Here is a 72,089-nt window from a genome sequence, read left to right on the forward strand (position 1 = left end):
TCCGGAAAAGTATACTTTCGGTAGAGGTAGGTGGAAAACTCTTTATTCATTTTACGAAAAACAGTTATTCTTTATAAAATGTTCTACAGGGTCTAAAACCTAAAATACAACCGTCTAATAGTAAATTTTGTCAATTTTATACGAGGTATATAAAAAAAATATGAATTTGCTCAAGAGTACTTAAATAATATACCCTTATTTTTCACAATATTGAAAATTGTGCTTATGTAAAGTTGTTTAGAACTAAAAACCATAATTAACCCGCCAGTGGTCGCTATATGAGATTTTCTCTCACGGTTTCAGAAAATTGCACAGAATTTTTTTTCTGGGAAATTATAAGATCTGTAGTTCCTTCTAGTCTCCTAACTATCCTCCCTCGACAATCTAATAGAATCGTCCGCTTAGATAGTGACTCAGTTGACCCAATATCACCCAATTGTTGAGTCAGCGCGCTTCAAGTGAGACATTCTCTCATCAAGCGACCACCCGCGTTACGAACTGTACATAAAAATTAATTTTATTTTGGCACTTAAAACCTGAAATAATGTAAAAAAAATTGTAATTGTCATCAATCAATTTTTCCAGAGCATTCTTGTTATATTTGTTTGCTGTGCCGTAAATTATCAAGATACGGAGATTGATTAATATTGGTTTAATTCCGATTATTTCTTTTTATTTTATTATATTATTATCTGTATTATGTTACATTCGTTTTTTCTTATTATTAGTTAATAAAAAAAGTTTAAAAACTGTTTTAAAAACTTTATTTTGTAAAAAAAGGTAAAATTTAGATATGTGAGAGAAAATCTCACGCGCGACCACTCGCGTAACAATCTACCTAGCGACCAATGCCGGGTCGCTAGGTTGGGAATCTATCTTTGGTTGGGAAATAAGCCACAATTAAATTGAAAAAATAATTTTATTCGCGTTTCGACGCCCAAATCGGATGTCGTTGTCAAAATATAAAATATTACTAATATTTACTCGATAATATTTTGTATTTTGACAAGGACATCCGATTTGGGCGTCGAAACGTTAATAAAATTATTTTTTCAATTTAATTGTGGCTTATTTCCCAATCAAAATAATTATAAAAATGTCACAAGAAAATAGCTTCAGAACAACACTAAAAACCATCTTCCAATATTCCATCCTTCTCATTGAAATATTCTGAACTATAAAGGTACTTTATTCTTGATAGAAATTTATGTTTTTTGACATACCTCGTATAAAATTAATCAAAATTGATATAAGATGGTTGTATTTAAGGTCTTTGGCCATGCAGAACTTTTTACAAAGGATAACTTTTTTTCGTATAATTAATAATAGACCAGTAAGGATCTGTTTTTAGATGGATGTGAGAGGTGGCATTAAAATTTTTGCGGATAAAGTTAGGTGATAACTTCGTTAATAATAATTGATTAATGCTCCGTCTCAAATATGCCCGGAACATTAATAAAAAAAATAAAATATTTAAAAATTTCAAAAAATTTCGTTTTTTTTTCTATTTTTTTTTTCCTTTTAACTTTAAAACGATTCATTTTGGAACAAAGTCGTATAGGAATAAAACAAAGGTAATTAAATTTTCTATCAGATGCGATTGGTTAAAAATCTCTTAATTAATCACCCTTGCTGCAAAATAGCAATAAATATAAAATAAGGGGGCAAAACAAGCCTGTTTTTATTCAATGATTTTCCATCACTTAGGTTACACATGGAACCTTCCTAATTCGCTTAGAAAATTTTTGTAATGTGCTAAAACCGTACACCAAATTTCATTAAAATTGACTTACTAGATTTTGAATAATAATTTTGCAATCTAAACTTTTTTTAAAAAATTAAAATTTTTTAAAATCTTGCACAACAAAAACTAGTAAATACAAAGATTTGTCAATTTTTTTACATATAAAGAAGCACTCCACCTATCTAATGCACTTTACAGAATTAAAATCGGATTGTTTAAGCAGCCTCAGCAATGTTTTAAATTTATAAATAATTTTTTGGCTTATAAACAAATTAGTCCTGTGGCCAGGAGGGGGTGCTGCGGGCTCCTTTATTTAGATGGACTTACCCAAGATTTTTATGTATTTTTTGACCCGTGGAACACGATTTTTTTGGGTAACAGTTGATCCGGATGTCAATAAAATTGTTATAAACAAAGAACTTGAGGAATTACAAACATCGCTTTTTCGCAAAATAAAACATTTTTTTATATTTCTTGGGTAAGTCTAAGCAAAAAATGTTCTTACAAGTTTTTTCGTAGGATGCATAGTTTTCGAGATAAACGCAGTGAAACTTTCAAAAAATCGAAAAAGTGAAATTTTTGAACGCGAATAACTTTGATTAAAAAATAAAATAGCAATTCTGCTGACAGCATTTGAAAGTTTAAATCAAATTATACCGGTTTTAATTATTTGCATTGCTAAAAATTAATTTTTTATTATTAAACAAAGCTATTTGTTTATAAGCCAAAAAATTGTTTATAAGTTTAAAACATTGCTGAGGCCCCTTAAATAATCCGATTTTAATTCTGTAAAGTGTATTAGATAGGCAAAACACCTCTTTATATGTAAAAAAAATTAGACAACTTCTAAATGGTCTACTTTTTGTTCAGAAAGATTTTAAAAAATTTGAACTTTTTTAAAAACATTTAAATTGCAAATTTATTATGCAAAATCTATTAGGTCGATTTTAATGAAATTTGGTACACGGTTTAAGTATGTTACAAAGAATTTCCTAAGCGAATTACTAAGGTTCTAACTATCACCGAAGTGGTTAGAAACATTGAATAACAACAGGCATGTTTTGCCCCCTTATTTTGTATTTATTGCTATATTGCAGAGAAGGTAATAAGTTAAGACATTTTTGACCAGTCGGATATCATACAAAATTCAATTATCTTTATTTTATTTCACTACGACTTTGCTCCAAAACGAATCGTTTTAAAGTTATAAGCAAAGAAATCAGAAAAAAATCGACGTTTTTCGAAATTTTTAAATATTTTATTTTTTTTATTAATGTTCCGGGCGTATTTGAGAAGGAGCATAAGTAAATTATTATTAACGAAGCACCTTACTTTATCTGCAAAAATTCGAATGCCACCTTTCACATCCAAAAAAAGACGTTTTTTCACAGATCCTTACTGGTCTATAATAAAAGAGTTATCATAATTGAAATAACTGAAAATAATGTTGTATATCCATAATTAAAAAAAATTCAACTTTTTTTTAATTAGAAAGATGAAATGGCATATTAGAATATAGTTCTTAATTCCAAACAACTTTTCATTATAACAATTTTCAATATTTTGAATAATAAAGCTACTTTACTCTTGAGTAAAATTCATATTTTTTGCCATAATATCTCGTATACGGCTTAAAAAAAATGAACTGAATGTTCTATTTTTAATTTAGACCATGCACAACTTTTCACGTTGACGAACAGAACGTCTATAGTCGTCTAATTTCCATTGATGTAATGTGACACAACGTCTATATACGTTGAATTTTTCCCTATTCTACTTTGCAAAATACATATAGTGTCACAACACTTGCTTATACATTTGACGCAGTGTCCGTCAACGTGTTAATTGGACACACTGTACAAAACAATTATTGTTATTGTTTAAACAAATAATAAACAATTAGCGGCAAAATCTGTGAGTAGAACATTTTATTTTAACATGTATATAAACTAACAAAAAAAGTTTTAGAAAAAGATAATCTTGTTTGAATTGCTCCGAAACAATGCATCTTTTCGTTCTATCTTGACTCTTCTAAAATGCTTCGTATAGATTGCTGAATAGAATTGGGCTTCTTATAACAGGCAATATGACGACTTATATACACATATAAGGATCTCGTAGAACAGTCGTATTATTTAAACGTAAATTAAAACATGGCAACATCGTCGGGCTTCGTATAATGCGTAATCCATATACACTGTGAACGCGTTTATACGAGTGGGCTTCGTAAGACTGTAGGAATAAGACAGTGCTACAATCGCCTTACCCCGTAAACCGCGGGCTTCCATTCATCTGCAGGTTGTAGCGGGCTTCCTATCATTTGTGAGCCATATATATATATATATATATATATATATATATATATATATATATATATATATATATATATATATATATATATATATATAAAATGATGTTGGATAATCGAGTACAAATATAAAAATAAATAAGCAAAATCATTGGCTAATACTCGTAAAGTGAATGTGAATTTAGTTGGAAATATATAAAATGATGACGGGTCATCATTCCATACATTTCTGTGCAACTATATACACCGGTGTTTCGGCCTATTTGGGCTTCGTCAGTATAGTGTAGCAAGTTAAAAAAGTTGTTTGTTAACTTGTAAAAGGATTACTACAGGAGCAAAGTTACCAATTTTGGTCAGGTTGTTAGAAGACCCGCAGTCGCAAGGCTACAACTAACATTGCCAAGGAGGTAAAGCTACCTGAGGAAATGAAAAGCCATAACATTATTAAATAAAATGATGTTGGATAATCGAGTACAAATATAAAAATAAATAAGCAAAATCATTGGCTAATACTCGTAAAGTGAATGTGAATTTAGTTGGAAATATATAAAATGATGAAGGGTCATCATTCCATACTGCGGGTCTTCTAACAACCTGACCAAAATTGGTAACTTTGCTCCTGTAGTAATCCTTTTACAAGTTAACAAACAACTTTTTCAACTTGCTACACTATACTGACGAAGCCCAAATAGGCCGAAACACCGGTGTATATAGTTGCACAGAAATGTATGGAATGATGACCCTTCATCATTTTATATATTTCCAACTAAATTCACATTCACTTTACGAGTATTAGCCAATGATTTTGCTAATTTATTTTTATATTTGTACTCGATTATCCAACATCATTTTATTTAATAATGTTATGGCTTTTCATTTCCTCAGGTAGCTTTACCTCCTTGGCAATGTTAGTTGTAGCCTTGCGACTGCGGGTCTTCTAACAACCTGACCAAAATTGGTAACTTTGCTCCTGTAGTAATCCTTTTACAAGTTAACAAACAACTTTTTTAACTTGCTACACTATACTGACGAAGCCCAAATAGGCCGAAACACCGGTGTATATAGTTGCACAGAAATGTATGGAATGATTGTCATCGAGGCCTATGCTCTCGATGTGCATCGCCCCGCCTTCTCTCTTCTGACGCGAGTCAGAAGCTCCACCCGTCGAGGATTTGGAATTCCCAGCTGTCGTGCACGTCACAGTCGACGGTTCTATAAAAGCTGGCGGTTCCAATCCTCGATATCTCAGTCCGCAGTCGTCCTCCGGCCTGCACGGGCTTGTCCCGTCAGCCTGGGGCGCTGCACTTGCCTTACCCTGACTCTGTGGTCTGGGGTCGTTCTACCATAAGAAGTTGTTTTATTTCATTAGTCTAGTCCAGTATAGTGACTTCTCTTTTAGGTTTTCGTTTCATAATGTAAGAAAACGAGCTTTGGTTTGGTTCTTTTCAGAACCAACCAAAGTATAGCAGATAAGTTCCAGTAGTTCTTAGTGTAAGAACTGTACTGAGTTCTGTTCTTCGAACGGCAGAACTCAGTACAACTCTTCAAGTAGCAGAGTAGGAGCATTTTATTTTTAGGTTTCTAATGTAAGAATCTTGTATCGAGTTCTTATTAGAACTCGGTACACCCCAGCACTGGCCTTTATCAAGGCCCATAGTGCACCTCCAATTGCGTTAGCCCTGGAGGGCTGAGGCGTAGCAGCGATCCTGCAGAGCCATCCATACACCGAAAATGGATGAGGACCCAACAGGCCGGGGGTGAATTGAGTAGCCTCTTGCATGCTGGAAGTTAGAGGCCCTTCGAGGGGGACTTACGACTCTAACTTTCAGCTCCTGTTGTGGACATGATGACCCTTCATCATTTTATATATTTCCAACTAAATTCACATTCACTTTACGAGTATTAGCCAATGATTTTGCTTATTTATTTTTATATTTGTACTCGATTATCCAACATCATTTTATTTAATAATCTTATGGCTTTTCATTTCCTCAGGTAGCTTTACCTCCTTGGCAATGTTAGTTGTAGCCTTGCGACTGCGGGTCTTCTAACAACCTGACCAAAATTGGTAACTTTGCTCCTGTAGTAATCCTTTTACAAGTTAACAAACAACTTTTTTAACTTGCTACACTATACTGACGAAGCCCAAATAGGCCGAAACACCGGTGTATATAGTTGCACAGAAATGTATGGAATGATGACCCTTCATCATTTTATATATTTCCAACTAAATTCACATTCACTTTACGAGTATTAGCCAATGATTTTGCTTATATATATATATATATATATATATATATATATATATATATATATATATATATATATATATATATATATTTAAAAACATAAGATGTAGATCTTTGAAACACACTCAGTGAACCAAAGATCCAAGGTTATTGGTTTAACGACCACTCGTACGAAATCAAATAGATGAAATAGAGAATGTGGAAAAATCCCCTTACGAACAATTCACACATCCACCATTTCGGGCTGGGAAAAATTTTTCGAATAGAATCAAAGATCCAAACACCAGTTCTTAGAAATGTGTTTCGCCCTCTTCAACCTCTCTGGGCTCGTCGGTAAAGACAAGAGGTTGAATATCTTTAGACACATTCTAATCAAAAAACAACATTCGAGACCTAGACATAGAAGGTGCGTAAGTCTACGGCAAATCCAGTATTTATCCAGGCAAATTCACTGAGTGTGTTTCAAAGATCTACATCTTATGTTTTTAAACATATATTTTACTTACTTTAAGTAATTAGGGAATTAAAACTTGAGACTGTCATTGTCGGATTTGCCGTAGACTTACGCACCTTCTATGTCTAGGTCTCGAATGTTGTTTATGTCTCGAATGTTGATTAGAATGTGTCTAAAGATATTCAACCTCTTGTCTTTACCGACGAGCCCAGAGAGGTTGAAGAGGGCGAAACACATTTCTAAGAACTGGTGTTTGGATCTTTGATTCTATTCGAAAAATTTTTCCCAGCCCGAAATGGTGGATGTGTGAATTGTTCGTAAGGAGATTTTTCCACATTCTCTATTTCATCTATTTTATATATATATATATATATATAATATATAATATATATATATATATATATATATATATAATATATAATATATAATATATATATATATATATATATATATATATATCAAGTAGTGACTCTTGAGGATGCAGTCAGTTTATTTGGCCCACAAGACAAAGAAAACTCTTTGACTTACTGTCAAGCTTTCGAATTATATTTAATTCTTTTTCAAGACATCTACAAAATTTATAAATATAAAAATTAAGTAATTACAATGTATATTTTGTTTACTCACTAGTCGTTGAGATTGGTTGAAAAAGTTGAAACTTTACTAGAAGGACAATCACACACATATTTAAATAATTTTAGTCAATCTATTACATTATGTTGTGTCCATGGTTCGTTGTTCAACATGTATGAAGTGTATACCATTTCTTTAGAAGGAAAGCAAAACCAGTAACAATAGTTTTTTTTATAATTACAGTTATTAATTTGATTGATGTAAAGTAAATTAGTCCAGTCAATGTGTCTACCAGCATAAAATGAATTTTTAATGGTGGAATGTACGATAGAAAATCAGATTATGATGTTGTGTCAAATGTTTGTTGATATGCTAATATGTAACAATAAATGTTACTTAATTTGTCTATATCTGACTTTCTATTTATACATTTTCTATTTTTCTGGATGTGTGTCATTTCTACAAATAACCTTTTCTGTTCATTTTTCACCCTCTCTAAGATTGACGCTTGTGAAAAATTAAATGTATGATTTAGATTAATTGAGTGATCTGCTAATGCACAAGCTTGCGATTTTTTTGTATTAATATCACTTCTGTGGGAAATTATTCTGCTGTGTAATGTCCGAGATGTTTCTCCTATATAAACCTTATCGCAGTCTGAGCAAGGTATTTGATACACAACTTTTGAACTTTCCTTAGTCGTAAGTGGATCTTTAGTTTTGGTGTATAAATGTGCTATAGTTTTAACGTTTCTGGTAGCAATTTTTATGTTTTCGAGTCCTTTAAATAATTTGAGAAGTTTTGGTGTTAAGAATGGAATATAAGGTAAAGATCCAAATGTTTGTGGTGTTGTTGGTACTAAGGTGTCGATTGTTGGGCTAGTGTTTCTTTCTTGGCTTGCCATATTCACTGTGGGTGGTTTTTTATTGTTGGTATTGTCAATCAATGTGATGGAAGCTGGAGAGGTAGCAGTACTAAAAATTAATTTATTAAGTAGTCCTACTGGATAAGAGTTTTCCATTAATATGTTTTTTAGTCTCTTCAAACTCTTTTCTCTATATGTTGGATGAGATATTTTTATTACTATTGTTACTGGTTTTGCTTTCCTTCTAAAGAAATGGTATACACTTCATACATGTTGAACAACGAACCATGGACACAACATAATGTAATAGATTGACTAAAATTATTTAAATATTTTAATATGTGTGTGATTGTCCTTCTAGTAAAGTTTCAACTTTTTCAACCAATCTCAACGACTAGTGAGTAAACAAAATATACATTGTAATTACTTAATTTTTATATTTATAAATTTTGTAGATGTCTTGAAAAAGAATTAAATATAATTCGAAAGCTTGACAGTAAGTCAAAGAGTTTTCTTTGTCTTGTGGGCCAAAGAAACTGACTGCATCCTCAAGAGTCACTACTTGATATATAAATCTACAGTCAAGAATACCACCATATATATATATATATATATATATATATATATATATATATATATATATATATATATATATATATATATATATATATATATAAAGAATAATTTTGGGGATATATATATATATATATATATATATATATATAAAGAATAATTTTGGGGATATATATATATATATATATATATATATATATATATATATATATATATATATATATATATATATATATATATATATATATATATATATATAACAAGGTTGTATTCTTGGGGAATTCAGCAAATTTTATGTGAAAGAAAACACTTTTTACTTGATCCAAGCTTTCGTAAACTTTAATGAATTTAATGTTTTCTTTCACATAAAATTTGCTGAATTCCCCAAGAATACAACCTTGTTATATAACATTGTCAGCAAAGACTTCCCTTCTGGTCTCATTTATATATATAAATATATATATATATATATATATATATATATATATATATATATATATATATATATATATATATATATATATATATATATATATGAAGTAAAAGTCAGACTTACTCTCAATCTTTATTATAACTTCCGACGACCGGTTTCGCTCTTTAAACTTTGTAGAGCATCTTCAGGTCAAAGGTAACAAGTTACAAAATGCTACAAATAAAAACCAGAATTAGAACATTGTCTGGTTGTAAAAGATGCTAAAGATCCATATGATCAAGCCAATGTTGAATAACATACATAAAAGTAGCGAAATAGCATACCAATGCACATGCAAGCATTCTTGGGGGTGGTGATACAAAACTTCCCTCAAACGCGACAACATGCGCAGAAGTATGCTATACATAATCATGCAATCATAACGTGTCGTACTTACATTCGGATACAAGGTGCCATCAACTCAGTTTTCATTATCATGATGTTTCTTTTAAAGTTATGTTAACGGGATATGGTGGAATAGACGGGCGATGCAGAAAAGGTAAACAAATCTATGGGAATTAGGAGTTCTTGAGGGTGATGAGATAGTTGGTGCAAGTTAACCAGCAAATCTATGTCTGTTGTTATGTTTGTGTAAATCAAATTAGTGAATGACTTTTTACAATTTTTAATGTGTGTTGATTTTAAAGGTTTTATTTTATTTTATTTTATTTTAATTTTATCTATATTTATATGTATATTAAAGAATTCTATTTATTATTAATGTAAGATTGACAACGTTTGGATCGTAAATGTATTGAGTAATTATTGTGTATGTTAGAATTTGATTGTGCAGTTGTAAAAAGATTATTTTAAGGTCAAAACCAGATCTGTGACGTGTACTGCTCGTGTGGGGCTATTGTTCTAATTAGAGGAGTAGGGTGATCGAAAGCTTATTAATTGTAGTTAAAATGCCATATTGGCAGTCAAATAATAAAATAATAAATAGTAATACAAAAGGTGGATTTAAATTAAATTAAAAATTAAAACAGCAATGTAGGCAAACAAAACATTACAATTTAATGGTGGAGAATTGGAATAGAAATTAAATTGAAATATAATTGTAATAGGAAGTAATTGTTTGCGAATAGCAACTATGTTATAAGTGATATAAGCTATGGATAGATATTAATAAACTATTGAACCAGATAATGGAAATTGGTAGTAAATTATACTTTCTTGGTATACCTACATTGTGCTATAAAATTTGTCAATAAATAAATACTTGCTAGTTATGTAAATTCACCTCACATAGAAACACACAGGACAAAGGACGATACAACAAAAAGAGGGATTGTTTAGTTCTGAAGCACTACATTTGATTATTTTACTACATTTACTTTTTAATTTCTTAAAATCTTTCTTTCTTCAGGTGTCAGTTTTTTAAATTTGTGTTTTTTATTTATAAATTATTGAGGGAATTATGAAGTATGAAGTGTCAGAACAAGCTAGGTTAGTTGTCTAATTCTTCTTCTCCATCATGTGTTGAGGGTTGCCAACATTCTGTTTCAAATTTCTGTAATTTATACAACACTATGTTGAGTTATATCACCAATTTTTTAACAATAATTATTTGAGATTATTAATATAAGCGTCCATAATCATACACTCCCAAATTTTCTGATTTTCTGATAATTTTTACTATTCAGACTATTTTACAAAACCGGCAATATGTTCTTAAACAATCTAAAATCAAGTTATTGTGAGGAATTTCGAATAACGCCTTCAGACAGTTGATACACGTACTAAGATCTACTAACATCACTTTTTGTAATAAATTTGAAATTGGACTTACCACGAGGTCGTCGATAGGTGATTCGTAATAGATCTGAACAATTGAAAATCTTTTATCAAAAAGGGTATTGTTAAAGTACATTTGCATTTAAATAATACAAACTTGTGCCCTTCCACTAGAATTAGGTATACTTCCGGTTCCTTAACACGCTGTTTTGTCAACGTCATAGACAAGGGTTACCAAATGAACACCTGTTGACGGTCGTGATAACTCCACATTTCTTTCTTTTCTCTTTATCTTTCATTTACAATCCGGTTTTTTCTCTCTCACTCTCTCTTTTAATTTAAAATTTCTTAGTTAATTCTTTAACTTATTTACAACTACAGTTTAATGTTCCCTTTATCATTTAATTTTATTTGTTATTCATGTTTAATTTAAATTACTTATTTATTTCATTCCAGTTATCATTTCTCAACGAGTCTGGTTTCGTTTTTCGAATTTCTACAAATTTAAAATTAGAGTTACCAACTATAACATACCATGACATGGTAATTGGTCTAATTTGTCAAAGTTGAATCATCTGTTACTTCATTACAGCATGTTTGTTTGGTTGTTGGTTCTAATAGAGTTAATGTATATTGCTTGTAGTTGTAATATTATATTAAATTCATATTTAGAATCAGCAATACTAACGTGGTTGTATAATGTATTACTTCATGAATATTTGAAACAGAATGTTGGCAACCCTCAACACATGATGGAGAAGAAGAATTAGACAACTAACCTAGCTTGTTCTGACACTTCATACTTCATAATTCCCTCAATAATTTATAAATAAAAAACACAAATTTAAAAAACTGACACCTGAAGAAAGAAAGATTTTAAGAAATTAAAAAGTAAATGTAGTAAAATAATCAAATGTAGTGCTCCAGAACTAAACAATCCCTCTTTTTGTTGTATCGTCCTTTGTCCTGTGTGTTTCTATGTGAGGTGAATTTACATAACTAGCAAGTATTTATTTATTGACAAATTTTATAGCACAATGTAGGTATACCAAGAAAGTATAATTTACTACCAATTTCCATTATCTGGTTCAATAGTTTATTAATATCTATCCATAGCTTATATCACTTATAACATAGTTGCTATTCACAAACAATTACTTCCTATTACAATTATATTTCAATTTAATTTCTATTCCAATTCTCCACCATTAAATTGTAATGTTTTGTTTGCCTACATTGCTGTTTTAATTTTTAATTTAATTTAAATCCACCTTTTGTATTACTATTTATTATTTTATTATTTGACTGCCAATATGGCATTTTAACTACAATTAATAAGCTTTCGATCACCCTACTCCTCTAATTAGAACAATAGCCCCACACGAGCAGTACACGTCACAGATCTGGTTTTGACCTTAAAATAATCTTTTTACAACTGCACAATCAAATTCTAACATACACAATAATTACTCAATACATTTACGATCCAAACGTTGTCAATCTTACATTAATAATAAATAGAATTCTTTAATATACATATAAATATAGATAAAATTAAAATAAAATAAAATAAAACCTTTAAAATCAACACACATTAAAAATTGTAAAAAGTCATTCACTAATTTGATTTACACAAACATAACAACAGACATAGATTTGCTGATTAACTTGCACCAACTATCTCATCACCCTCAAGAACTCCTAATTCCCATAGATTTGTTTACCTTTTCTGCATCGCCCGTCTATTCCACCATATCCCGTTAACATAACTTTAAAAGAAACATCATGATAATGAAAACTGAGTTGATGGCACCTTGTATCCGAATGTAAGTACGACACGTTATGATTGCATGATTATGTATAGCATACTTCTGCGCATGTTGTCGCGTTTGAGGGAAGTTTTGTATCACCACCCCCAAGAATGCTTGCATGTGCATTGGTATGCTATTTCGTTACTTTTATGTATGTTATTCAACATTGGCTTGATCATATGGATCTTTAGCATCTTTTACAACCAGACAATGTTCTAATTCTGGTTTTTATTTGTAGCATTTTGTAACTTGTTACCTTTGACCTGAAGATGCTCTACAAAGTTTAAAGAGCGAAACCGGTCGTCGGAAGTTATAATAAAGATTGAGAGTAAGTCTGACTTTTACTTCATTTAAAATGAACTCTCACATGCAACCCATTCAAGATATATATATATATATATATATATATATATATATATATATATATATATATATATATATATATATACAATAAGTAATACTAAAATATAAAATTTGTACTAACTCGATATGTTATTGATAAATAAATTTTTTTATTTATTAACGAAACGTTAATAAATTCATTTTTTAGTAAAATTGTGGCTTATTAACCACAAAAAAAATGGAAACCTATACTCATCAGGAATTTCTTAGTGAATTTTCAGCTTTATATGAAAATTATACATGGGTATTTTCAGATGGTTCTTTAGATCCCGAGTCGAGGGCAGTAGGTTTTGGGGTATACATACCTTCACTCAATTATAACTATGCATCCAGATTACATGAGCACACTCAAAAATGCACTGCAGAAATTATTGCAATTAACAAGGCATTATCTGTTTGTATCAAAAAAACATTAAAGAAGCAATTGTAGCAAACCGAGCCGGCCCTGTCTTTCCACACCACGGCATGATCGACTGGTGTCGATTGTACCCGACCCCACTACCACATGGACTCGAGGTGGTGGTAGGTACTCGGAGAGAGGCCAGGGCATTTTCAGTCATTCGACAATTCAACATTCGAATCCAAGACGTTGAAAAGTGAAGACGTGTAATAAAGACTTTAACTCTCAACGTTTCTTTAAATTTCGATAACTTAATGTTTTTTTTGTATTAAGATTTTAGACTCAATAAAGTTTTAATCATAACAATTACAACTGGCGTCCAACGTAAAGCCTTTTTAAAATTAATATCGTCGTGTTAAGAAATAAGAATTGCAACGATTCCGCTTAACATTGAACACGTGCAGATTTACGGCAAAACATTCGCAAAGCAGGCTTTGTTTAGTTCACTTATCCGCATTGAAAAACAAATCCAATTGAAGACACCCGACAAAACATTCGCTTTATGGAGCTTTGTTTAGTAGTTGTTTTCATAGGAAATAATTAGCAAATTCTAAAATAAAGGTAATTGAAGACACCCGACAAAACATTCGCTTTATGGAGCTTTGTTTAGTAGTTGTTTTCATAGGAAATAATTAGCAAATTCTAAAATAAAGGTAATTGAAGACACCCGACAAAACATTCGCTTTATGGAGCTTTGTTTAGTAGTTGTTTTCATAGGAAATAATTAGCAAATTCTAAAATAAAGGTAATTGAAGACACCCGACAAAACATTCGCTATCTACGGCTTTGTTTAGTAGTTGTTTTCAATAATAATAACAAATAATATTCAAACTTGTAACTGAATAGTAAATTCAATTGAAGACACCCGACAAAACATTCGCTTTATGGAGCTTTGTTTAGTAGTTGTTTTCATAGGAAATAATTAGCAAATTCTAAAATAAAGGTAATTGAAGACACCCGACAAAACATTCGCTATCTACGGCTTTGTTTAGTAGTTGTTTTCAATAATAATAACAAATAATATTCAAACTTGTAACTGAATAGTAAATTCAATTGAAGACACCCGACAAACATTCGCCTTTGTGGCTTTGTTAGTAGCTGTTTTTGGAAATTTTGAAATAATTTAATAAACGTGTTGAAGGCGACCAACAGAACATTCGCACTTGTGGCTTTGTTTAGTAGCGTTTTCAATACAAAAACGAACATTTCTACATATTACCTATTAACAAATATTTTAAACGTGTTGAAGACATCAGACGAAACATTCGCCTTTCGTGGCTTTGTTTAGTAGCTGTTCTCAACACACATTATATTATATTCACATTTTACTTTGGCTTGCAGATCGTGCAATAAAACATTCGCTAGCTTTTCATTGTTTTGTCAGTTCTGTACGTTTCAAACAAGCGTCGACAAGAATTCGCTTTGCGACGATTTGTATAATTGTGATAACCCATAAGCGACGACTACACCAAACGTGGCCGATCCAAATCAAAACGCGACACTTAGAAGAAGTCCAAGATTTGCTGAAAATATGACTACTATAACTATGTCTGCGGATCAATTTAATGAATTACTTAGAACAGTCGCAGCCAGTCCAGGCACCAACAATTCCAGCGGTAGTTTTAGTAAATGCACCGCACGTTTTAGCGGTAAACGATGTCATAATACAGTTGAAACATTCATAACAACGGTGTCAATTTATAAAGAAATTGAAAAGATTTCAGAAGCAGACGCACTAAAAGGGTTACCTTTACTGCTTACTGACAATGCAGCTGTATGGTGGCAAGGCGTCCAGAACGAAGCCAAAACCTGGAACGACGCTACCCAATTACTTAGAACAGCATTCTCACCATCTAAACCTGCACACCAAGTTCATGTTGATATATTTAACAATAAGCAACAATCCAACGAAACCATTGATTAATTCGTTACGCAGAAGAGGGCGTTACTCGCTCAACTGCCCCTCAACAGACAAGACGAACAGACCCAATTGGACTTAATATATGGATTGCTGAGTCTCCACATACGGAAAGAAGTACCCCGAGATAAAATAACCACGTTCAGTGAGCTTTTAGATAAAGGCCGACAATGTGAGGAGATTCGCAAAGAAGCTATCCCAGATAAAGGAATAGACGAGAAACAAGGCACTTCAACAAAACGCAAGCCGGCACGATGTGGATTTTGCCACTTCAAAGGCCACACAACTGATGTGTGTAGAAAGCGGCAGACTAAAGAAAATGAAAAGCATCCCGGTACCGACAAAGCACCTGATACGCAGAATTCATTGAAAGAATTGCCCCAAACCAATAATGGTATCATATGCTATGGATGTGGCAAGGCCGGTTACTACAGAAGCAATTGTCCAGTATGTACAGCTTCGCGACCTAACGTAAACACCCAAGCTGTGAATTTTACTCCTTCAATACACTACAAAGCTTAAGCACTCAAGTACCGACAATACCAATAACAGTACAAGGCATTCGAGGCATTGCGCATATAGACACTGCAGCCAGGACTAGCGTCGCTGGTAGATCTCTCTATGAGTGCTTGAAGAAGACACCATCTGTTATTTTCAAGAAATCGGAAGCTACGGTAACCCTAGCCGATGGTTCTAACCAAATGCAAGAGCTGCTTAGCACCACAGTTGAAATAGATATTGAAACCAGAACTTTTCAAATAAACTTTATAGTACTACCGAACGCTTCAGATAATCGAACACTTCTGGGAATCGATTTTCTCGAGAAGGCGGCCATGACCCTACACATACCACAAAGATGCTGGTCTTTTGCTGATAAACCAGACCAATTTTTTAAGTTTTTGGAAACGACGGATCATACTCCGAATGACAGACAACAAGCACCCTCAAAGAAAACTGAAAACTGTATATGCTACAGGGGTTAGGCAAGTAAGGTCACCGTTTCTCGACATTTTTACATCGTCATTACCGGAAGAGCAAAGTTATAATCTATGCGAGCTAGAACTACCAAATGTACCAACACAGATACCATTAAAAGAAGTATTTCAACACAATGACTTATATTCGCCAGATGCTATTGATGAAATATTCAAAGACTCGATACTTTCCCTATATAGCAGTCCACCTCGTGATCCTCGAAAAAGAAGAAGGTTCGAAATATTTGGCATAGACGTTGTATTGAATACGGAAGAAGCCTCCGGGCTGACCGAAGGACAAAGGGACATTTTCAATACCACGCTGCTACGGTTCCAAGACATCTTCGCTGAAGAAGGTCCGCCAACGTGCTATGCTCAGCACCGGATCAACACAGCAGATCATGCTCCAATAGCCAGCGCCCCTTACAGGCTGAATTCATCCCGCCAAGCGATCCTTCGCGACAAATTAGATGACATGCTAGCAAAAGGCATTATTGAAGAGAGTGACACCCCTTGGGTATCTCCAGTGGTCTTGGTTCCCAAAAAGAACAACGATCTTAGAGTATGTGTAGACTACAGACGCCTGAACAGTATTACGATCCCGGATCACTATGTTTTTTTTGTATTAAGATTTTAGACTCAATAAAGTTTTAATCATAACAATTACAACTGGCGTCCAACGTAAAGCCTTTTTAAAATTAATATCGTCGTGTTAAGAAATAAGAATTGCAACGATTCCGCTTAACATTGAACACGTGCAGATTTACGGCAAAACATTCGCAAAGCAGGCTTTGTTTAGTTCACTTATCCGCATTGAAAAAAAAATCCAATTGAAGACACCCGACAAAACATTCGCTTTATGGAGCTTTGTTTAGTAGTTGTTTTCATAGGAAATAATTAGCAAATTCTAAAATAAAGGTAATTGAAGACACCCGACAAAACATTCGCTTTATGGAGCTTTGTTTAGTAGTTGTTTTCATAGGAAATAATTAGCAAATTCTAAAATAAAGGTAATTGAAGACACCCGACAAAACATTCGCTATCTACGGCTTTGTTTAGTAGTTGTTTTCAATAATAATAACAAATAATATTCAAACTTGTAACTGAATAGTAAATTCAATTGAAGACACCCGACAAAACATTCGCTTTATGGAGCTTTGTTTAGTAGTTGTTTTCATAGGAAATAATTAGCAAATTCTAAAATAAAGGTAATTGAAGACACCCGACAAAACATTCGCTATCTACGGCTTTGTTTAGTAGTTGTTTTCAATAATAATAACAAATAATATTCAAACTTGTAACTGAATAGTAAATTCAATTGAAGACACCCGACAAACATTCGCCTTTGTGGCTTTGTTAGTAGCTGTTTTTGGAAATTTTGAAATAATTTAATAAACGTGTTGAAGGCGACCAACAGAACATTCGCACTTGTGGCTTTGTTTAGTAGCGTTTTCAATACAAAAACGAACATTTCTACATATTACCTATTAACAAATATTTTAAACGTGTTGAAGACATCAGACGAAACATTCGCCTTTCGTGGCTTTGTTTAGTAGCTGTTCTCAACACACATTATATTATATTCACATTTTACTTTGGCTTGCAGATCGTGCAATAAAACATTCGCTAGCTTTTCATTGTTTTGTCAGTTCTGTACGTTTCAAACAAGCGTCGACAAGAATTCGCTTTGCGACGATTTGTATAATTGTGATAACCCATAAGCGACGACTACACCAAACGTGGCCGATCCAAATCAAAACGCGACACTTAGAAGAAGTCCAAGATTTGCTGAAAATATGACTACTATAACTATGTCTGAGGATCACTTTAATGAATTACTTAGAACAGTCGCAGCCAGTCCAGGCACCAACAATTCCAGCGGTAGTTTTAGTAAATGCACCGCACGTTTTAGCGGTAAACGATGTCATAATACAGTTGAAACATTCATAACAACGGTGTCAATTTATAAAGAAATTGAAAAGATTTCAGAAGCAGACGCACTGAAAGGGTTACCTTTACTGCTTACTGACAATGCAGCTGTATGGTGGCAAGGCGTCCAGAACGAAGCCAAAACCTGGAACGACGCTACCCAATTACTTAGAACAGCATTCTCACCATCTAAACCTGCACACCAAGTTCATGTTGATATATTTAACAATAAGCAACAATCCAACGAAACCATTGATTAATTCGTTACGCAGAAGAGGGCGTTACTCGCTCAACTGCCCCTCAACAGACAAGACGAACAGACCCAATTGGACTTAATATATGGATTGCTGAGTCTCCACATACGGAAAGAAGTACCCCGAGATAAAATAACCACGTTCAGTGAGCTTTTAGATAAAGGCCGACAATGTGAGGAGATTCGCAAAGAAGCTATCCCAGATAAAGGAATAGACGAGAAACAAGGCACTTCAACAAAACGCAAGCCGGCACGATGTGGATTTTGCCACTTCAAAGGCCACACAACTGATGTGTGTAGAAAGCGGCAGACTAAAGAAAATGAAAAGCATCCCGGTACCGACAAAGCACCTGATACGCAGAATTCATTGAAAGAATTGCCCCAAACCAATAATGGTATCATATGCTATGGATGTGGCAAGGCCGGTTACTACAGAAGCAATTGTCCAGTATGTACAGCTTCGCGACCTAACGTAAACACCCAAGCTGTGAATTTTACTCCTTCAATACACTACAAAGCTTAAGCACTCAAGTACCGACAATACCAATAACAGTACAAGGCATTCGAGGCATTGCGCATATAGACACTGCAGCCAGGACTAGCGTCGCTGGTAGATCTCTCTATGAGTGCTTGAAGAAGACACCATCTGTTATTTTCAAGAAATCGGAAGCTACGGTAACCCTAGCCGATGGTTCTAACCAAATGCAAGAGCTGCTTAGCACCACAGTTGAAATAGATATTGAAACCAGAACTTTTCAAATAAACTTTATAGTACTACCGAACGCTTCAGATAATCGAACACTTCTGGGAATCGATTTTCTCGAGAAGGCGGCCATGACCCTACACATACCACAAAGATGCTGGTCTTTTGCTGATAAACCAGACCAATTTTTTAAGTTTTTGGAAACGACGGATCATACTCCGAATGACAGACAACAAGCACCCTCAAAGAAAACTGAAAACTGTATATGCTACAGGGGTTAGGCAAGTAAGGTCACCGTTTCTCGACATTTTTACATCGCCATTACCGGAAGAGCAAAGTTATAATCTATGCGAGCTAGAACTACCAAATGTACCAACACAGATACCATTAAAAGAAGTATTTCAACACAATGACTTATATTCGCCAGATGCTATTGATGAAATATTCAAAGACTCGATACCTTCCCTATATAGCAGTCCACCTCGTGATCCTCGAAAAAGAAGAAGGTTCGAAATATTTGGCATAGACGTTGTATTGAATACGGAAGAAGCCTCCGGGCTGACCGAAGGACAAAGGGACATTTTCAATACCACGCTGCTACGGTTCCAAGACATCTTCGCTGAAGAAGGTCCGCCAACGTGCTATGCTCAGCACCGGATCAACACAGCAGATCATGCTCCAATAGCCAGCGCCCCTTACAGGCTGAATTCATCCCGCCAAGCGATCCTTCGCGACAAATTAGATGACATGCTAGCAAAAGGCATTATTGAAGAGAGTGACACCCCTTGGGTATCTCCAGTGGTCTTGGTTCCCAAAAAGAACAACGATCTTAGAGTATGTGTAGACTACAGACGCCTGAACAGTATTACGATCCCGGATCACTACCCGTTACCTAGAGTCGACGATCTATTACACGCCGCAAAAGGTTGCCCATATATGTCAAGCCTTGGCCTCCAGTCAGGATATTGGCAGATCGAGATCCACGAAGAAAATAGAAACAAAACAGGATTCATAACTCCATTTGGAGTCTACCGCTTTAACCGAATGGCATTTGGTCTTTGCAATGCCCCTTCAACGTTCTAACGACTGATATACCGTTTTACAGCCAGTCTGCACACAGTGTCACTACTAACATATTTAGACGATTTAATAATAAGATCTGTTAGCTTCGAGCAGCATATCTGCGACCTAGAATTGGTCTTTGAACGTCTTAGAAAATATAGACTTAGAGTAAACCGATTAAAATGCAACTTTAGTTGCGCTACTATCCCATACCTGGGACATATAATAACAAGAGATGGAATCAATATGGATCCAAGTAAAACGGAGGCGATCGTGTCGTTACCGGCACCAAAAACCGTTAAACAACTTCTTTCGTTTATACAAACATGCTCGTGGTATAGGAGATTCATACCGAACTTCGCTCATATAGCCCGACCATTAACCAATCTCACCAAAAGGAAATCCATCTGGAAGTGGGGTGAGCAAGAAGGGAGAGCCTTCGATAGTCTTAAGATGTGCCTGTCCACGTCACCTATTCTGAGACAAGCTGATGATGCTATCCCTTTTATAATTAAAACAGATGCTAGTGCCTACGCAATTGGAGCAGTTTTGGTCCAGGGGGAGAAGGAGGAAGAACATCCCATAGAATATGCAAGTCGCTTACTCACCAGTGCGGAAAGGAACTACTCGACGACGGAGCGAGAAGCCCTCGCTATGGTGTGGGCTGTAGCCAGGTTTAGGGGATATATAGAAGGCGCAGAAACCATTCTCATAACCGATCACCAGCCGCTTAGATGGTTAATGACACTAAAGACTCCCAGCGGTCGATTAGCAAGATGGAGCCTGCAGCTACAATCCTACAATCTAAAGATTCAGTACTCGCCTGGTAGAACTAATACTGTTGCCGACTTTCTATCTAGACCGCCATGTTCACAGCACACTGAAAACTGTAGCGTATGTGTATGCACAAACAGATGTCCAATTTTTTTATATATTCGATTGACCCTTCGGTTGCCATTACAAAGTCTATAGGGTCGCCTGTGTATGCTCTGCGTGGGCAGTCCTGAACAATGTGACTGATCGTCTGTCTTGCAGCGCCGCAGTCACAAGAAGGCGAGGGGAGTTTACCCCATCTGTGGAGGGAGTCGGCGCATCTTCCACAGTTTGTTCGAATTCGATTAAGGGCTGCCCAAATCTTACGGGGACGTTCAAATTCGCCAGGTTTCCCTATGATGTCCGGTAGACTATGGTAATGCGGATCTGTCCTACTTTCCCAATCTTCTCTCCATCGGGTATTTAAGTCAAAGTTGGATTGCTGCAGCTCTTGAGCAGATTGTAGAGGGGGTAACCTGGATCGGAGACGGTTTCCAAGAATATCGGGGATGTCATTGTGGACTAGAAGCTGGCGACTGTCCATTATTTTGTTATATTCTTTAACCAATGCATGTTCGCGGCGTAGGTTGGGTGGTGCTATATTACTAAGGGTAGGTAGCCACATTGTAGGGGTGGGCTTAATTGTGCCTGTTATCATACGCATAGTACGGTTTAGTTGGGTGTCGACCAGGTGGGTATGCCTGCTATTTAGCCACACTGGAGCACAGTATTCTGCCACCGGATATATCAGGCCAAGAGCAGAGGATCTTAATGTTGATGCTGTGGACCCCCATGTAGTGCCGCAGAGTTTCTGTATTATATTGTTGCGTGTTTTCAATTTTGCTGCTGTTTTCGTCAGGTGTTCTCTGAATGTGAGCGTTCTGTCTAGAGTAACCCCAAGGTATTTCGGGTATTTATTGTGTTTTAACAGCTTGTTATTAAAATACACTCGCAATTCTCTGTTTGCCAACTTGTTGTTTAGATGAAAAGCTGATACTTCAGTTTTTGTAGTACTTGGCTGTAGTCTCCATTTCTTAAGGTATTCGCTGAGGATGGATAAGTCATTCGTGAGAGTGATTTCTGTAGTTTCTAAAGATTGGTGGCTTGTTGCAAGGGTCCAGTCGTCAGCATATCCAAACTTCCGAGATTCGGTTTCAGGCATGTCAGCAATATAGAGGCTGAAAAGTAAAGGGGCAAGGACAGAACCCTGTGGAAGACCATTGTTAAGTTTCATCTGTCTACTCGTCTCCTTTCCCATTATAACCTGGAAGGCTCTGTTGGTCAGCATGTTGTCAATGAGGTTAATTATCTTTCTGCAGGGGATAATGCGGGCCAGTTTATATATTAATCCCTGTCTCCAAACAGTATCATATGCTGCTGTTAGATCTATAAATACTGTTGCTGTCTTTTGTTTCTTTTGAAAACTAGCTTCTATAAAAGTTGTTAATGACAGCACTTGGTCCGTACAGCTTCGATGAGGGCGGAAGCCAGCTTGTTCAATGGGGACATTTTCTAGTATCCTGTTACTAATTCTGTTGAGGAGAAGCTTTTCTAATAGTTTATATACCATGCTGAGTAGAGCTATGGGGCGGTAGTTTTCTGGCTTATCGTTTGATTTGCCCGGTTTCGGAATTGCAATTATCTTTGTTCGCTTAAGTGAGAAAGGAATGTTACCTGACTGAAGTATATCATTAAAGAACATTGCAAGCCACTGTTTCGTGTATGCACCACTGTGTATCAAGAACTCTGGATGGATACCATCAAACCCAGGTGCTTTACCTGATTTCATTTCTTTCAGCGCATGTGTGATTTCAGAAATAAGTATTCTTGCTGAATATTCGGAGTTCGTTCTGTTCATTTGTTTTAATGCCCTTAAGTCTCTTTTCACGTTGGTAGTATGTGTTCGATCTCGTGGAGCTCTGGATAGAGATACTATATGGGAGGCAACCTTGTTAGGAGACATTTTAGACTCTCTGGATTCCAGCTGGTTAGCTCCTCCAATTTTCCGCAACAAGGACCATGCCTGCCGGCTTGATTTTTTGAAGTCAAGGTTTTCGACAGTCTTTATCCATTTTTGGCGTCTAGCTGTATCGATGTTGTGTAAAAGCTCATCGGCTATTTCTCGGTCACCACTTTCGAGAAACTTCGTGTATAAGTCTTCACATGTTTCAGTCCATCCAGGCACATATTCTTTGCGATACCCCCTAGGGATGGTTTTCTTGGCAGTGCTTATTACTGCGCCCACAAACCTCTCATAATGTTTGCTGGTTGGAGGGACCCAGCTCAAGGTCCGGTCTAGTTGTTCAGAGAATTTCTTCCAGTTTGCTTTTCTAAGATTCCACCTGGGTCGAGGATATGATCTAATTATTGGAATTGATATTCCGATGGTGATAAGCACCGGACGATGTTGAGTATGTGGGAAGTCTGCAAGGACACTTCTCGCAGTTGTTAGTGGTCTGTCATTGGTATCTTTTGAGACAAAACATAGGTCTGGGTTATATTCTTTTCTCCATGCAGCTGATTTAAATGTTCCTCTGTCTTTGGCATCAAAAACTAGGTATGTGTTTTGCTCTTCGGACCATTCTACTAGTGCCTCCCCATTTTCATCATTCGTGGTGTACTTCCACATTTCGTGGTGGCTGTTGAAGTCGCCGATGTATATAGTAGGATGTGGATGAGTCTTTAGCACTTCTGGGTTCCATGTAGTGGCTGGAGGTTTGTATATGTTAACTACGGTAATATCTCCAATCTTGGTGACTACTTCATGTATATTATTTTCATTGGAAGCAGAAAGTAGGAAACCATTTTCTATATTGCAGCGAATGTAGGTTGCGACGCCGTAATGTTTATCATAGGTGGCTCCCAGTAAATCGTAGCCAGGTATCTTTCCCCTTAAATCAAGCTGGACTTTGTCTTCAGTATGGGTCTCTTGTATGGCAACCAGGTCAATGTCGTTATCGTGTAGGATTTTTTGCAACACTTGGCATTTTGCCTGGCTTATGCCCTCGATGTTAAGGTGACAGACTCGGATACACGGTCCGAGATCTCTAGTCAGTTGGTTCTGAGAAGAACCTTTATTTGTTCCCATCGTATGTTTACGTATAGATAAGATTTCTGTTTGTGATCTGTGATGTTGGCAGGATATTGTTTTTGTTTTTCGTTCGTCTGTCGCCAAATTTTTGCTAGTTCATTTAGCGTTACCCAGGGTGCACCACATGGAGGCGAACTAGCATTACACCCCAATGCATTAGAAAACATAGAGGATTTGGAGGCGCACCATAAATGGTTAAATCGAGGATACCTGTTGCATAGAGGCGTACTCTATCGATACAGTGAAGAACAGGAAGACGACGACGCCAGATTGGTAGTTCCCGAATCCCAGTGGAATAATATTTACAAGCATACCATGACGATCCGACAGCAGGACATTATGGTGTTGAGAAGACCTTCCATAGAATCTCAAGACGGTACTACTGGCCGAAAATGAGGCAGTGTATTACCAAACATGTTGCCCACTGCCTAGACTGTCAAAGATATAAATTAGCCAACAGGAAACCCCCTGGATTAATGCAAACATCCACAACTAACCAGAGATTTTAAGTACTAGCCATCGACTTATTCGGACCTCTGCCCACATCCAAAAGAGGCAAACGGTGGATTTTTATTGTAGAAGACACGGCAAGTCGCTGGGTGGAACTATTCTCGTTGACCGACGCAACCGCTGAAGCTTGTGCACAAGTCCTTTTGGAGGATATATTCCTGCGTTATGGTCTACCCCGCAGAATTTTAAGCGACAATGGGGTACAGTTCGTTTCGGCCGTAGTTCAGCAGCTTACATTTTGTTTGGGAATCAAACAGTCCTTTATTCCCATGTATCACGCCGAAGCTAATCCCGTTGAAAGAAAGAACCGAGACCTAAAGGTTCAACTTGGAATATTGGTTGGAAGAGAACACACAACATGGTGTGAACACATACCCGCCATACGTTTTGCCTTAAATACAGCAAACTGCCAGAGCACAGGCTATACTGCCGCCTACCTAACTTTCGGACGCGAGCTCCGAACTGTGCAAGAAGTAACTAATGATTTAAGTGTCATAGTACAAAACGAAAACGACGGCCTGACCCAAAGTATAAACAAGGTGATAAGGTGTTACTACGCTGCCACTTCCTCAGCAATACGCAGCAGGGGTATTCTGCTAAACTTGCCCCTAGAAGGGACGGACCGTATGAAATCTTAAAGCAGCATGGGCCTACAAGTTATACAATCGTAGACCCCAGGGACAAGAGCACCCCACTAGGTGTATACCACTCTAGCGCCCTTACTCCATTTCAGGAGGGCGACACTATTACGGCTGAGCCCGTAAGGACACTACGTAAGCGAGGACGGCCCAAGAAACAGGGACCAGCTACCCATACTCCTACAGAGTCTTCTCGAGCTACTCCAACTACTGGCGACTCGTCGAGACGCCTTCCTCGCCAGAGGGGGAGACTGTAGCAAACCGAGCCGGCCCTGTCTTTCCACACCACGGCATGATCGACTGGTGTCGATTGTACCCGACCCCACTACCACATGGACTCGAGGTGGTGGTAGGTACTCGGAGAGAGGCCAGGGCATTTTCAGTCATTCGACAATTCAACATTCGAATCCAAGACGTTGAAAAGTGAAGACGTGTAATAAAGACTTTAACTCTCAACGTTTCTTTAAATTTCGATAACTTAATGTTTTTTTTGTATTAAGATTTTAGACTCAATAAAGTTTTAATCATAACATTACACAATAATTTTTTCAGATGCTAAAAGTGCTATCCAAAAATTACATAACACCACCTGAGGGACAAACAACCATATTGTAAACCTAACTAAAAGACTCATTATTGCGTCAATGGAAGCCGGATTTAATGTAATTTTAGCTTGGATTCCAGGCCATACTGGAGTAAAGGGGAATACAGAGGCTGACAAATTGGCAAATATAGGCAAGACTTTAAATGTTCCTGCAGACATTAAAAAATTTTACTTTTTACCTTTTATTAAACAAAAAATTGTAAATGAGTTTAAAGTTGAATGGACAAAACAGTTTAAAACTAAAGGGAAATGGTATCAACAATGCTAAAGTGATTTTTCTATAAACCCTTGGTTTCACAAATTCACATTTGTGGATCGAAGGCACTTGACATCAATTATTAGAATGCGAACGGGCCATTGCCACACACCAGATCGTTTGTTTAAAATCAATTGTAGCGATACTCCTTTTTGTGAATGTGGACAAATAGTAAATATAACTCATAGGTTACTTGAATGCCCAATTAATAAAACAAATCAATTTGACCTGTATCAGGAACTTGTTAATATAGGAAGTCCAACCCCCATTTCAATACAAAATCTCCTACATAATATTAATGACCAAACCTTAAGAAAGAAAGATCAATTTTTAACAATATTTCAAATTAAAATATAAAATAGTTATTTGAAAATCATATTACAATGAATTTAAAGAAGGGAATATGGAAAAATCCAGACCCTTTGAAAAGAGGACTCCCTTCCAATTATAGTCTAAATACGAGGACTGGCCAAGTACCTAAGAAGTGGAGGCCATGAAACTAAAAGAAGAAGAAGTCGTCAAAACTGTCACTGCAGTCACAGAGGGGGGATGTGGCCAATTTCATCTTATAAAGCTTGGAGTTGACTGCTTCGTGTCCGAAGAGGCACCGAATGTATTTGGTGTTAATTTTTCTGTTGGGATGGCTTCTTTTAGCAAGCTTTGTAGAAGGAGGTGTTGGGAAAGAGCGTGCAGTACTGAAATGCATTGTTAGATCTAATTATTGTCCATTTGTCTGCCCATTTAGTTCTTAAGTTTTGCTTACATATAGATAATGTGTCTTGTAGCGTTAATTCGGGAGCTTGTTTGCCACCAGTGATAGCTCTTTTTGCCAGTTTGTCAGTTGTTTCGTTTCCCGTTATGGAGGAATGCCCTTTGGCCCATATGAAGAATGTATTTCTCTGTTTATAATCTAAAGGGCTATTTATAAACTCGACGTTGACGTTAACGTTGCCGTTCGACGGTGACCTTGACGTTCGACGTTCTGGGGTGCATTTATAAACTTTCGTTGACGGTAGGCGACGGTAGGCTTTTTAAATCTTAATATGTCTATGAAATATAGTTACTAAACTAAATTTCTAACCTTACATTTTTGATTTTGTTGTGACATTTGGCTAAATCAAAACTTTTTTAATCCTAAACGTGGTTAGATGATTATTAAACAAAATGGAAAGTGAAAATGTTCGAGATTTGGTAGGTGTAGTGGCGGTGATACTTTGTGTTAGAGCAGCATTAAGCCTTAGAAATAGAAGACACCGTAGATACAAACGGAGGCCGATTAACCAGCTTACACAAAACAGAGGCCAGTTTAATTATTATAGAAACATAAAAAATTGGGATGCCCAGCAATTTTTTAAATACACACGAATGAAGGTTCCAGTATTTGAAAAATTACTGCAATTGGTAAGACCAAAAATAAATGTGCAACATCGCTCTGATGGAATTTCTGTTGAAGAGAGGCTTATCATAACCTTACAGTGAGTACAGACTCCTATATTTTGTACAATTTAATCATGCGATTGTTAGTAATCTGTTCCAGGTTTGTTTCTCAAGGCATGTCAATGCAAGTGCTAGCATGGACATTTCACATTGGGCTTATTACTGTCCACAAAATAATCTATGAAATGTGCATGGTACTTTGGGATACCCTCCATCCTTTATATTTGAAGTCTCCATCTACCAAGCAGGATTGGCTTCACATTGTAAATGGTTTTAAAACAAGATGGAACTTTCCTCATTGTTTAGGAGCCTTGCACCTGCTAAAAGTGGATCATTGTTTTTTAACCATAAGAAGCAATTTAGTATTGTACTTTTAGCAGTCTGTGACAGCCAATACAGATTTACACTGGTAGATATTGGAGCGTATGGATCTCAAAGTGATGAAGGGATATTTAAAGAAAGCGTATTTGGAACACGTTTTGAACAACAGGAGTTCAATATCCCTGATCCTGAAGTTTTGGATGAAACTTCCAATATTGAAATGCCGTATTTCCTTGTTGCCGATGAAGCTTTTCCTCTAAGACAATATATTATGAGGCCATATGGAGGAAAAAATTTAACAGCAGAGCAAAAAGTTTTTACTTACCGACTATCTAGGGCACGGCAAGTAATTGAAAATACCTTTGAAATTCTTGTTGCCAGATGGAGGATATTAAAAACTCAAATATATGCAAAAGCTGAAAATACAGACAATATAATAAAAGCCGTTGTTGTTTTACCACTAGAGTCATTTCGAAGAATATCTGCAAATCTTGCAAAAAGAACTTTATATTTTGTAAGAGACAGTTCATGCAGATATTTTTCATCTGATAGTGGCCAGGTACCGTGGCAAAACCATGCCATACAAAGATTATTTTTAAAATAAATTTTAGTTTGCCACAAGAGATAATTTTTGTATTTTAGTAGGTATTACCCTAATATGCTCATTGGATTTTAAACATATTTTTTTTATATATGAAGTAGTTTTCAATCCTGATAGCAATATTAATAATATTCAAAAATATTAAAATATTACTAAAAGATTTTTAAATTGAAAACTTATTGGTCCATTTCCTTGGTAACACCTCCATGGCTTCTAAAATTTGCAAGCCAGATGGATGCTGAATCGAAGAAGACAAGAGGGAATTCAAAAACTTACAATTCACGACTCCGTCTGTTCAGCTGGTAAATTCCAACAGAAAATAGACCTAGTTACTCAAAGAAGTAACGACCAATATAAAAATAAAATAAAAATTCCATTTTTATTCAGTTGCAATGCGAAGGCAAAACAATCTTATTTTTCAATTAGAATACGGAGCGCAGTCAAGCCCTCTGAATCGACGATTTTCGACTTGTGTTGGAGTCTCATCAGAGAGAACGTAGGCCTACTACTCCATACTCCAATTGACCAACACCGAGAGTTTATTTTTATATTCAGTCAATTTTTGTATAAAATTTTCATTTGGCTTCACAACTCAGATTGAGCCTAGGCTGTTCAATTAGTCCTTTCCATTCATTTATATTTCTAGCTTTTGGTCTGCAGTTTCTTTCTCTCAAATCCTTTTGTACTTGATCCATATATTCTTGGAACATTTATCCAATATTTTCTTCATTGAGAACAGAATTCAAAGATTTGAGTAAAACATGGCATAATGGTTTTATTAACCAAACTGAATCTAGAATCAGTTCAAATGTTAAGCTTTAATATTAGAATTTTTAGATGTTTGCATGATGTTATACCTATTAGATTGATTTATATTTCCTTGGATAGATCTCTTCTTGATACTGCTCAGTGATTTGGTCACTTTCATTAGGATTCATACATATTCCCAATCTTCTTCGTCTTCTAATGGCGCTACAACTATTTGTGAGTCTTGGCCTGCTTAACAATGTTCTTCTCCATTCTGCCCTGTCAGATACTTTCCGTCGCCACTGCCTGATGTTCATGGTTTTAATATGTTTCTATGGTTTCTATGTTGTCTATCCATCTTTTACGGGGCCTTCCTCTTGTTTTATTTCCTTTGGGTTTCCATGTCTGGATTACTTCCACAGCTCGATATTATCTGGCATTATAAGTGACCTAGCCAGCTTAGTATTTGAGACAAATCTAACAATATCTGCGCTCTGCATTAGTTCATCCACCTTGTGGTTCATTTTAATTCTTCACGAACCATCGCTGCAATGTGTTGGTCCAAATATCTTCCTTAGTATTTTGCGCTCAAATATTCTCAGTTGATTTTTATCAGTCATCATCATCCAGCCTCAAAAGTCCACTGCTGAACATAGGCCTCCTCCCCTCGTTTCCAACCCCATCTATCCTGCGCCGCCCTCATCCAGTTTTTATCAGTGGTTGAGAGGATTTACGTTTCACATCCATATGTGACCACTGATCTAATTACTGAGTTGTAGATTCTAAGCTTAGACTAACGATTCAGTAACTTACTTTTCATTAAGTCTTTGTATGCATAAAAACACTTATTACCTCTAAGAATATGTGCTTGTATTTCTTGACTGATGTTGTTATTATCATTTATTATCAAGCCTAGGTAGGGAAAATTGGAGACATATTTGTAGGTGAGGTTACCTACCAGATTCTCATATTGATTCAACTTTGTGCACTCCATATATTTTGTTTTACTTTCATTTATGCATAGACCAAACGTAGCAGCTTCCTGTTTCAGCTCTATAGCTTTTTCGCTTAATATGCTTTTGTTGCAGCTTATCATGGCAACATCATCCGCATATGCGGATGATGTTGCCGCATGTTGTAATGATTTTTGTAAGTGTGCATATGTAACTTTTTATATTTATACATTTATTAAATAATTCTTTGTTTGGATATATATTTTTTAGTCTCATGCACAAGGAGTGCTAGTTGTGTATATATTATAGCTATAATACAGGGGTCGACATAAGTCGGGCAACAAATTTGCAATAAGAGAAAAAATGCATGGTCAAAATGAATTTATTCAAATAAACAAAGGGTTACTGTAAGTGTTGAAATTGATGCCCATCTTGATCAATGTATTTACTGCAACTTTTCGCAATGGAGAGGCAGGTCCGGCGAAGCACATCAAGCTGGCGCGAAGATTATCAAATTCTTCAATTGCAGTTTTGGAGGTCGGGAAGGGTGCGTGGCCCTCTTGCAAAAACGGAGTCATTGAGAAGGCCCCACAGGGTGTTAGGTCACAGGTCCGTGCTGGCCACTCAACGACTCTTCGTCTGCCTATCCATTCTCCAAAATGAACATTAAGGTACTCCCGCACATATGCTGCGTAGTGCGGCGAAGCTCCATCCTACATGAAATGACGGATGTTCGCGAGTGTTGGATCGTTGTCCACTTGCCCACATAAATCTTCGAGCATTTCCAGATATCTTTGGACCCTTACGTTACCCTCAAAACATTTCTCGAGAGCGTTGCCTGACTTATGCCGATCCCCGTATATAAGATTTTGGTCTACTTAAGTGAGTTTTTATGTTTATTTAGTATTCAGTATGCTTTTTGTTTCATGAAAATCTATATTATAATGTAAGTTTCCTAAATAAACAGTATTATTATTATACATAATATATTCTAAATGGTAATAACATAGACCTTGATTTATTAGTTTTATTTATTGCTTGTATATTTTTTTATTTAATGTATCATTTTGTAATATCCTATGTATAATTGGGTGGTACCGTTAATAGTAAATAAATAAAATATAATATCATATTATATATCACATTTTTGGCCGTCATTTGGGCCACTCTACCACCATTTTCGTCAAGTTATGATTCTTGCTGGTTCAGAGGGTTACATGCACTCTGTATGACGTACCCATCTCAGTCTGCCAAGCTTTACTGGCTCTACCACATTAGAGTCTCTATAGGCTTGTTACAATAATTACAAATTGTATCGTCTCCTTAAACACATCATTTGCACATGCCTTAATTTTTACACTATTGTGCCTCTTAACTATCTCACAATGGATTGAAAGGCCAGATTGTATACAATACAAGACTATCTTGTCCAAGGCCTATTACATCTGTAATATTTTCTTGGATTTTCAACCAAAACTGTGTAAACAAAGCTTATCATTGCTCTATGTAGCATGTCATTTGCATTGCAGAAATCTACCAGAGTTAATGATTTCAACTCTGGTTGATTATTCAATTAACAATTAAGCCATTTTTCTAAGAGTAATATCTCGATAATAGTAACAAATTGATCTGCTATTTGTGGCTGAATCAAGAATCAGTAGGCATTTTGTACAAAACATGTGATTTATATAAAATGCTTGTTTCAAGAATTTATCATCATCATCATCAGTGGCGTTACAGCTCTTTATGAGCCAAAGCCTTCTCCAGAACAATCCTCCATTCGCCCCTGTCCCTGGCAACTCTTCTCCATGCTCTAATTCCAATAGATTTTAAATCAGTTTCTAAAAATTTATATAACACTTCTTTAAACTGATCTTTTTTTTTCATTGATTGGTACTTAGTATGTTTGCATATTTTATCTTAGATTGTGGGAATTCCCGTCATTTATATCTTCAGGAAGAATTCCTATTATCTTGTTATTGGATTTATTTATGTCTGTCTTTGTCTACAAATATAGGTCTGGACTCTTCGCATTTTTAGTTTTTGATACAATTTTTCACCTTTGATCTGTTGTTTCGAGTTCATGCATTTCCCTTTTTGTTTGCTCTCTTTTTTTGTATATAGCTTATTTTTTTAGAATCTAAAATATTATTTTCCATTATTTTTGTAATTCATTATTATTTTTGTTGCGGTTTTATGATTAAATAAAAAAACAAAAATATATCAGTTTTGCTTTATTTAATATTAATCCATTATAGATCAGCGTGCTATTTATAGGACACTAAAATTTTTTTCAACCATTAAAATTTAATAATAAAAGTTTCATTTCAACCATGATTTTTTGTTTCAAGTGGTAATTGTTTATTGAGTAAGGTTTATTATAACAAATATTCATAACTAAATCTCGGAAATATACATTGCTGAATCTTCAGTATAAAGTATATTTTACTGTCCTATAAATAAGGCACTGATACTTAGAGCTATCAAAATGTTATAATTCCAAGTGTAGCATTATGCCAAGAAATCAGTATAAGAAATTTATACATTTCAATGATAATGTATGCATATGCATAGACAAAGACAACAGAGGATTCAAAGTAAGGCCGGTTTTCAATATGATAAATACGGAATTTTAAAAAATATGTAGTTTTTGACAATTAATAATTGTCGATTGAAGAAATTATTGTGAAATACTATGGACATAGCTCAATGAAGCAATTTATAGGTGGAAAGTCTATTTGAATCAGCTATAAATTTTGGGCTCTTTGTGGAAATAGCAGATGGAACGATAATAAGAGCGTTACTATAGCATCTAATGTTGCAAAATGTGTTACAAAAATAAAATAACTACATGGGAAACGTGGATCAACACAACAGATTTTTTGAAAAATATGCCAGTAAAATCAGAGCCAAGAAGTGGTATTCACACAATCGATTGATATGAACTTAGTAAATTCATAGCTTCTATACAAACGAGTCAATATTACTTTATTAGAGTTTTGTCAATCTGCAGCAGTCCCTATCTAAAATTGACTCAGTAGAAGAAGTAGGAAGACTAAATAAAGGCCTATACTTTAAAATGTATAATACATGTCTGAATTGCCGATATAAATGAGTCAGAATAAATAAATTATTAGAAGAATTTTTTACTAAGCAACATTTTTGTTTAATTTATTAATATTTTGTATTTTGACAACGACATCCGAATTGGATGTCGAAACGTCAATAAAATTATTTTTTCGAGTTAAGTTGTGGCTTATTTCACAATAAGGGTAGTTAATTACAAAAATACCACAAAGAAATAGCTTCAGAACTACACGAAGACTGAATACATCATCATAACAGAAATAAGTTTATTGTTAATAGAATGACAAAGTAGGATATGGTATTAGTGGTAAACTTCATAAATTCAGTTATAAACAGAAAGGTTGATTCAATAAACAAAATATTAATTGGTTAAAAACACATGAAAAATTCTACTAAAAAGAGATCAATCAAAGACCTTGTTTATGAAATATAATATTAATGTGTGTAAGTAACTCCTTACAAGTTAGAATAGGGGGAAAATATCAAATGCTTTCTACGTGAATTCTGAACTGAGACAGGGAGATCCGTTGTCACCATTGCTGTTTAGCCTGCCCTTAGAATATGTTGTGCGGAAAATGTATCCAAAAATTAAACCAGACCATAGATGCAGTGTGGTACAGTCAACATCAGAAGTTAAGGATATTTCCTCGAGCCTTGAAGAAGCTGCATTAAACCTCAGTCTAAAAATAAATCAAAACAAAACAAAATACATGGTCGTCTCAAAACAAGAATGACAGTGAATAACGCAAAACATTACTATAAACGATCATAACTTCGAAGTTGTTAAAGAATTTAAATATCTAGGAGCAACAATCACAAATGACAACAAAATAGAGCGAGAAGTTGAATCGCGAATAATGGCAGGAAATGTATCCTTCTTTGCAATGCAACATCTAATGAAGTCAAAACTTCTTTCATGAGGTGCAAAAATCCAGATATAAGACCATAATATGACTAGCAGTCGCGTATGAAAGCGAAACATGGACGCTAACAAAAAGAGAAGTAAATAAATTGCTGGTGCGGGAATATAAAATCCTTCGAATGATATATGGCCCTTGCAGAGACAGCGTGACAAACGAAGGGAGGCGCAGATACAATAACGAGTTAGAGTATCTATCCGGAAAGGAAAAATCTAGTCAGATATATAAAGGCCGATAGACTCAGATGGAGAGGGCATGTGATTCGCAGTAACGACAATCGCCTTATAAACAATATGTTGTGGGAAAGGCCAGTTGGAAGAAGGTCTGTAGGATGGGCTAGAAAAAGGTGGAAAGATGCAGTCTAAGAAGATCTGGGGCCCGTTTCACAAAACTACAAGTGTTGTTCGTAACAATTGTTAATATTCAGCACTTGTAATCACAAGTTGTTAATAACTAGCGTTTCACAAAAAAAATATTTAACTTGTTCGTTACATCTGTAAATTTGTCAGCAACAAGTGTACTTCACGCATGTTAGTTACAAGTTTGTAAATAAACATAACCTTAAAATAGTTTTGTTGACAATTTACTAGTTAAACGTCAGTCGTTATTTATAATTCTGTGACAATGTCGAAAAGCGTCTTAAATGGTACTAAAATTATAATTTTAAAAGAGATTAGAGATAAGAAAACAATTCTTTTCGGCAGCTTTTCCGACAAATTAACAAAAAAAGACAAAATAGAATGTTGGAAAACTGTGCACCAAAAATCCACCAGTTTAGGGCTTGTGCCTCCAAATAAGGATTGGACTTACAGCCGTGATGTATTTTGGCAAAATTTAAAGAAAACAACAATGGTAAGTGTTAGCGTTTAATTTGCCAAAGTGTAAGCGTATCTGACACTTTTTTTCGCATTGCAGAAGAAAGTTGATAACAGGAGGAAAACTGGTTCAGGTGGAGGCACAGATTCTAAATTTACAGAAATGGACAATGTAGTTCTCGACATTCTTGGGCCGGATAATCCAATTCTGTGTAGTCTCGGCATTTCCGAAACTTGGGAGCAAGATCCTGAGAACGTTGAACAAGAAATAGAAAATTCAAACCATTTGCAAGATCACGGTGCAACAAACAAAATTAAAAACACTAATATGTTTATTTCTACTGGGAGCAGCAGTGTACCTATTGCATCTTGTGCAAAAAGGAAAAAGTCGAAAATATCTAATGAAAATGACCCAATTGACGAAGCACTAATCGATTTAAAGAAGAAAAAATTACAACAGCAAACTAAAATCCTTGCAAAAGAAAGTTATCTAAAAACATTAGAGATTTTAAAACTAGAACGGGAAGTACATGTGACCCCTTCAAAATTCACTGCATCGTTCGATTCTGCTGTAACCTACATCATAAATGTAGAAGAGTCACCTACCAGTGAAAGCGTGGAATATTCGACCATTGTTTGAGAAGTTATGTTATTGTTATATTTGATTTTTTAATTAATTATAAGAAAAACGTTTTGTTTATAGGAATTACTTCTTTGATTTTTAATTCATTATTATGCTAAGTATTTGTTAAATGTTTTGGAAATTATTTTTTCGTTTAAATAAAAAGTAAATATTGTGTATTATTCTATATTTATTTATTTTATATTCTTTATTGTTTTAAAGTTACACTGGAACTAGTTTCTATTTCTAAAATAATTTATCAACTCCTGTTGTCTTTGTCTTGCATTCAAAGGAGCTGGTTGTCCGGCTATTTCGTTATCGTCTTCCATTTCTTCATTATCCATTTGTCGGTTTATATTCATTCTCTCCCGAGTAATGTTATACAGCGCTGTGCAGCATTTGAAAACATTGGCTGCACATACTGGCCTCAAACGAAAGTAGTTAAGATAAGGAAATTTCTCCTTTAATACGCCTAAAGCATTTTCGACTATGTGCTTTCTTATGTGCTCTGTTGTAGGTAGCCACAGCCTCATCCACATTCACCTCAATTGGGGTCATAAGCCAATCTAATAGAGGGTATCCAGAGTCACCTAGAATTATTCTATTTGGAATTGGATGCCAACCAGCTTCCATTCTCTGAAAAAGGGTGCTATTTCTCAGTACTCTCGCGTCATGAACACTTCCCGGCCAATTTGCACTAACATAATAGATTTTCAAGTCTGGTCCACAAACAATCATACAATTAATAGAGTGATTTCCATTACGATCAACAAAAGCAGGTTCGTTTTCAGTTGGAGCATCTATTTTAATAAGCGTCCCATCAATACAACCTATAACTTGGGGAAATCCTGCTACTGCAAAGAATTCTGCAGTTGTATTTAAAATATTTGCCGGCCAAGCAACAACTTGATGAAATTTTATTTGGTTAATTGCGTGTACCACTTTTTTTACACATCTACTGACACTTGCTTTGCTGACCCCATGAGTATCTGCTATGACGTGATATTGTCCTCCACTGCCTAGCCAGTGTAATGCTATACACAATTGCATTTTTGTTGCCAGTGCATAAGAGCGATTCGTTGGATGCTCTAAGACAGGTGCAATGTCTATACGAAGTTGTTCCATTTGTATAGAAGTCATCCGAAAACGTTCATTAAACTCGTAAATTGATGGAAAATCACTATTAATTCTTGGTCTGAATATTCTCCTCCTTCTTTGAACAAATACCTCATTTTCATTTTCTGACGAAGAGCTGCTACTAGAGAACATTTTTCCTACACTTATTACACTTGTCAAACCAACTACCTACCTTCAAAGTTAGGTGGAAAATGTTTAGTTCACTAGAACTGTCAACTACAAACTTCTAAATTATTCTTGTGTTGAACAAGTAAATTGTTGGTAGCTTACAAGTAATTTACTTGTAAAATTGTAAAATTCACTAGTGGTTACAAGTGAATACTTGTGCATTCGTGAAACACTAATAACGAGATATTTTGCCAAACTTGTAAGAATTTCATTGTAACTGACAAACGTGTAGTTTTGTGAAACGGGCCCCTGGAGACAATGGGAATTAGTGGCACAGGATCGACAAACATGGAAGGCAATAGTAAACGCTGCAAAGACTCATGAAGAGTTGTAACGCCATTGATGATGATGATAAAAAAGGTAGATTTTGTCATTGACGAAAGTTTTCTTAAGAACCAAGTCGAAAAACCTTTAAATTAATTGTTTTTGCACAAAGTTTAGTGTTTAAGACAGTTTTGCTATTTTTTATTAAGGTATAATTGTATTTTTTTTAAATAACCTAATCCACTTTTGACATTGATTTCTGTAAAAATTGACACTTTATCTTTATAATCTTAGAATGTACCTACTGTTTTTTCTTTGTCCATCTTATAATTTAAATAAATAACATTATAAATATCAATAACCTGTTAACACGTTGACGGACAGTGCGTCAAATGTATAAGCAAGTGTTGTGACACTATATGTATTTTGCAAAGCAGAATAGGGAAAAATGCAATGTATATAGACGTTGTGTCACATCAGATCAATGGAAATTAGACGTTTTGTCGGTAACGGTGTTAATTTTTAAATCAATTTATCTCTGAAACAACTTTTTGTGGGGTATTACATTATTGCATAACAACATCCAATTGTACAAAGATGTAAGTTAAATTCATGAACATTTCCCTGTTCATACAAAGAAGTTAAGAGCATAGGAACAAATATTTTACGGCTATTGCTACTTTTTCTTTCTTAACACAGCAAATTACATGCAGTACAATTCTCACTGGTATGATTAAAAACATTACTTGATAATGACAATGTCATCATTAACTTAGAAATGGCTTTTGAATGTTCTTGAATAATTAAGCATTAAAGAAATGACTTTATTCAATTAGTATTAAGTAAATACTTAAATACTTGTAAGTAAAAGCAAATACTTCTTTTTATTCAATAGACCCAATGACCTAAAATATCTGACTATCCCCGATCTGGCTTTAGTAGCATCCTCAGGATCCATTTCATCTAGGCGGGCAGTAACGTAATGGCCAAATGTTTCATTTACTGAAGCTTTTTCACTTTTTTTACAGTAATATTATTAACGATATTTCTGTATAAAGCATGCACTGTATAAATCTGTAATAGTAGCATCATGCACCTTTGATGCCTTGCTCGATCCTATCAGAGAATAAAAACATGTTTTGTTAATTAAAACTATTCTAATTGGGAAATAAGCCACAATTTAACTTGGAAAAAATAATTTTATTTTATAATATTTTATAATAAAATTATTATTTTTTTAAGTTAAGCTGTAGCTGTAGTTGTAGTCTGTATATTTATCAATCAACGGTTGTAGCTTATTTCCCAAAATTTTTTATATTTTATAACAAAATTATTTTTTTTTCAAGTTAAATTGTAGCTTATTTCCCAATTAGAATAATAGAATAGAATAGAAGAATAATTAACTATTCTAATTGGGAAATAAGCCACAATTTAACTTGAAAAATATAATTTTATTATAAAATAAAAATATTTTTTAATTTTTAAACTGTTAAGTTAAGTTGTGACTTATTTCCCAATTAGAATAGTTGATTACAAAAATGCCACAAAGAAATAGCTTCGAATAATATTTTTTGTATGAAATATAAAAAATATAAAATGACTAACACACCTTTTGGAGTAAGTCCACATGTAGAAGTTGTTGGAGTGAGACTTAAAGTTTTAGTGGGACTGATTAAATCACTGACTAAACAAGTCAAGCAATTGCTGCGGTAAAATGTCCTAATGATTTGAGCCTTAGAAAACCTGGGAAAATATCACACGCAAGGTGGCTGACAGCTGCTAATTGGTTGCTTCGATTGTATGTTGGAACTGAATGTACCACCCCCTAATTAATTATTTTAGTAAGTTTCATATAAAAAGTGTATGCACCCGTTTGGTTTTATATAAAACTGTATCCCAGCTGTTCTGATGGTTCAAAACATTTATGGCGAATGATCCATTATTCACGATTTCTAGCAGTTGACCAAAGAAATATTGTAGATGCCGTTATTCAAAGGAACGCTTATTTTGCCCATCCCAAAAACTTATTACTCGGTATGATGAAAGAAGAACGAAAACATATACGGGAGCTTGGACTACGCAGAGTGCTGAAAGCTAGAGAAAGTCGGAAAGAAACGAATATCCGTAGATTCCAAATACCACCATTAAATTTCAGTGTTGCAGATTATATTGACTTAATTTCTATTTCTGAATGCTGTGCACGGCTCCTCCTTTGGTGAAACATGTCCAGTGAAGATGTAAGGGATATGATTGACTGAGAATCATAACATAGAGGTCTTAAACTGCACCTGTCATACGCAATCCGTGGAAAGAACTGTTAAGTTAGTAATGAAGTATCAGCTGCTGTTTGTGGTCCAGAATCAAAGGATGGCTTTACTCGTTCAAGGTTGCAGTCTAAAAATATTATGCCGTTTTTAACACAAAATCAGACCACCAATCATAAAATGTATATTGCATCATAAAATAATTATTTAAATTCAAAAAACTGATAAAAAATAAATTTTTAAAAATTCAATTTTTTTGGTAATATAAAGATTTAAATTTATTATGGAACCTGAAGATGGGGTCCAATACAAAAAAGATTTCTTACAGTTTTATTCTACATCAAAACGCAACTTCTTCGTTTCACCGTACTACTTAGCTAAGCCGACGTTTAGTTGACACGGTGCAAGGCATATCTCGTTAAGGGAGTCTTAAAATTTAAGCTCTTCTTAGATAAGTTCACTTAAAAAGTAGGTGCAAATGCCCTTAGTTCCTAAGTTTAAGTTAAATTGATTCGATTTATTTCCTAACTTTGTTCCATCTGTTCAATTTGTTTAACAGTAAAAGTATTTTCTGTCTTTTTATCTTAACCCATTAGCGCCCACAGTCACCATTAGGACCCAGCTGTAAAGATATTATTTAACACAATAAAATTATAATAAAACAGACAACCAACATTACATTTACCGCATAAATACTTAATTTAGACTTGTCTGAACTTGCGTTGATGAATATTCATCAGTGGTTTATTAGATTTCGCAAGTTAAGGAAGTTAGAAAATCGTGTTAAAAAGTGTTTAATAATGGACATCCGATTACAGTTGTTGTTTTTAGGAAATTTTAGGAATCAAATCAATTTTACATATTTTAAAATTTAACGCAGTGTACATATTTTTGTATCAATATTACAAGCAACAGTTAAAAATAAGTAGTGTAAATAATGCTGTACCCGTATGAGCACACTAGGCGGATATGTAGTCTAAACTTATATTTTTATAATTTCACTGGAATAACACTACAGGAAGCTTTATATATTGCATATAAAGAAGATGGTGTAAAAGGCATGTTGCTTGAGCTACCTGGATCAAATTTCCTTACGGATGGGGATTCGTATGACGAAGATAAAGGTTGCTGTTCGGATAACTTAAATTCTTGTCAACTTTCTGCAGGTTCAGAAGTTGTATTTGTAAACTCTGTACGTCTAGGAGATGTACAATCTGTACGATGTAGAGATGTAATTTCTCTGTCAGAACCTACAACTTATATTGACGGAGACCTTCATTATACACCGCGCAACTTTTCAAAAGGGGATTACAATAAACATTCAAAGCTGGATTGTGTGCTGTTATGTAGTGTTAAGTTGTAAACCTACCTTAATATTTATAAACCTGCCTTAACATTAGTGACATGGTGTGAAGTGTGAACTGGAGATGGGAACGGAGATGGACAATAGAGAGAGAGGTCTGATGGCTCTTTAGATATACTCATACAGTGCGGTGGAATAAGTGTTGCCCCCCTGTTAACTTGTTTATTTTAAGAATATAAGCAAAACGCTCGGACAGGTCGATTTTTAAACTAACCATAGTATATTATAGCATCAACGTTTCGAACTTTACGGGATCCCTCTTCAGGTGACAGCCATAACTTTGATTTTTTTAAATGGGAAAGTAGATCATGTGATACCTCATTTAAAAGCTCTTAAAATACTAAGTTCAAAAATGTATACTTTAATCCTGTTTGAGAGCGTAGGCGAAAAATTCGGTCGAATTCTTCTAAATGCAATCATTTTTCTCGAATCCTGAAAAAACCAATAAATATTTTAAAAAAATTTAAACGCAGAATGAAATATTACAGTATTCTCGATGGTCCGATGGTTTTAATAAGTCACAGTGGTGGAAAAAAGAGAAAATTTAGTGTGATTTTTAATTTTAAATATATCATCCAAAAGACACTTTTTGTTTATTCTAAGGGACTGTCGGCCCTCGGTAATAATCTAATCTTTCATTCTGCGTTTAAATTTTTCAAAAATACTTATTAGTTTTCTCAGAATTCTAAAAAAAATAAATGCGTTTAAAAAGAGTTCTACCGAAATTTTGGGCCTGCGATCTCAAAAAGGATTAAAGTATTATACATTTTTGAAATCAGTATTTTAAAAGCTGTTAAATGAGGTGTCACATGATGTACTTTACCATTAAAAAAAATCAAAGTTATGCCTGTCACCTGAAGAGGGATCGCGTAAACTTCGAAACGTTGATGCTATAATATACTATGGTTAGTTTAAAAATCGACCTGTCCGAGCGTTTTGCTTATATTCTTAAAATACACAAGTTAACAGGGGGGGGGGCAACACTTATTCCACCGCACTGTATGTAATAATTAGGTTGTGTTTAATAAATAATAAATAAGAAACTGGTCGTCAATTCTAAAGGCGGGTATACATATGCGCTCTGCTCGGTGTGCGAGCCGCTCGCGCGCATCATATTCGTCAGATTAGTACCTGTTTTCAAGTGGCACACAAACGGCGCACCACGATCTAGCTTCTGTCGGTTTTTCAACAAACGCTTTGATGGTTCGCGATACGTATTTGGGCGGGTTTGCGAATGGTTTGTTGGTTTTTGCGCGCCTGAGTTGAATATTTGTAAGTAATGAATAGAGTGATCGGAACTGTCGGAAGGAAATATCAAACTTATTGATGTTTACCGTGGAAAATCATTATTGTGGGATCCTCAACAAAGAACCATTTAAAGAAACAATTTAAAAGCCGATATCTGAAGGGAAATAGAAGCTGAAATAAAAAAACATACATGCAGACCAATGTAAAAAAGTCATTTCATTGTTGTCTTCTTATCGGCGTGAGAAATACAAAATAAAATTTACTATTTTATTTGGGCATAAGCCACAATTCAAGTTTGAAATCAAGTTTACTTGACGTTTCGACTTTCACTTCGGAAATAGTTATCATTAGAGAGTTATCAAGTAACCCTAGGAGAATACGGTAACGCTATTTTCCTGTATACTTTACATGTTATTTATAACGTTACCGTATTCTCATAGAGTTACTTGATAACTCTCTAATATCAAAAAAACATTCATAAACTAAAAATTTAACTTTGTTTCTGGTGAAGCAACGCGTGTCTGGTGAAGCAACGCAGTTGAAACAAGCAGATATATTATAATTGTGTCACCGGAAAGCGAAAAAGGTAACGCACAACTTGGAAGAGCCTATAGCTTTCTAACTTCGCTTCTGGTGAAGCAACGGAGTTGAAACAAGCAGATATATTATAATTGTGTCACCGGAAAGCGAAAAAGTTAACGCACAACTTGGAAGAGCCTATAGTTTTCTAACTTCGCTTCTGGTGAAGCAACGGAGTTGAAACAAGCAGATATATTATAATTGAGTCACCGGAAAGCGAAAAAGGTAACACACAACTTGGAAGAACCTACAGTTTTCTAACTTCGCTTCTGGTGAAGCAACGGAGTTGAAACAAGCAGATATATTATAATTGTGTCACCGGAAAGCGAAAAAGTTAACGCACAACTTGGAAGAGCCTATAGTTTTCTAACTTCGCTTCTGGTGAAGCAACGGAGTTAAAACAAGCAGATATATTATAATTGAGTCACCGGAAAGCGAAAAAGGTAACGCACAACTTGGAAGAGCCTATAGTTTTCTAACTTCGCTTCTGGTGAAGCAACGGAGTTGGAACAAGCAGATATATTATAATTGTGTCACCGGAAAGCGAAAAAGTTAACACACAACTTGGAAGAACCTACAGTTTTCTAACTTCGCTTCTGGTCAAGCAACGGAGTTGGAACAAGCAGATATATTATAATTGGGTCACCGGAAAGCGAAAAAGGTCATGCACAACTTGGACGAGCCTATAGTTTTCTAACTTCGCTTCTGGTGAAGCAACGGAGTTAAAACAAGCAGATATATTATAATTGAGTCACCGGAAAGCGAAAAAGGTAACACACAACTTGGAAGAACCTACAGTTTTTTAACTTCGCTTCTGGTGAAGCAACGTAGTTGGAACAAGCAGATATATTATAATTGTGTCACCGGAAAGCGAAAAAGTTAACACACAACTTGGAAGAACCTACAGTTTTCTAACTTCGCTTTTGGTCAAGCAACGGAGTTGGAACAAGCAGATATATTATAATTGGGTCACCGGAAAGCGAAAAAGGTCATGCACAACTTGGACGAGCCTATAGTTTTCTAACTTCGCTTCTGGTGAAGCAACGGAGTTAAAACAAGCAGATATATTATAATTGAGTCACCGGAAAGCGAAAAAGGTAACACACAACTTGGAAGAACCTACAGTTTTCTAACTTCGCTTCTGGTCAAGCAACGGAGTTGGAACAAGCAGATATATTATAATTGGGTCACCGGAAAGCGAAAAAGGTCATGCACAACTTGGACGAGCCTATAGTTTTCTAACTTCGCTTCTGGTGAAGCAACGGAGTTAAAACAAGCAGATATATTATAACTGAGTCACCGGAAAGCGAAAAAGGTAACACACAACTTGGAAGAACCTACAGTTTTCTAACTTCGCTTCTGGTCAAGCAACGGAGTTGGAACAAGCAGATATATTATAATTGAGTCACCGGAAAGCGAAAAAGGTAACACACAACTTGGAAGAACCTACAGTTTTCTAACTTCGCTTCTGGTCAAGCAACGGAGTTGGAACAAGCAGATATATTATAATTGAGTCACCGGAAAGCGAAAAAGGTAACGCACAACTTGGAAGAGCCTATAGTTTTCTAACTTCGCTTCTGGTGAAGCAACGGAGTTAAAACAAGCAGATATATTATAATTGAGTCACCGGAAAGCGAAAAAGGTAACACACAACTTGGAAGAACCTACAGTTTTCTAACTTCGCTTCTGGTCAAGCAACGGAGTTGGAACAAGCAGATATATTATAATTGGGTCACCGGAAAGCGAAAAAGGTCATGCACAACTTGGACGAGCCTATAGTTTTCTAACTTCGCTTCTGGTGAAGCAACGGAGTTGGAACAAGCAGATATATTATAATTGTGTCACCGGAAAGCGAAAAAGTTAACGCACAACTTGGAAGAGCCTATAGTTTTCTAACTTCGCTTCTGGTGAAGCAACGGAGTTGAAACAAGCAGATAAATTATAATTGGGTCACCGGAAAGCGAAAAAGGTAATGCACAACTTGGAAGAACCTATAGTTCTCTAATTTTGTTTCTGGTAGTTTTCTGGTTGTAGGAACAAGCAGATATATTATAATTGTGTAACCGGAAAGCGAAAAAGGTAGTCCCTGAAATGTTCAGGACCTAAACAATCGCTTAGCGAAAGGCCATACGGGCGATATTTTACGGCGCCATAAGAGCAGTAAACCTGAAGAACCTGAGAAGTAGTTAGTCAACCAATGTCAGGTTTAGTGCTCTTACCGCGCCGTAAATTATCGCCCGTATGGCCTTTCGCTTAAAATTCGATAATTTTTACGATTTTATATCAGGAGATCAGAAACGCGAAAGGGTTGACTTTATTGGAAGATGATAAGTTCATTCGATTACATGAAATCAACTTTAACTTAAGAATATCTGAAAATCAGAAGAAAGAAAATCAGAGAATATCAGAAAAATCATAAATGATTACAGTGAAATCTTCTGTTAGTGATCCCATAGTAAATAAGGAGGAAAAAAAACCTCATGATTTGATCCCGACAAGGTAAACATTTATTCATATATTTAGTTTACTCTCAAAATCAACACGAAACGTTTGAAATATTTTATTAGAGATATTTTTACTGTTTATTTGGAACGTCAAATAAACTTGATTCAAACTTAAACTGTGGCTTATTCCACATAAAATAGGAAATTGCATAAGATGTCACAAGAAAATAGTTTCAGAACAATACCAAAATAAGATGTAGTAGAAGTACAGGACAGAGACATGATTATCTACAATTACTAAGCGTTCGTAAGTTTCCTCTGGTTCGTCAAAATGAAAAATTTTAACGAACAATAACCGCGCCACAAACGCGCGGCGCTCACACGGCGCGGAGTTCGCGGCGCGGATATCTGTCTCCGCCTTAACAATAAGCCCACAAGAACAAACATAACATGGTGTCAGAAGTAAAAAAATTAAGTAAAATATCGAGGAGTCTTTACAATAGTCACACAAAAGTCGAAACATAACCCAACAACACGTGGTCTAGTGTTAATAAATGTAATTAAAAGTAGCCAAGAGATAAAGTTCAACCATGGCAGAACAAGATGCAGCAGAGCAGATCCAACCTATCCTTGTAAAAATAAAAAGTAACATAGTAGGCAATGAAATTCAACCTTTGTCGATAGATGGAAATTTAGCTTTCAACTGGGAACAATGGTGCATGAATTTTAAAATATTTTTGAAGGCTACAGGTTTAGAGGAAGAAAATGATGCGATTATTACACTACATTGGTATAGGGGCAAGAAATATTTATAAGTCATTTGAGGTTAACATGGATACAGTAACATTTAAAGAAGTAGTAGAAAGATTTGAAAAATATTGTAACCTGAAGAAGAATTTAACAGTAGAAAAACATTATTTTCTTACTATAGTACAGAAAGATGGTGAAACGATTGAAGATTTCATGATGATTTTAAAAAATTTGAGCTTAACATGTGAATTAGAAACTTTGAAAGAAAGTTTGGTATGTGACATGTTCATTATTGGTTTAAAACTCAAACACCAATCAATTAAGCAAACAGTATTGCAAGAAGTAGATCTGATGACAGATAAGGTATTACAAATTGCTCAAAATATAATAAAAACTCAAATGCAAGTACAACAGTTAAATTATAATTAAATTAAATAAAAATTCAGAAGCGGTAGTATACAAAGTGGAGAAGAATAAAGATGGTTCAGGTCCGAATGTTTATCAAAATAGCAGTTACAAGAGTCACAATTCAAATTATTCGAGGTATTCGCGGTGTGCAAGTACTTGGAAGGGAAACGAGAAACGACCGTGCGCGAGTCGCGGAGAAACATTGCAACTATCTTAAATAATTCATATTGTCAATTGAAATTGTCAAATTGACGTATATATCATACCTCTGTCATTGAAGCAGAAAAATTATATATTGCTCCACAATATTGATATGATATGCAATTATTATATAAAGGTAAATTTAATTAATTGTATTTTGCTTGCAGTGCTGCATTTTAATAACTAATTTTATTTACTACATACAATTGTTTACGTTTTGATAGCATAACCTGAATCTTATTTTTTCTTCTTATTTTTTTGGGCTATGGCCTTGACAATTATCCAGTAACCAGGACTAATATAATTGGACAATATAATTAAAAGTGCGAATAAAGTTGCAGAGCGTAGAAATAGGGGTCGCTTTGCCGAACTTGCACGGTCCCAATAGGAATAAAGTCCCAGGTCCAAGTTGGAGAAATGATAATCCACAGTATAACGTAGATGATACGAACAATCAAAGTCAGGTAACGAGTCAGAACTTTAATTTTAAATCAAGAAATAATTCATATGCAAATCAGGGAAGAATAATGAAAATAATCAAGTGGTAAGAAAGGTTTGTCAAAGATGTGGTGAAAACCATAAAAATAAATGTCCAGTACTAGTAGCTATTTGTCATTTTTGTAAAAAACAAGGTCATTATGCAAAATGTTGTCCAACTAAAAGAGTAAATAATATAAATTTAAGAGAAAATACAGTACAACTATCTAATAATGAAAATGATCCATATTTTGTTATTAAAACGATTAGTCAGAATAGTATTAATCAGAATTGGTCAATTGTAGTTAGAATCAATAAAATAAATGTAGTATCTTATTTAGATACAGGTGCACCAGCTAATGTGATGTCAATAAAAATTTTTAATGAGGTTAATGTAGAAAAAGTTAGAACTAGTACCTACATGTATAAATTTAAAGTCTATTTCAAACGATGTGGTAACTGTTGGAGAAACAAATTCCCAACATTAATATTTAGTAAAACTATATTTTGTTTCAATATTTTATTTAGTGGTTTGCGCCTTGTGTACACTTCACAAAGATGTTTCTATGTTTTTATGTTCTATAATTCAAAGTGTACACAAAGGCGCAATATTCAAAAAAAAAGTTCGTTGCCAAGGTGTTGTTATATAGAATAATAAGATAATAAAAAACGGGAAAGTAGGGCGTGTGTCCGATCCCACACAAAAATTACTTTAATACCAAAAGTTTGTGTTATTGTAATAAAATATTAGTTGTGAAAAGTGTCTTTAGTTATTCCTAGCTTCAGAAGTGTAAAACCAGTGTAAAATTATTTCCTTGGTGTTGCAAAAATCCAACATCAAGTTTGATCCAGTCGAGCCGGAAATAAAAAGAAGCTAGGAATTACTCAATTTCCAGAAGGTAAGAAACACACCTAATAAAAAAAAAGAAGAAATTATTGAACAAAAAAGAAATTATTAGAAAAGAAATTACAAAAAAGAAAAATCATTAAAAAATTAATTTTGTAAAACGTCAAGCTCATACAATAGCGCCATCTATGTAAAAGAGGGCGAACGACCGACGTCGAATGGTTATCAAGCGATCGAGAGAAATAATCGATGTTTTATGAAATCGATCATATATGAAGTGACAGAAAACTGACATTGACAGTGAATACAAAATTAAATAAATTGACTGTTTGTGTTTTGGTTTGTAAATAATCGTCAACATTTTTGTTATTTTGATATTTAAAATAGTTTTTTTTTACCCTTTAAGTTTTAGGTAGATTCATATAAAAAAAAAATGCCCGCTAAAAAGGATATTGAAATGCTAAAAACTAAAAAATCTCAAGAAATTCAGTCTATTAAAACTATTACAAGGTTTGTTGAAAAACATTTGGACAAAGAAATTTCTGAATTAATAATTAATCAATTACAAACTAGGAAAGACTTACTAATAGAAAATTTTAATAAACTTCAAGATCTTCATTGTGAAATTTTATGTTGTGAACAGGGGTATGCAGATTCCATTGATAATATTAGAGAGGAATACTTTGACACATTAGCTAAAATTAATAGTCAACTCTCAAAAACAGTAATACAGAGCGTAAGTACTAATCCACAAGATGTAAATAATTCTTTTTATTCTTCAAATATTCCACGAATAGAAATTCCTTGTTATGACGGCAAAGATTTAACAAGTTATAGACCTTTTATAGATTTATTTCTAGCTGTTTTTGATAGAAATAAGTCACTGCAAAATGTTGAAAAACTTTTTCATTTAAAGAATCATTTGGAAGGAGAGGCAAGAAGCCTAATAAATGATCTACCTCTAACAAATGACTCTTATAATGATGCATTGAGAATGTTAGATAACCGTTATAACAATGAAACAATATTAATAAATTCTCACATTTATTCACTACTTGACATTCCCTCCATTCAAAAAGGAACTTCCACCGCCTTACGTGAGTTCATTAGTAAAGTGAGACAGCAGTTAGGTGCACTAAAAAACTTAAAGCAACCCGTAGAAAGTTGGGATATGATCCTTATTTGCATTTTAACTAAGAAACTAGATCACTATACTAATAGATCATTTCAAATTGATAGGGACAACTCAAAATTGCCAAATTTAAAAGATTTCTTATCTTATATTGAAAATAGGGCTACAGCTTTAGAAACTGTAACCACTCCAGATAAAAAATGTAGCACTAACAAAGAAAGGTATCAAAAAACTCACTTGGCTACAAGTAAAGTCAAATTAGAAACCAGGTGTAGCTTTTGTTCATCCTCAGGCCATAAAATTTATAATTGTTCCAGTTTCAAATCTGTTTCAGTAAATGATAGAGTGTCTTTTATAGACAGTCATAAGGCTTGTCGAATTTGTTTGAATAATCATCCTGGTAGGTGTAAAATGAGTTTCAGGTGTTCAGTTTGTCGAAAAGAACATAATTCTCTTCTGCATGTGGACAGACAAACTCCATTAGACAGCACTGGACAGGGTAACAGTGGTAATGCAGACGATAGGGTGACTACATTTGGTTCAATAAATGAAAACATTAATAATGTTCTGTTACCAACAGTGAAGGTAAAAATTAGAACAAAAAGGGGTGATTATATCACTGCCAGAGGTCTCCTGGATACAGGATCTCAAATATCATTAGTAACAAGTAGATTGGTAAGTAAATTAAACTTAAAAACATTTAATAATAATGTCAATATCTTAGGTATTTCTGAGAATATTACCAATGTGCAAAAGGCTGTAAATTTAAAAATTGAGTCATGTGTGTTTGATTATAGCACAAATATAAAATGTTCTGTGGTTGATAAAATTACTAGTGATATACCACAAACAAATTTCAATGTTTCAAATTTAAATATTCCTAAAAATATTAAATTGTCTGATGATGACTTCAATAAATCTGGCACAATTGATATATTGTTTGGGGCAAATATTTCATTTCATATTTTGCTCTCCGGTAAAATACAAGTAGACCAGATTATATTACAAAATACTCTATTTGGGTTCATAGTTAGTGGTTCTGCTCCATCACTACAAATTTGTAATTTTTCTGCTTTTCATTTAAGCATGAAAAATAATTTAGAAAATATTGTTTCTCAATTTTGGGAAACCGAGAAGGTTCCAGAAATTTTTCCGGAATATTCGACAGAGCAGGAAGCTTGTGAGATTAATTTTGAAAATTCTTTGCAAGTAATAAATAATAAATACCAAGTTAAATTACCATTAAAACAAAATCTACCTGATTTGGATTTAGGAGATTCATTTTCTGTAGCATTAAAACGCTTTGAAAATCTAGAAAAAAGATTTAAAGTCAATCCTGAGCTGTACTCTCAATACAAAAGTTTTATTGATGAATATTTAGCTCTAAAGCATGCAAAAATAGTAAGTCTTAGTACATATGACTTAAATAGTGGTTCTTTATACTTCATGGCTCACCATCCAGTGATACGTGAAGACAAAAAAACAACAAAATTAAGAGTAGTCTTTGATGGCAGCATGAAATCAAAAAAGAAAAAATGCATCAATGATTATCTCTATAATGGTGCTGTAGTTCAAAATGAGCTCTTCGATATTCTTGTTCTTTTTAGAAAATATAATTACGTCCTTTTGACAGATATTAAACAAATGTATAGAATGGTTTTGGTACATCCAGACCATTGCCAGTTACAAAATATTTTGTGGCGAGAGAAAAATGGCAGTTTACAATGTATTCAACTTCAAACTGTAACATATGGTTTAAGAAGTTCTTCCTTTTTAGCTACCAGATGTTTGGTAGAATTAGCCCGAACTGAAGGTAAACGCTATCCTTTGGCTTCTAAAGCTCTTCTTAATAACACCTACGTTGATGATATTTTGTGTGGGTGTGACACAATCGAAGAAACGATAAAACTAAAAAATGAACTTATCTCGCTACTCAAATTAAGGTCCTTCGAGTTGCACAAATGGTGCTCAAATAATTTACAAATTTTAAATGATATTCCTAAAAATAAACAAAATTTTGATGAAATTAACATCAGCAAAAACGATTTAACGGTAAAGACTCTGGGATTGACTTATGATACAAAAACAGATAATTTTAAATTTAGTTGTCCAAAAGTTGATATAAATGAATGTGTAACTAAAAGACAGATTCTCAGTTTTGTTTCCAAATTTTATGATCCTTTGGGATTAGTGGGCCCAGTTTTAGTAGCTGCTAAGGTAATTATGCAAAAACTTTGGTTAAGTAAGGTCAAATGGGATGCTATAATTTCCAGTGAGTTACTTGACACTTGGAAAAATTTTGTTGAAAGCTTAATGAGCATGCCCACAGTGACTGTCCAAAGAAATTTAAACTTTACTGGTGCTCTTCATATTGAAATAGTTGGCTTTTGTGACTCCTCCTTGATTGCATATGGAGCTGTTATTTATGCGAGGACTATTTTTGAAAATAAAGTACATGTAAATTTGATTTGTTCCAAATCTAGGATTGTTCCTATAAACAAAAAACTAACTATGCCAAGACTTGAACTGAACAGTGCTTTGTTGCTTTCAAAACTATCTCACAGGGTTTTTGAACTGTTAAAAGATAAAGTCAGTAAGGTATTTTTATATTCAGATTCAAACATTGTCTTAGCTTGGATAAAATCCGAACCTTTGAAATTGAATCCCTATGTTGCCAATAGAATTATTAAAATTCAAGAAATGACATCCGAATTTAAATGGTTGTATATAAACACTAAGGAAAATCCAGCAGATTGTCTTTCTCGTGGACTTGAACCTCATGAAATTAATTCAAACAATCTTTGGTTTAATGGTCCTGAAATTCTTTCAAATATTGAATTCTTGCACTTTGAAATTCCATTTTCTACTCCAGACCATTTGCCTGAATATAAAGTTGTCACTTTAGCTAAGGTCAAACCAGAATCTTTCTTCATAAAATTCTCTAGCTTAACAAAACTTCAAAAAATAGTGGCTTATTGCCTACGATTTGTAAATAATATAAAAAATAAAAATAAAAAGATTACTGGAAGTTTAACAGTTGTAGAACTAGAAAATAGCCTTAAAACCATTATTAAGTATGAACAAAGTTTTCATTTTTCTGAGGAAATAAAATGTCTAACCAACAACACAGCAATTAAGTCTAATTTAAATTCTTTATATCCTTTCTTGGACTCTCAGGGACTGTTAAGAGTTGGTGGTAGACTGGAGAACTCAGATATTTCTTTTAATAAAAAACATCCTTTGATCGTTCCCAAAAACAATCATATCACTGATCTTTTGATTCACAGAGAGCACTTAAGACTTTTACATGCAGGTCCGAAACAAGTTTTAAGTTCATTAAATCAAAATTTTTGGATTATTAGTGCCACTAAAGAAATTAAAAGGATTTTGCACAAATGCGTAACCTGTTTTAAATGTAAGGCCAAGTGCAGTGAACAGTTAATGGGATCTCTTCCTGAACAAAGGGTACGTTCATCGAGGGTCTTTCAGAATGTTGGTATAGACTTCTGTGGTCCCTTCCAAATTAAACAGTCACGGATTAGAAAGTCTATAACGACAAAGGCATATATAGCATTGTTTGTTTGCTTTTCTGTGAAGGCAATTCATATGGAGTTACTCTCTGATCTAACAACAGATACTTTTTTAGCTTCATTAAAAAGATTCATTTCTAGAAGGGGTAAACCATCCAAGGTCTTTTGTGACAATGGTGCCACATTCAAGGGAGCAAATAATCAACTTCAAAAACTTCTAAACGACAACATTAAGTTAAACAACTTTTGCCTTGATGATAAAATTGAATTTTGCTTCATCCCAAGTTATTCTCCAGTATTTGGGGGTCTATGGGAGGCCGGGGTGAAGAGTGCTAAATATCATATAAAAAGGGTGATGGGAAATAATATTTTAACATATGAGGAGTTTAATACTTTGATTACTCAAGTTGAAGGAATATTAAATTCAAGGCCTCTTATGGCAATTAATAATGATTCCTCTGACTTAGAATATTTGACCCCAGGTCATTTTCTAATAGGTGCTCCTTTGACAACTTTCCCTGAAACTAATTTAACTGAGATTCCTGAAAATAGATTAAAATTTTGGAGGTTGTGTGTTCAAATGCAGCAGCATTTTTGGCAAAGGTGGTACCAAGATTATCTAACACAACTTCAAAACAGACCTAAATGGAGAAAATCGTTGCCAAATTTACAAGAAGGCATGCTTGTGCTTGTAAAGGAGGACAATGTTTCTTCTTTTGGGTGGCCTATAGCAAGGATTAATAAAGTTATTCCTGGTAAAGATGGAAAGGTAAGAGTGGTGGAAGTAAAAACTAAAAAGGAACATACTTACGTTCTGTCACAAAAATTGCTGTTCTTCCAATTAACGATGAACAAATTTAAATTTTTTTTTTTTTTTTTTTTCAATTTATAATAATAAATAAAATTTAACTTTATAACTATTTCTATTTAAATTTAAAACTTTGTAAAAGTTTTATACTTATATAAGCAATAAATTCTTTAAAAAATGTGTAAAAAAAAGGGGTGGAATATATTGTTTTGGTATCAAAACCAAGGCCCCCCAGCATGTTGGAGAAACAAATTCCCAACATTAATATTTAGTAAAACTATATTTTGTTTCAATATTTTATTTAGTGGTTTGCGCCTTGTGTACACTTCACAAAGATGTTTCTATGTTTTTATGTTCTATAATTCAAAGTGTACACAAAGGCGCAATATTCAAAAAAAAAGTTCGTTGCCAAGGTGTTGTTATATAGAATAATAAGATAATAAAAAACGGGAAAGTAGGGCGTGTGTCCGATCCCACACAAAAATTACTTTAATACCAAAAGTTTGTGTTATTGTAATAAAATATTAGTTGTGAAAAGTGTCTTTAGTTATTCCTAGCTTCAGAAGTGTAAAACCAGTGTAAAATTATTTCCTTGGTGTTGCAAAAATCCAACAGTAACTAGTAGATTACCTAGCTGGAAAAGTCAATTTATTATGTGAAATTGAGAATAAGTTAGAAAGTATTGAGTTCATTATTGTGAATTTGGAGTGTCAAACAATTTTGGGGCTAGATACTTGTCAAAAATTAAAATTAATTAAAAGAGTTAGTCTAGTAAGTCATGAGTCTACCACAGAGAAAAATAAAGAAGTTTTTACTGATCTAGGTCGTCTACCTAATATATGTCACTTAGAAATTGATAAAATTATTAAACCTATAATAGAATCGCAAAGAAGAATACATTTTTCTTTACACGATAAATTAAAAGATGAATTAAACAGACTGTTGTCTACGAGGGTAATAGAAAAAGTCAATAAGGCGAGTGAATGGGTAAATTCAATAGTATTAGTCGAAAAAGTCATAAAAGTTTGAGAGGTTGTCTGGATCCCCGTAATTTAAACAAGGCTTTAAAAATATGTCATTATCCCATACCAACATTTAATGAGATTAGGTCAAAATTAGCAAAAGCAAAATATTTTTCAACGTTAGATGCACAATCAGGGTTTTGGATGATACCATTATATTTAGAGAGTTCTAAGCTATGCACATTTAATACACCATTTGGAAGGTTAAAATTTACAAGATCTTCTAGCTTATACCTTATGGTTTAAGCTGCGCTCCTGAGATTTTTCATAAAGTAATGAATGAAATAGTCGGAGACATACAAGGAGTCTGTTTGTATATAGATGATATTCTAATTTATAGTGAAACTTTGGAAGATCACAATAAAATACTAGAACTAGTACTAGAGAGGGCAAAACAATTCAATTTAAGATTCAATATGGATAAATGTAAATTTCTATAGTCAGATATTAAATATTTGGGTCATATTTTTAGTGCAGAAGGCATATGTCCAGATTCTAGTAAAGTGCGTGCAATTTGTCAAATGCCTATTCCTAATTGTGTAGCTGGCAAATTTAAGATTGTTATTAAAAAAAGTATTAGTTTTCATTGGATAGAAGAGCATGGAAGAGAATTTGAGTCGCTTAAAGAAACTATTAGTCAAACGCCAGTACTAGCATATTTTGATAACAATCTACCTTTAACATTATCAGTGGATAGTTCAAAGTTTGCAGTTGGTGAAAAATAGGTCGATGTCAGGATATAATTCAGGAATTTTTGAAACCTATCAGGTGTTGTAAAGCACGATGCTAGGAGTAACTTCTACTAAAATGTAACCAAAAATTTTAGCGAGGTTTATCATTTATGACGTTTTTCATTTGTTAAATTTGCAATTTTAGAGGAGTAAACCTCGATAAAAAATCCGCAACCACACGGTGTTAGGCGATCCGTGCCTGAGTGGTGAATGGCCTAGCGTCAGACGGCCGCAAACGGAGCTCTCGGAGAACTGGCGAACCTCCGTTGTAATTCAAGCCTTGGCGTAGGTAAGGGCGCACTGCCTCGCCGGACAATATATTTCGTCCCAACTGTGGGAATTGAATGGATAAATATTTAATCAAGAGTGATGAAGGGAACAAAGGCAAAGTCCTCAGCGAAGAGGAAAAGAGGAAGGAGGAAACTATGATCTTCGGAAGAAGGGGATCTGTAGGAAGATCTCCGGTTAGGGCCAGGGAGCTTACCAAGACAGATCTTCCAGAGGAAGCAACCGTGCAAGGGAGCTCCTCATTTGGCGAGAAAAGACGTAGAGAGGAGGAGGAATGCTCCGAGATAACGGCCATGGTAAAGGCAATGGAGAATCTTACCGTAGTAACAAGTAGATTAGAAAAACTTATGTCAGACTACACAAACACGAACGAGGAGATAAAAAATGAGGTAAAATTCCTTAAGAGGGTCACCGAAGATATGGAGGGCACTTTCAGACAAGTCGCCCTGGGCAGTAGTGAGAAACGAAAAAGGGTAGTGGAAAAAACCAGTGAGCAAGGAACGACCAAGGAGACGGCAAGCGTGTCTACCCAGGTGGACTTCGAAGAGTTCTCCCCCGAAAAACTTGGGGAAAGAGAGATCGAAATGGTCGTAAAGGTTCTGAACTCAGGGGAAAGAGGCTTTGAAAAGATAAAGGACATTTTAGAAGTCGAATGGGAAGAAGTTCACTATAAGGTAACTAAACCGGGAAAAGGGAATAAACCTGCAGGCGACTTGGCAGTGGTCATGGAACCTGGACTTTTCGGTGAGGGGGAAAGATTTCAAGACCTGATAATAGAAATACCGGAACTGGGAGTATGTGTAGGAGATACATACAGAGCAGGAGAGGTCGAGTACCTCCAACTCAATACAATGACTACGATTACACGGAAAGGTCAGGAGGAAGAGAATCGGGGAAAGCGTCAGACTATTTTCATGGTCCCCGTAGAGAAAGGGATGACAAGAATGGACGGAGACAAAAAACTACTGGCAATTCTATCTAAATTGAGGGAAGACATGGAAGTACTGGAGACCAGTGAGGCGTCCCTAAAAGTAGTGGGGGGCTACAGAGGTAGGAATCTTAGGAAGCTCCTGGAAATCACCTTTAGGGGTACGGACCTCCATCTCGCGCTGGACGAGTATGAACGTGAGGAAATGAGGATGGGAACGCAGAAGGTGATCGTGAAGGGAGGTGGAAAATCCTATGCCGAGTTGCTCAAGGAAATCAAGGGTAGCGTAGACACGAGGAAGGAGGGGATTATCGTCAAAAGCGCTAAGGAGACCAGGGGCGGGGACCTCATCCTCGAAGTAGCAGAGAAAGAACAGGCTGAGCGCCTGAAGAAGACCATTGTGGCCCGTACGGAGGGAAACACAGTAGAATACGTCCGAGGCTATCAGGTCCACGTGGACGTATTTGATATAGACGGAGATGTCACAAAGGAAGAAATCCTGAGGCAAGTCCGGAGGTATACCGGCAGTAGGGGGCCCAACGACGTCAAACTCGTCTCTATAAGGGAAAATAGAGACGGGAACACAAACGTCACAATCGGACTGACGCGCATCGCAGCCAAGAAGGCACTGGAAAGGGAGCATATACCCATTGGCTGGAACTCGTGCAAGATACGAGAGAGACTGCATGTACAGCGGTGCTTCAGATGCTTGCAGTTCGGGCACAATAAATCCGACTGCAAGGGAGAAAACAAAGCGGACTCATGCTACAGATGTGGGAAGGGGGGGCACCAGGCACGAGATTGTAGTAGTAAGGAAATTTTTTGCCTCACCTGTAAAGAATCTGGTCATAGAGCCGACAGCTTACACTGCCCAGAGTACAAAAAACTGATAATAGAAAAGCGGGGCCTCAAGAAAGACCTTGCCAGAAGGGATGAGGAAAGAGTGGGTGAAAACACCTAGGAGCAGGAATCAGACAGCGTACGGGTAAAGAAGTTAGAGAGATAAGAACCATCTAATACGAAGTTTCTTCAAATAAATGTGGGAAGGGCGAGGGCCGCTCACGACGTTGCAGAAGCACTCGCACGAAGGGAAGGTTATGACATGATTCTCTTTCAGGAGCCCAATGTAAATGTGGTCTCTCGACAGGGAATCATTAAAGATAGGAGATCTGACGTGGCCGTATACGTGGTGAACCGAGGAGTGGGCATCATCAAACACTCTGTTAAGATTGGCTATGTTAAGGTATACGTTGGAGACCTGGTGGTGTACAACTGCTATGTTTCACCTAACGTCCCGTTTGGAGTATATGAACAGTACATTGACTCGATTATGCAAGAGGCTAGGGCGGAGAGCGTACCGGTCGTCATAGCCGGTGACCTGAATGCAAAGGATCGTCCATGGAATCCACGAGTGCAAGATCGGAGAGGGAAATACCTAACAGATTGGATTCACGCTGTGGGACTTACCGTGCTAAATGACGGTAAGGCACCCACGTTCGTGAGAGGTAACAGTGAATCTTTTCTAGATATCTCGCTGGTTTCAACACCACTTTTTAGCAGGGTCGTAGGCTGGACTGTTCTGGAAGAAGAATCGCTTAGCTTACATAAGTATGTAAGTTTTGAACTATCGAGCAAACGGAAAAAACGAAAAGATGGAGATATCGATCTAAAAAGATGTTTAAATGAGGAGATTTTTGTGGATGCTTTTGGCCTGATTGGTCCGGGATGCGAGGATGTGAGTGAATTGATCGAGGGGCTGAATGCGGCACAAGAGTTGGCATGTGTGAGGTCAAATGGGAGGTATGAAAGGAAACAACCATACTGGTGGAATGACCGGCTTGAATATCTGAGGACAAATTGTATGAGAGTAAGAAGGGAGTGCAAGAGGTTAAGAAGAGTGCAAGCAGCAGATTTGGAAGAGAGAATGAATGAATTGAAGCGATTGCAGAATGAGTACAGAAATGAGATTAGACGATCGAAAAGAGAAAGGTGAAGTAACCTGCTTCAGGACCTCGAAAGAGATATTTGGGGCCAGGGTTTCAAGATTGTGTGTAGCGAACTAAAGGGGAAAAAGACACCCTACCCCCTGCCCGAGGAAGAGAAACTCCGTTTAATACGGGAGCTCTTTCCTCGGGTGGAGGATAGACGTGAAAGGGTTACCGATTTCGTAGATGCGGAATCCTTTACTGAGTTGGAACTCCGCGAGGCCGTTGAACGGATAAAGATCCGAAAAGCACCTGGCATAGACGGAGTCATGCCGGAAACGGTAAGGCTCGCCGCACAAAGATACCCGCAGGTTTTCCTGAGGCTGCTAAACGAACTGCTCGAACATCAGCAGTTCCCAACTCGGTTGAAAGAGGCTAAGGTTGTCCTTATCCCGAAAGGTAGAGGGTATGAGGAAGAGGTGCGTTTTCGGCCAATTTGCCTTCTTAGCTCGGTAGCTAAATTATACGAACAGCTTGTAAAAGGTCGCCTTGAGCGAGAGCTGGAAGAAAAGCATGCATTAAGCGATCGTCAGTATGGTTTTAGGACCAAAAGGTCCACCATAGATGCGGTATCAGAACTGACCTGCTTAGTCACGCAGGATACAAAGAAATGGGTGGCGCTCATTTTGCTAGATGTCAAAAATGCCTTTAATACGGCATCATGGGAAAAAATCATGTCCAGGCTGAGAGATTTGGGTGTCAGTGAGTACCTGGTTAACGTGGTTGACAGGTACTTTACTGACAGGTTCATAACGGAAAAGGATACCAGCATCAAGTTGTCGCAGGGTGTTCCGCAAGGTTCGGTACTGGGTCCCACCCTCTGGAATGTCCTGTACGATGGGGTGCTGAGGTTACAGATGCCGAGGGGTTGCACTCTTGTAGCTTATGCCGATGATCTCGCACTGGTTGTGAAGGCGAGCCAGAAAACGGAGATGGTTAATGCGGCTAACACAGCCCTGCGTCGTATTAGTCGGTGGATCAGAGAGAACTATCTACAACTAGCACCTCAGAAAACTGAGGTGGTAGTTCTCAAAGGGAGCCGAGACAAATCATCTCTTCGCTTTTTAGTGGAAGGGGTAGAGGTTGTACCAGTTAAATCGGTTAAGTACCTCGGAGTCTGGCTGTCGGAAGGACTGAGATTTGGAGTGCATGTCCAAAATACGGTGGAGAAGGCGAACCGAAGTCTGGAGGTATTGGTACGGCTAATGCCGAACATTGGAGGCCCAGGTAGCACCAAAAGGAGGGTTTTAAATGGAGTTTTCCAGTCGGTGCACACAAGGACAAAATACATATTTACGGCGACAAAACTAAATTTTTCGAGCAACTTGAAATATAATAAATAATGCACATTCCTCAAGCCAAATAACCCATTTTTCAATTAGTTAACAAAAGGATTTGCAGGTAGCAACACAAAAGAATGTACAGTCCGGCCAACTGACCATATTTCTCACGCGCTTTCAAAGGCCAGTTGCTCCCGAAATTTCGTCGCAGTAACTACTCTCGCTAAGATTTCCGTGCTACATATTTTTATTTTCTTTAACATGGATAGTGAAGACACAGGTAAGACCCTCATTTTCTACTAACTCACTGCTATGATTATTTATTTTATTAGGTATTTTTAATGGTACAGAAAGACACTAATCTTTCATTAATAAAAATCTTAAAGTGCGTAATTTAAGAGGGTTTTAAAAAAAGTTACGCATAGTTAAGCAGATTTTTATAACTTATGGGCTTGTTCAGTCTATTGTCATTGTAAACTAGTTATAGTTTGCTTCCCGTTGTTTCCCCTTTGTTAATTATAGTTAAGCAGATTTTTATAACTTATGGGCTTGTTCAGTCTATTGTCATTGTAAACTAGTTATAGTTTGCTTCCCGTTGTTTCTTCCCCTTTGTTAATTATAGCTGTTTCTTTGTAGGTGTTCGCTGTGATTCGAGTAAAGTGAAGAAAAATGAACTATTTACTGTACTTAGAAATGAACAGTTTTTGAATTTTTCGCATTCTAAATGTAATGAACGATTAGTGCAGTATATCAAGGAACAATATAATTGCAACGATATGTCAACTGTTGTGGAAAAGCAATTAAAAAACATTGTGAAAGTGTTTGTAAGTCAACTTTTCACAAAATGGCGTGCTTCTAAAAGCATGTTTGAGCGCTTTATCAAAAAAGAAGCTTTATGGCTCAATGGAACACTGAATATTCCGGAGACCATCATTGCGTGTCGTCAATATACGCCAACACCACAACCTGGAACTTCATCTCATCGTGTTGGCAGACCAGAAAAGTTATTTGAAGCTTCATCAAGACGAAGTAAGGTAAGAAAAATAAAATCTCTTATTTCCAAAAATACACCAGAAAAACTGTGTTCCGCTACAAAAACAAGTCTTCTGAAGTCTGGAAAGAGGACAGCTGCTCAAGTAATAGAAATGGCTGCCACTTCAACTCCCAAAAGGTTAAGAAAAATGAAAAAGGCATATAAGTCATCATCGCCAAGTATAATGCCTTACACCCCTGACGAAGCATTGGGGTTAATGGTAGACCTTGGACTTACTAAGGAACAATATATCCAAATGCGGCTAGGTGCCAAGAAAAGGGGTGCTGACATCTATCCCTCATATCACACTATAATGGAAGCGAAAAAGAGGTGTTATCCGCCAAACATTCGAATTGGTGAGAGTGAAGCGGTAGTTCCAGTTCAAGATTTGGTGAACCATACAATCCAGAGACTAACCCAGGTTCAGACACAAGTAATTCTGGACAATATAGGCAGCACTGAAACTTTATATATGTATTATAAATGGGGTCTAGATGGCAACGGAGGCCACAGCATCTATAAACAAAATTTTATCAACAATGCCATGTATTCGGACTCAAATATTATTTTATGCACTATGGTTCCGTTAGAATTGTCAGAAGACAATCATAAGAAAATTTATTGGAAAAATAACATGACATCGTCTACAAGATTTTGTCGCCCCTTGTCCTTTAAGTTAAAAAGAGAAAATGATCTAAACACAAAAACAGAATATGATGAAATAGAGAAACAAATCCTGCAATTAACACCATCCATTGTACCTCTTGGTGAACGTATAACATTTATAAAACCAGCGGAAATATAAATATATTAATTCATATAGTTTTTACAATCCTTTTCTAAGTAAATCCAAATATTTTTGTCAGTTCTTTATAAGTCGAATAAAAATTTCTAAACCGCCCCTGAACTGTTTCACAATATTAAATAAGCTGTTATATTCTTAGAAGAAATGCGTGTTTTGAAAATCCAGGTAATTTTCCAAGCCTTCTTCTTGTAGCTAAAACTGCGTATTTGTCATAGAATATACTAGAATTATGACAGAACCAGAAAGCAATCATTGGCCTATTCAAATGTCAAGTAAAAATCGTGAGTCGTGATTGGCTGCGACGAACGAAAACCCGAAGTTTAGTTCGACATCGATGGGAAGATTTAGATTGTATTGCAAAGAACGCGGAGTCTGAAAATAGTTTTTGACCGATAAACATGTCAAAAAGTTAGATTCTAACCGGCATATTTTTGTTCCACAAAAGAATTTCCAAGTTAAATTTGGGATATAATAAAGTTCTTTTGGTGAAGATAATTAATGGTTTGATCGTTTAATAGTGTAGCAGTTCTGTTGGTTAGTGAATTTTTGGTTTATAATCTTTGTAAACTTATGGTATGGCGTATTTAGTCCTTTATGAAGCCGGTGAGCTATTATGAAACCTTTATAGCTGGTTATAATAATATTGGTTATGGTTACATGGTAATGGATTAAACCTAAGTTTCCTGGATTAGAAAACTAGAGGTAAATTAGCATTTTCCTGTTTGTTATGGTATAATACCTACATATCCACCATACCAGTGGAATTTTCCAGTCATCCGTCGAGTGACGTATGGTGACGTATGAGTGATCTGTCAAAACTTTCCGATAGTGAAGTAATGTTGTGACAGATGAATATTTTCAAAGTTTAAGGTATAGTGACTATTTTAATTAAAAATTTAGATTCAAGGATTAAAGTAATTTTTTTTAGATAAATATAAATAATTTTTTTTTGAATTTAAAAATAAAAATATAACAAGTAAACTTTTGATTGGATCAGAAAGATATTTGCTTCCATCATTATAAAAATGATTGTTAAATCAAAATTGTGATTTAACCTTATAAAAATTAATTGAGACATAAATATTTTTTGGAATGATATTTGACAAGTGACGTAACTGACAGTTGTTATTTTCAAGTTTCAGTAAAAATAAACATTTTTCCTTTTTAATAATATAAATGCAATATTTTAAATGTGTCAGATATCAAGTCAATAAACAATAAATTTGCTTATTTTTTGGTGCACCATATCTATTTTATAGAAAGTAGATATATTTTAGTCACAGGTAAATATCGCCAATGTAACCTATAAAATCTAATGTTCGTTTTGTTGTTTGACAGGAAAAGTTTTTAATAAATATGTAATTTTATTTGTCCTGTTTATTTATAACTACCTATTAGCAAAATTTTAACCACACATTTAAAAGTATTTTAGAGTATACATATTAAGAAAATATTGGATTGTATAAAAAGAAACTCCTGGTAAGGCGCCCTCAAACAAAATATATCCAGGATCATTTTTATGTAAACACCCTAGGATATCTGTGTAAGTACTCTTATCTCATTTGGTAATAGTAGTTGATACTCCCTAGTTCCTTAAACGAACCTATGACCTGCCACCGCACAACCATGAGCTGCCGCAGCAAGTAGCTTTTAGAAATATCCCCTAATTTTTCTCCAGACCCCTTTCTATTTAAGAAATAGTATTCATCCTACTAGAACTCTTCTTCCACCCCATTTCTAATTGTTACAAACGGATGATTAGTATTAAACATATTTTCACATGCACAATGGTCGACGGAAAGACGGTCAATGTTCTTACTGAGACAAAGAGTACACAGGCGTGCAATGTTTGTAAGGCCACTCCTGTAAACATGAACAACATCGAAGACTTAAATAAAAGGGTTTGTGATCAAGATTCATATAAATTCGGGTTATCAATATTACATTCTTATTTAAGAACCTATGAATATCTTCTACATATCGCCTACAAACTTGAAACACAACAATGGCAAGCGAGAGGAAACGAAGCCAAAGCAATAGTTAAACGCAGGAAAGATAATATGAGTACCGAATTTTATACCAAAATGGGACTTGTTGTTGACCAGCCAAAGCAGGGTGGCGGAAACAGCAATGACGGCAACACAGCCAGAAAATTTTTTAAAAACCCAGATATTGTTGCTGAAATTACCGGCCTTTCTAAAGAGTTAATCGAACGGTTTGCCAATATATTGTTAACTCTTTCAAGTTGTCATTATATAGATGAAGAAAAATTTAGAGTATATTGCTTAGAAACAGCTAAGTTGGCGGTGTCGTCTTATGGATGGTATAAAATGAGCGCAAGTGTTCATAAAATACTTTTTCATGGAGCGGACATCATAAAATCTCTGCCTCTACCAGTTGGTCAAATGTCGGAGGATGTACTAGAAGCTAGCCAAAAAAGCTACAAGAATCTTCGTCAGTTTCACTCCAGAAAGACATCTCGGCTTAACACAAATGCCGGCATATTCAACTGGATGTTGATATCCTCCGATCCTGTTATCACAAATACTAGAAAAAGACCAAAAAAGGAAGCTTCGACATATAATGAAGTAGTAAGAAGCATGCTGCGAATGCCTGTGTTTCTGGCAAGTGACGACATCGCAGAAACCGAAGAGCATGACGACGAAGGCACTGAAATTATCGATTAATTATTGTAATTGATTTTGTGTAATTATTTTTATGTCATTATTAATAAATAAAACACTTATTTAAGATCTAACTAGATTTTTTTATACGCTTACATATTTGTCAATATTCCTCGGTAAGGTAGGTATGTACTTACTAGGAATTTTAAGTAGAAGTATAGGTACCTATAAATTGTGTATTGTGATCTTTAACTACTTATACATAATTAAAAGGTAGGTTTTGTTCTTATGTTCAAACCTAACAAAAAAATGCTTATTAGATACCTACAAATCAATTATTTACAATCAATATGTAAAATCCTAGGTCACTTACTAGTTTTTTTAATAGAATTTGGGCCTAATAAAGACTTTTAGTGCCTAATAAAGACTTTAAAGTTATAAAATGGTTTTGTCGCCATAAATGTGTGATCCGTCCTTGTGTGCGGTGGTGACATACGCTGCTCCCGTGTGGTACAGCGTGCTGAATACAGCGAAGTACGCCAAGCTGTTGGAGACTTCGCAAAGGCGAATGCTCCTCAGGGTGTGTAGTGCCTATAGGACGGCCTCAAACGAGGCTCTTTATGTTATTGGAGCCGTGATACCGATCGTCTTATTGTGTAAAGAGCGAGCGAGAGCGTATGCGAGGAGGATGGATGGAAATATAGATGATGAAGATCGAGAGAGAACAATAGAGGAGTGGCAGAGAGAATGGGCGAGTGATAGCGGAAAGGCAAGGTGGACGAAGGAGCTTATTCCCGGTCTGAGGCCGTGGTGGGAATGTAAGTTCAGGAAACTGGACTTCTTCCTGACGCAGTTTCTGATCGGGCATGGTAGCTTCGGCACCTACACAAATAGGATAGGTAAATCAGCTTCAGCGAACTGCGCTGTTTGTGGGGTGCCAGACGCTCCCGCCCACCTCTTTAACTGTCAGAGGTGGGCAAATGAGAGGGGAGACTTCGAGAGGCGGATGGGTTTCAGGCTGGATTTCAACTCCCCGTGTGGAGGCGGGTCTCTCAAGTAGAATACCTCCACAGCTTCTCCTGCTCATCGTAAAAGGCGACAAATTGGAGCAGCTGACCGCTGTCCTTCAACCCAGCTCCTAACCTGTCCCTGTGTGATAGTTATTACCCCCCAACTATCATATGACACCCACCCCTACCATCAAACACGTCCTGATACCCAAACCTATACCCGAGGAGAAAACCTCCACGAATTTAAAAACCAGTGGAGGAAACCACTGAAAACAAACGGATATGCATAGGGATTGCGGCTATGCACCATCCTAGTATACCGCCACCCCAACCTCAAGGTGTAACACCATCGTGCCGAAGGGGTGCATGGCCCAGGGGTAACGTAGTGGGCTACAAGCGATGCCTAAGGGAGATGGCGAACCCGAGGGGAAAACAGCCTTGGCGGGGCAAGGGCGCACTGCCCCACTGGACAGATCAACACGACCCAACTCGTGGGAAGGAAGATGGGACAAAAAAAGAAAAACAAAAAAGGCGGAAGAGAGAGCAGCGGGGGCGAAAAAGAAAACAGGAGAACATGGAGAAGAGAAGTGGAAGAAAAGGAAGACCCCGGATCTAGAACCAGCGCAAACAGAAGCAAGGGAAAAGAAAGAGAAGGTAAGAGGGAAACAAGGGAAGTAAGAGAGGAACTGCAAACCAAGAAAGAAGAAGAAAGAAAGAGAATAGGAAGAGAAAAAGAGGGAGAAGAGAACAGACAGAAGGACGAAAAAAATAAAGCGAAGAGTCAAGGGAAAGAAAACGCAAGGGAAGAAGGGGAATCGAGCAGCTCTGACAGCAGTTCCGATGACGAATCGGAGGAAGAGGAGCAAACACCCAACTGTAATGCAAGAACAAAGTTGGAACGCCTCCAGGATAGTGTAGCGGCCCTTGAAAAACTCATGGTTGAGGTGCCAAATACAAGGGTTGCCATAAAGCAGGAGGTCGACAACCTGAGAAACCGGTTGTTCGATTATACCGAGGAACTGGAGGAAAGCAAGAAGAAAGAAGAGGTTCCAAGGAAGTCTGTTTGCACGACATCCAGAAGTGTGCAGACGAACATGGAGCCCTTGAAAGTCAAGAAAATGGCGACAATGGGTGTTCAAGTGGACCTAGAGAACCCAGAAGCCATTAAAAGGAGGGTGGACGCCATCACGGAAAAAATGGCAATATGCGAGTACGAGGAAATAACAGAGTTGTTAAATGAGGACTGGCCGGAGGAAGTCTTCCAAAGAACTGAAGTGAAAGAGAGGGACATCTCTGATATAGCAGCAGACGTGGCAGTATTTGTTACCAACAACGACGAGGACAAAAAAGCCATGGAAACGGTGAAAGGTATGTTTCCTGACCTACCAGGTGTTCCAGCGGAAGTAGATGAGGATGGAGGCCTGGGAACTGTGAGGGTCACGATGTCTGCTCATGTAGATGGAACGTGGATTGACAAGGAGAAATATGGATTCAAACTTCTCCCAAACAAGAAGGAAGAACTCGAGTCGGTGAAGTTCCTTAAGACATGCAGGAAACTGGTACAGAAGATGGAGGAGCTAGGAAGAGAAAGAGTGGGAATCCACACGCCAACATCACTAGGAGTTGAGACATCGAGGAGAATCCTGGAGTGGGCAGCAAGAGGAAGGGGTGTGAAGATCACGCTCCTAGGCAAAAAATCCAGAAGAGGGTGGGCAAACATTAACACCAAGCCCAGAGAACAATGTGGAGTAGTACTTATCAGCAAAAACAAGGAAAAATCATTTGCGGACCTTATGACAGAAGTGAAAAGTAACCTCACAGGAAGAAAATCCATCGACATAAAAAGGATCAGACAGACCAGAAATCAAGGAATATCACTGGAACTGGGAGGAGGAAGGGAAATGGCGGAGGAAGTGAAGAAACTCCTCTCTGGTAGCACATGTGTGTCGAGAGCAGTGGCAAAAGGGGGCGTCGTAAAGAGAAGAATCTTGATGCAAGAAATCCCACCCAACACAACGGAGGATGTGATCCAAAAGGCCACAGAGGAAGCAGCAGGTAAAGAGCGGGCATGTGACATAGTAAAAACCTGGACCGAGACACGGGGTGGAGAAAGAGGGATGATGAGTGCAGTGATGGATGTCGACGAAGACGCGGCCGAAAAGATCCTAAGAATGAGAAGAATTAGGGTAGAGTATACCTCCTGTCGGGTCATAGAAGCAAGGACAGAAATACCAAGATGCTTGAGATGCCTAGACTTTGGACACAAGCAATGGAACTGTAAAGGGCAGAACAGAAGAGGATGTTGCTTCCGATGCGGCAAAGAGGGTCACATAGCGTCGGAATGCAAGACAGAAACAATCAGATGTCTCAACTGCGATGTGACCGGGCATGTGGCGAATTCAAGAAGATGTCCAAAGTTCAACCGACTGGTTGAAAGTAGGGACCACTAAGGACTAGTCCCAGGAAGAGCGCGCGAGTGGAAACAGTATGAAAGAGAGCGTGAAAGAAGTCCGAGTCTAAGAAATGGCGAACACAGGAAATAAGATCCGAGAGCTGAGAGTACTACAAACGAACGTGGGAACGGCGAGATTAGCACATGCTCTCGCCGAGGCTGCCGCCGTAGAAAAGAATATCGACGTGCTGGTGACGGCGGAGCCAAACCCAACAGCGGCTAAGAAAAGAGGATGGTTTGTGGATACGACTGGAAGGGCCGCTGCACGAATCTACAATAGAAAGCTGCGAGTGTATGAAATTAAACCGAAGGAAGGATACGTGATCGTCCGGATGGAGAAGATGCAGCTGGTCTGCTGTTATGTTTCTCCGAACATAACAGTGGGTGAGTATGAGAGGAAGATGGACGAGATCATGCAGGAAGTGGGGAACACAGGAGGAGAATGCATAGTGCTGGGAGACTTTAATGCAAAAGCAGCGGAGTGGGGATCTCCTATCACCGACACTCGCGGCAGGATACTGACCGACTGGGTGGGTACTCTGGATCTAGTAGTACTGAACACAGGTCTGGCGCCTACGTTTGTTAGGAGAGGTACAGGTACGTACATCGACGTGACTATGGCGACACAAGGAATAGCGGCGAAAGCAAGAGGCTGGAAGGTTTTACCAGACTACACCGGAACGGAGCATCAGTACATCGGATTCTCGATAGTCGGGGCGGGAACTACTAACGCAGTCCGCGCGTCTGGTACGTCGGCAGGCGGATGCGGCGATGGAAATGACTGGAAAGTATACGAGGAGCTGATCAAATGGAGAGTTAGCATGATGCAGGGTCAATCACCGACAGTCGAAAACCTGGAGAGGGTAATTAAAGAAGCGATGGAGGGAAGCAGGAGGGGTCGCCGAGATATAAACAAGATGCCCTACTGGTGGAACGCGGACATCGAGACACAAAGAAATGAATGTATAGTCATGAGAAGAAGGCTAACGAAAGCAAGGGGCAGAGCAGGAGTCGATCCTGATGTCATCGAGGAGATCGAGGAGGAGTACCGCCTACGGAAGAGGGAACTCTACAGGAAAATTCGTGCAGAAAAGAGAAGGCACTGGAGAGAACTGTGTGAAAAACTGGATGAGGACGTCTGGGGTCAAGGATACAGGATCGCCATGAAAAAGTTCCATGCGTACCCCTCGTATGAAATGCCTATGGATAAGAAGCTCGAGGTAACACGAGAGCTCTTTCCTGCGGGCAGGTGGCATGGTGTACGGAGAGACGAGGAAGCTGAGCGGGCTGTACCCTTTACCATGGATGAACTTGTCGAGGCATTGGGCGCACTTAAGATGCGCAGGTCCCCCGGTTTGGATCAGATATCACCTGAGGCGGTGAGGTGTCTAGGACGGGCGGAGCCCGCGTGGCTTCTGGAGCACATGAATGCACTGCTGGAAGCACAGACCTTTCCTGAGCCTTGGAGGACATCGAAGTTGGTACTGCTTCCCAAAGCTGGGGAAAAGTATCGACCCATCTGCCTTCTTCCGTGCGTCGGTAAGCTGTATGAAAGAATGCTGCGGGGACGTATCGATGGCATGATTGAGAGGTCGGGAGGCTTGTCCCCGAGGCAGTTTGGTTTCTGTAAAGGGAGAAGCACGATTGATGCAATCGTGAGTGTATTCGACGCATTGCGCAATAGAGGGGATGAACACCGCTGGGCGGCCCTGTTGTTGTTCGATGTTAGGAATGCATTCAATACGCTGCAGTGGAACGAGGTAATGAAGGCAATGGAGAAGAGAGAGTGTCCTGGATACCTGATGAACGTGGTAGCGGAATATCTGTCTGAAAGAAGAATTATGGTGGAGAAAGGCACGATCGTGGATGTGACGGCAGGTGTTCCCCAGGGATCTGTCTTGGGCCGGACGCTATGGAATCTAGCATATGACGGGATTCTGAACTGTGAATATGGAGAGGGTACGTCTCCCTTCGCATTTGTAGACGATCTCGCTGTGCTGGTAGTGGCGCGGGACGAGCCAGATCTTAAATACCGGGTACGGAAAGCAGGCGGCGTCGTGAAGAAATGGATGACACAGCATGGACTGAAACTCGCGGCAGAGAAGACCGAGGCCATCATTCTGAAGGGGAAAAGGAACAGGCAAAGTGTGGAGCTACAATGTGCAGGAGCGTGTCTAACACCCAAGAAACACGTAAAGTACCTAGGAGTGACGATGCACCAGAATGGAAAATGGGGGGAGCACGTGCAGGTGGTGACCCGGAAGGCTGCAAACAGTGCGGCTGCGTTGGGGAGGGTGATGCCCAACATTGGAGGACCCAAATCCGAAAGGAGGAGGGCCTTGCACGGTGTTGTTCGATCGTCCTCTATGCAGCCACAGTCTGGAGTGAGGCGGTAGGGATACGGGCCTACAGGGGGCTCATTACACGAGTGGACAGAACAAGTCTGCTGCGAGTGGCATGCGCCTACAGGACTGTGTCTGCCGCAGCCTTGTGGGCCATCACTGGATGTGTTCCGCTGCATGTGTTGGTAGTAGAAAGAAAAGAACTGTATGAGAAAAGAGACCTTGAGCTTACTATGGCCGAGAGAAGACAGGAAAGTGAAAGGTCAATTGAAAGATGGCGGCAAGAATGGAACAACATGGAGCATGTGGCACAGTGGACAAAGATGCTGCTTCCTAATTTAAAGGATTGGATGGACTGTGGTCACAGGCGACTGGACTATTTCCTGACGCAGGTGCTCACAGGACACGGGTGTTTTGATAAATGAAGGTAAAGTGCTTCGGAAGCGATGTCGACCTTGCAGCGGCCATTCCGTTTTCGGAGCGCTGGATGACAGAGGAGGGTCTGGTTTAGCAGGTAGGCATTCGGCGTGGCCTCGGCGACGAGAGAGCGTTTTAAAGCACCTCGGGAACTATCGCTGGTACTACGAAGAATGAATCCTGCACTAAGGTCAGTCAGGCGGCGTTCTGGACTGAGGTGTCTTTTGAAGATTCCAGACCCCCTCTTAAAAGACGAAAATAAAAAAAAAAAAAAAAAAAAAAAAAAAAAAAAAAAGGCTGGATGAAAGAAATATAGTAAATGTGTTGTTACGAGGAGAGAAAGAATGGAGAGAGGTGCACTGTCTGATCTCGGGGGTGATGAAGAAGAAGGAACAGGAAGACAGAAGAGGAAATTAAACCAAGGACGGTGTATGGATTTTGGTTTCTTTTACCACTACTTTGGAGCGGTGGTTACGGTTTTAGCCAGAATACGGTTAATCCGGCACTACCCTGGTGTCTTCTGGCCTATAATACTTGGCCAGAGGACGCCAGGGTGTCTTGCTCCGTGACATTAGATGTCAAAAAAGATTTTTTTTTCCACTGCTGCCTGCCAGATTTCAATGGATACCTTCTTAGGCTCTTACTGAAATCTGGCAAAAGGGCAATTAAAAAAAAATTGCAATTTAGGATATTCATTTTAGAGAAAAACTTTTAAATAAAAAGTTATAGTAAATGAAAAACCTACAATTTGAGCTATGGCAAGTTAATTTTCGTTAATTAGTTATTGCAAAACAGCCTGGGAAAGGTCCAAAATGGCCGTCTTTTGCAATTGCATTTTTTGTTGTAAAAATAACTTTCTTTTATTCTTTATGCCTTTAAAATGAAGACGTCCAAACATAAAAAAATTGTAAAGCTCGATTGGTGAAGTGTTTATCTCGAGAAGTCAAATGTCAAAGGTTGTAACTTTTTGAAAAAAAAATCGTAGAGAGTCATTCCTAGATCCACTCTCCCTCTAAAGACATATTTTCATATTCTGACGTAAATAAATGCGTAACACATTGTTCAACCTCTTATTTAAAATTATAAGGGGGCAAATTTCGTTATAAACATTTAGACCTGAAGTGGTCCCTGTAGATCCTATGAGTTTCTAACTTACATATTACTGTTGCTGAAGACAAAACAAAATTTTAAAACAGAATACAAATTTTCTACGGCAAACCGAAGCAGAGATAATTGTTTTTGTTTTCTTTAATCGTAGTGACTTTATTTATAACAATTAAGAAATTATTTCTCAGTCATTAACTAAAGAAAAACTTGTTATCTTAAAATAAAACTTATTTTAAAGAAAATTACATTTAATTATTAAAAATGATTTTTAAAGTGAAGTGGCAATTTATTTTTCTTTACGACTGTGATTTATTCTATCGGTTGTTCTTAGCAACTATACCCTATTCCACGAACATACGCCTGTTTTGGATTACTTCGACAACGAATATTTTACTGTGCAAAATAAGAAGAACGAAAGTAAATTGCAAATTACATTGTTGTTTATTGGAATAATTATTAGCGCCATTTACTTTCGTACTTCTTATGTTGCACAGTAAAATATTCGTTGTCGAAATAATCCAAAACAGGCGTATGTTCGTGGAATGGCCCATAATAGTAGATTGAATCACGGTTTTGCTCCAAATTTTAAAGAACCGCTTGGAT

At 36.4% G+C, this 72,089-nt stretch overlaps 2 protein-coding genes across 2 annotated transcripts; both read left to right on the plus strand.

Annotated features, from left to right (window-relative positions):
- Positions 1–15,134: 15,134 nt before the first annotated feature.
- LOC126891282 (activity-regulated cytoskeleton associated protein 2-like) lies at positions 15,135–16,028 on the plus strand. Its single transcript, XM_050660461.1, has 2 exons — positions 15,135–15,458; positions 15,525–16,028. Exons 1-2 carry the CDS (start codon positions 15,135–15,137, stop codon positions 16,026–16,028), a joined length of 828 nt encoding a protein of 275 aa, XP_050516418.1.
- A 49,643-nt stretch (positions 16,029–65,671) lies between these two features.
- On the plus strand, positions 65,672–67,618 carry LOC114340649 (uncharacterized). The gene has a single exon (XM_028291425.2). It carries the CDS (start codon positions 65,672–65,674, stop codon positions 67,616–67,618), a length of 1,947 nt encoding a protein of 648 aa, XP_028147226.2.
- The last annotated feature ends 4,471 nt before the right edge of the window (positions 67,619–72,089 follow it).

The sequence above is a fragment of the Diabrotica virgifera genome, chromosome 9, assembly GCF_917563875.1.
Source record: "Diabrotica virgifera virgifera chromosome 9, PGI_DIABVI_V3a".
In the NCBI taxonomy this organism is placed as follows: Eukaryota; Metazoa; Arthropoda; class Insecta; order Coleoptera; family Chrysomelidae; genus Diabrotica; species Diabrotica virgifera.

Coding starts and splice junctions, on each gene's coding strand:
- LOC126891282 (XM_050660461.1), top strand. CDS start 15,135: ATGTCTGCGGATCAATTTAATGAATTACTTAGAACAGTCGCAGCCAGT. Junction 15,459..15,524: donor CATCTAAACCTGCACACCAA/GTTCATGTTGAT, acceptor TTCGTTACGCAG/AAGAGGGCGTTACTCGCTCA.
- LOC114340649 (XM_028291425.2), top strand. CDS start 65,672: ATGGGACAAAAAAAGAAAAACAAAAAAGGCGGAAGAGAGAGCAGCGGG.